Source organism: Panthera pardus, unplaced genomic scaffold (assembly GCF_024362965.1).
Source record: "Panthera pardus isolate Hobbes unplaced genomic scaffold, ASM2436296v1 HiC_scaffold_13, whole genome shotgun sequence".
In the NCBI taxonomy this organism is placed as follows: Eukaryota; Metazoa; Chordata; class Mammalia; order Carnivora; family Felidae; genus Panthera; species Panthera pardus.
This window is the reverse complement of record NW_026526688.1, coordinates 103,079,566-103,151,654: the sequence shown is the minus strand read 5'-3', so window position 1 is coordinate 103,151,654 and position 72,089 is coordinate 103,079,566. Positions and strand designations below refer to the sequence as shown.

The window sequence follows — 72,089 nt, the reverse complement described above, 5'->3', positions numbered from 1 at the left end:
AGCTGCACCAATTTATATTTCATACTTTCATTTTGGAGATCAGGTTCTGATATGTCTCAGACTCCAAAAAAAGATCACTAAGGTAGAAAGACTTTGCACTTTCCCAGATTATATATCTTTCTGGCACATAGCTATTTCACTAAGATGTTTCAAATGTTTGCAACATCATGCCTATCATAATAATATCATCCATCTAGTTGACCGGAAGGATGTCCTGGGAAGTTGGTGATTGTACGAAAACATGATTACTTTTTTAATGTGGGACACAGACTTTTATCTGTTTTATTTTGTTTGTTTTATTTTTAACTTTTTACAGAGATTAAAAAAATTACATTAAATTTACCATTTTGATCTTTTTGGGGTACATTCAGTAGTATTAAGTATATTCATATTGTTTTGCAACAGATCTCTAGACTGTCTTCATCTTGCAAAACGGAATCTTTATATCCACTAAGCATTAAGTCCCCCAGCAGTTCTTGGCAACCATTTTTCTACTTTTTGTTAATATGAACGATTGCTTTAAATGTTTCATATGCGTGGAAGCATATAGTGTTTGCCCTTTTGTGACTAGCTTTTATTTGCTTAGCATAATTTCCTAAAAATTTGTCCATGAATTAACATGTGATAGGATTTCCTTCTTTTTCAAGGTTACATAATATTCCATAGTGTGTACATTACCACATTTTCTTCATCTATTTTTCTATGGACCTTTGGGTTGCTTCGACCCCTTGGCTATTGTGATTAATACTGCAATAAACGTGTGTATAAATATCTCTTCAAAACTCTGTTTTCAGTTCTTTTGGATATACACTCAGGAGTAAAATTGCTAGATTATAAGGTAATTCTATTTTTAAATATTAGGAAACAACCTCTATACCGTTTTCCACAATGGCTGCACCATTTTACATTCCCACCAACTGTTCACAAAAGTTCTGATTTCTCTTATCCTCACCAATACTTGTTATTCTCTGTTCTTCTGATAGTGATGATCCTGATGTATGTGAGGTGATATCTGACTGTGGTCTTGATTGCATTTCCTTATGATTCCTGAACATCTTTTCATATGCTTATTGGTCATTTGTATATCTGCTCAGGAGGATTATCTATTCAAGTCCTTTGTTTATTTTTTTAAAGTTTATTAATCTATTTTGAGAGAGACAGAGGCAGCACACATGGGGGAGGGGCAAAAAGAGGGAGACAGAAAATCCCAAGTGGACTCTGTGCTACCAGTGCAGATCCCCACATGGGGCTCGAACCCATGAAACCATGAGATCATGACTTGAGCCAAAACCAAGAGTCAGTCACTTGACTGTCTGAGTCACCCAGGCATCCCCTTTTGTTTATTTTTTAATCAGGTTTTTTTCATGGTTGTTGTTGAATTGTAGAAGATTCTTATATATTTTGAATATTAACCCCTTATCAGATATGATTTGCAAATATTTTCTCACATTCTGTATATTGTCTTTTCATTTTGATGATTGTTTCCTTTGATACACATAAGTAATTAATTATGTTTGTAAAGTAATCCCTTTTTGCTTTAGTTAGTTGTACTTGCGATGTCATGGCCATGAAATTGTTGCCAAATCCAAGGTCCTGAAGCTCATCTCCCATGTTTTCTTCTAGGAGTTTTATACTTTTAGGTCTTACATTTAGGCCTTTATTCGATTTTGAGATAATTTTGTATACACTTTAGGTAAAGAGTTCAAATTCATTCCTTTGCATAAGGATATCCAGTTTTCCCAGCACCATTTGTTAAAGAGACTAAACTTTCCTCATTATGTAATGTTGGCAGCCATGTCCATAATCATTTGGTCATATACACAAGTCCTTATGTCTGAGTTCTGTTCTGTTCCATTGGTCTATATATACCAGTACCATACCATTGTTTTTCTTTATTTTTTTTTTAATGTTTATTTTTGAGAGAGAGAGAGTGATAAGGGAGGAGCAGAGAGAAAGGGAGACACAGAATCTGAAGCAGGCTCCAGGCTTTGAGCTGTCAGCACAGCACAGAGCCTGACGCAGGGCTTGAACTCAAAACCATGAGATGGTGACCTGAGCCCAAGTCAGATGCTTAACCAACTGAGCCACCCAGGTGCCCCCACACCATCTAAATCTGTTCCTTTATAGTATGTTTTGAAATCAGGAAGTGTGAGGCCTCCAACATTGTTCTTTTTTAAGATTGTTTTAGCTGTTTGGCCCTTGAGATTCTATATGAATTTTAGGATTTTTTTTTCTATTTCTTTTTTTTTAATTGTTTAAATGTTTATTTATTTTTGAGAGAGAGACAGGGTGCAAGTTGGGGGTGGGGAGGGAGAGAGGGAGACACAGAATCCGAAGCAAATTCCAGGCTCTGAGCTGTCAGCACAGAGCCCAAAACAGGGCTCAAACTCACAAACTGTGAGAACATGACCTGGGCCGAAGTTGGATACTTAACTGACTGAGCCACCCAGGCGCCCCTGGTTTTTCTATTTCTACAAAAAATGCCATTGGAATTTTGATGAGGATTGCACTGATGCTATCGATTGCTCTGGGTAGGATGAACATTTCAACAATAGTAAATTTTCCAATCCACAGCATGTACTATCTTTCCATTTATTTGTATTTTGTAATTTTTTAAGCAATATTTTGTAGTTTTCAGTGCATAAGTCTTTTACCTCCATGGTTAAGTTTATTCCTAGGTATTTTATCCTTTTGGATGTTATAGTAAGTGCAATTGTTTCTTTAAATTCCTTTTTGTATTAGTCATCATTAGTGTATAGAAATGCAACTGATTTTTGTGAGTTGATTGTGTGTGCTGCACTTTTGCTGAAATTATTTATTAATTGTAACAGGGGTTTTAGGGTTTTCTTTTTTAAAAAAAAATTTTTTTTAACGTTTATTTATTTTTGAGACAGAGAGAGACAGAGCGTGAACAGGGGAGGGGCAGAGAGAGAGGGAGACACAGAATCTGAAACAGGCTCCAGGCTCTGAGCTGTCAGCACAGAGCCTGACGCGGGGCTCGAACTCACAGACCGTGAGATCATGACCTGAGCCGAAGTCGGACGCTTAACCGACTGAGCCACCCAGGCGCCCCTAGGGTTTTCTATATATAAGATCATGTAATATACAGAGGTCATTTTCTAATTTGGATGACTTTTATTTATTTTTCCTATCTGATTCCAGAATATGTTGAATACTAGTAGTGAAATTAGGCATTCTTGCCTTGTTCCTCATCTTGGAAAAGCTTTCAGTCTTTCAGCATTGAGTATGATGTTGGCTATGGGCTTTTCATATATGGCTTTATGATTTTGAGGTAGTTTCTTCTGTTCCTAGTTTTTTAAATGTTATTATCATGAAATTAATCTGTTTTACTTTTGATGAATATCCCAAGTGCTTAGAACTGTGCTGGCACATAACAGGCACTTGATAAATATGTGTGGGAACAAAATAGAAGAAGAAAATTAATTGTGAAAGGACCAAAGTCTCTATATACTAAATCATTACAAATATCCAGAGAGTAGACTTAGCCCTTGAGATAAGATAGTGGAGGTACACTGTCGTCACTTTTGGGAAAGCGAAGTTCTTCTAGTGTTCTTTACTTATTTGGACAGAGAAAAAGCATGCTCTACATCAATACTCTGAAGTAGACTATAGTAGCATTATTTTGCCTTAAGAGCTGGCTCAAGAAAAATGGTGGGAAAGAGAGATGCTCACAGTGATAAGAGAAAAAAGGGATGGGAGAGTGATCTAGTCTCCAAAGTTGCGAATCATTACTTTTACTTTATTCTGTTAATGAGAAGTAAATCAACTACAATTACAGCCCAAACTCAAAAGGAGATGGTTAAGGTCCATCTCTTGAAGGAAGGAGTATTGAAGAATTTGGAAATATATTTTAAAGATACCATTGAGAATATGGATATGCAAGGTACATGCTGAGAGAAAATACTCAAAATACTTATATTTGTCCAATGATATATCTATATCTATATCTTTATACTATTTATATAAAATGTCTTTTTATAATAAAATATAAATAAAAATATGATCTTACAATTCTTTCTTAGGTCTTTATTGAGGAAGAATAAAGATATATGCCTACAAAACATCTTAAATGTGAATATTCATAGTGGCTTTATTCATAATAACCATAAACTGGAAACAACCCACATTTCTATCAACAGGTGAATGGAACTGTGATATATTCATACACTCGATTACTATTCAGCAATAACAAAGGGACAATGTACTGATTTATACAATAACATGGATGGATCTCAAAAATATGATCCTGAGCAAAAAGAGCAAAAGGCACAACAGAGTACATCATATGTGGTTTCGTTTATATGTACCCCTAGGAATAAGAAATCTAATCTAAGGGCACCTGGGTGGCTCAGTCAGTTAAGCGTCCAACTCTTGATTTCAGCTCAGGTCATGGTCTCATGGTTCCTGAGATTGAGCCCTGCTTCGGGGTCTAAACTGACAGTATGGAGCCTGCTTAGGATTCTCTCTCCCTTCCTCTCTCTCTCTCTCTCACTCACTCTCTGCTCCTTGCCCACGCACGCACGCACACTCTCTCTCCCTCAAAATAAATAAATAATCTTAAAAAAAAAAAAAAAAAGGAACCTAATCTATATTGAAAAAAGCAACCAGTGGTTGCCTGAGCCTGGGGAACAAGAAAAAGGGAAGTTCCTAGAATGATGGAAATATTCTACATTTTGATTGCGGTGATAGTTACACAGGGGTATATAGCTTTGCTGACACTTGCAGAACTGAATGTTTTAAATGGGTGCATTTTATAATATATTAATCATTCCTTAATAAAGTTGATCCAAAAAGGGGAAAATAGTATTTTGCAGCTGGATAAAAGACCTAATATAAAAGGAAAAATTTTAAAGATTTTCAAAGTAAGAGATTATCATTGTAATCTCAGGGTAAGAAAAGGATTTCTCAAATCATATACCATAAAGAGAAAACAACACCACCTATACACACTTTTCAATCTCACTCAGAGTTTGTCATTTATGTTCTCATCTGTGTTCTTTGCATCTGTTGAAGTTATTATTAATGTATCTTCATATATAAGGAAACTTTTCTGAGTTTTCTTGACAAACACACTGAAAGGTCCACATTTTCAAATATACTTTATTTTCCCTCCTTTCATTATTATAGATAGGCTTTGCATTTTTAAATTCCCTGATATCAAAGAGGCTTACCTGTCTGGGGACCCTCTAAACCATTGTGGTGTAGTGGAAATCTCACAATATCAAACTAATTTTTCACTACTACTTCCTTTCATGTGACAAAAAGCCTCAATACATTCTAAGAAGAAGGAAATAATGACCGGAAGATACTTATTGTGCATTTGTGGGGGTGATGAGGGCTGGAGGTATACAAGGGAGCTGTAGGCATTGATTCCTGTCCATGTCCCATCTTTAGTCTTGCCAGGATTATGTTTTTGGTAAGACAGACATATAATGGAAACCTCCTTGGCAATATTCTTTTAAAAATGACATATTTTTATAACCTGAAACAGGTCATTTTGTATGACTGACCCAACAACAGTTTTGTGAACACCACAATTATCCTTAAACAATGTGTATTCTGATTTTTGCCAGTGTTTTTTGCCTGAACCAGCAGCTTACTTTGGCGATGGATGACTTCTTTGAATATTTTTTGAATTTCTTTTTGAAGGGTATGGTTGCAATAATTTTCGTTATTTCTGAAGAGTTCTGGAAGCCTCTTTGATTCTGAAGCATTACCTACATCACGGCCCATCCTACAAGTTTACCTACTATTGGTATAAATATTTGCTTTTTAACTTATATGACTTGTGTATCTCAGAGGAGGGTGATCAATTCAGCCATCTGGTGGACTTAACTTTTGGTGGAAACTCATACTCTAATGGTGAAGTTTGATCTGTGAGAATATAACCTGTGTAACATTTTCCATTTTTTATTTTTAGGTACAAACAAAATTAAATCAGGATTATCTAAGGGTGTTTCCAAAAAATTATCCTACGAAAGTTAAAAGGTTATGTGATTTTCCTTCTTAGGTAGAGAAAGGAGTGTTGCTATGTTTCAGGGACTATAGGAATGGCTAGAGATATTTAAGAGGGAAATAAACAATATTTCCCTGAATATTAGTAAGGTATCTAGCTGAGAAGGGCTGATGTCTGCACGTAATGGGGAGTCATCATGTTTGAGGGGACACTAGAACTAGATCAGCGGAAGCTTTCACAAGCTCTGCTACTAGACCTTCTATGGGAGATGCACACGCGTTGGCCAATGGACTGAAATAAGCAATGGGTTCCTGGTTGTTTTCCTTGCAGCTGAGTCAATGCCCCAATTCCTGCCCAGGACATGCATGGTACAAAAGAGTACAGAGTTTGTAATAATTGCATATATACAGATATAAGATTGGGGATTGTTGGAGAGCCTCCTTTAGTTTAAAAAATGTGTGATCGTGTTTGTTTTCCCAAAGAAAATGTTGAGCGATCTCAGCAGAATTTAGCATTCTGTGCTTACAATGTCCACCTAGCCTTAAAGGTCCCACACGGCTTTTGGTATCTGATATAGAAAGTTGCTAAATTATATAGTTGACTTTTTTCTTCTTGGTAATGGTCACATCAGTCCATTTGTATGAATATTTCACTTTATTTATTTATTCATTTATTTATTTATTTATTTTACTAGTCTCTTGTTGGTAGACGTTTGGCCTGTTTCTGGTCTTTTGCTATTAAGGTAATGAAGCAATAAATAGCCTTGAATACTTTACGCATGTACCAGCCTATTTAGATGTGGCAACGTCTTCAGAAATAGCTACATCTGGGGAAAGCTAATGTTGGCAGAGCCAACTTCTCATCCATCTCTGGCGTTCCTTCTTGCGTTTACTCAGGCAGGCCTCTCCCACGTTGTCTGGAGTGGGCTCTGTGGTCACACTACCCAAGTAAAAATCCTGGCTCTCACATTTACCAGTTGTGTGATTTGTGGAAGTTGCTATGTTTCTCTACTTCAATTTTCTCATTTTAAAACTGGAAGCAGAAACAATTAGTATTTTACAGGATTATTTGGAGGATTAAATGAGATCATACATGCAAATTATTAATACATGTCTTATTAGGGTTCCTGGAACATAGTAAACACCGAATAATCATTAGCTATTGTTAATGTTATTATTCTAAATGATTATTGAACCAAGCACCACGACTAAAGTTAAATGCCCTGAAGGAAAAAAAAAATTCAACCCATCTGAGCTATATGGATTAAGAACAGTGAAATTTCTCAAAAGAGGTGCTGGAAAGAATAAAACAGTTATATATATATGCATATATGCATACATATATATGCCTAATACATACTAACAAAGTACAACATAAAAGTAAAATCTGAATAAAGGTGCATAGAGAATGAAATAAATTTGTCAGAAAGGTAAGAGTGATTGTGTTTAAATAGTTGAATATTGGTATTTTTTTTAACTCCTATGTTTTCAAAAATGGCCATGACAAATATGTACTGGCTTTATAATAATAAAATCACCAATCACCCATTCAACAAAATCTGGTGTAGTTCCTATCAGTGAGGCTCTCATCTGTTAAGAATAGGAGAGTGGGCAAGAGAAGAAACTGCTTGCCTGGGACAGCTCACTTTCTAAAGACAATAGCACTCTATTACTAATTAAAGGAAAAGGAAGCCTGGATTTGATGACAGAATTGTTGGCACAGTCTTAGCTCGCTACTTCCAGCTGTGTGAGCCTCAGGAAGTCACTTAACATCTCTGAGCCTAAGTATCTTCAACTAAAAGGGGTAAAAGACCTACCTAACCAGATTACTTCCAGGACTAAGAGTAATGGGCATGTGAGTGCTCTAAGATGTACAAATATATAAGGTGTTATTATTTGGGATCTTCTAAGTTAAAAATAACATTGTCAAGTTATTTTTATGACACACTGTGTCTATAGAAGCACTAAATGATGCAATATTTAGATCCTTTTTATTGGACTTGTTTAGGTGTGAAAAGCTATCTGAACATAAAGTTGCATCTTTGGTTGTACCAGATGTAGAACCTGGATTTTAAACTATCCAAGATCTCTTTTATTACTTAAGACTGGAAACATGAAAGAATCTCTGGATAGAACTCCCACTCCAAGTTTTTATTATCTAGGAAAGTTGTCAGCTTTGTACCTCTCCTGAAATGCATTTCCTAATTCTGCCTAATTTGCTAAAGGTTTGAATGAATTGAAGCTATAATGAAATCTTCTTCATTGAAATATTGCTGCATACATAAAATGTCGTTTTGTTCTGCCATTTCATTTTCTGCAAATATTATTTTCAGTTATTTCATGCAAGTAAAGCGTGCATAGAATTATTTATATTGTGAATCAGAATTTTGTTATTAAAAAGAACATTAGGGATTCTCTAATTTAATCCCTCACTTTACAGTTGAAAAAGCAGAGCTCCTGAAAAGCTAAATGGCTTCTGCCCACAGCCGGTGAGGCTGCCATCTGGACAGGGCCCCTGGGATCTGACTCTCAGTACAGCTTAACCAGGTTAGGGCTCCTTCAGGCCAGCCAGCGGGCCCAACAGCCTCTGCCCTCTTGGTTAAGTTTCCATTGGGTCCCTGGGCTAAAGCACCCAGGGCTATAAGATATGAAACCTCAATAGTTACACTGTTAGAGGACATCACCCTTCTTTCTCCATAAAAATAGTTACTATCAGGGCACCTGGGTGGCTCAGTCAGTTAGGCTTCTGACTTCAGCTCAGGTCATGATCTCGTGGTTTCTGCATTTGAGCCCTGCCTCCAGCTCTGTGCCCTCAGGGCGGAGCCTGCTTCTGATCCTCTGCCCTCCCCCCACCCCCACTCTCTGTCCCTCCTCCACTCGCTCTCTCTTTCAAAAATAAACATTAAAAAAAAATTTTAAGGACATAGTTACTATTTCTATGGATGAATTTCCTTAAAGTTTGCTTAATTGATTTTGTCTTTTCTTTCTCTTGGTCCCAGATGTGTTGTCACCCAAACGCTTCCCTTCTAATATTTAAGCTCTGGAATTCAAGAGCAGAGCAATAAAACATTTCCCTCTCAATTTGTCCTTTCAGGTTAGATTTATATCTTCATTTCAAAGGAAACAAGAGGATATCTTCTGTAGTGTAAACACTTACACTTAACTTTTAAAGCAGCCCCTGCCATTAGCTTATTGCTAAGATTCTGATTTTGCCCACTATTCTTTTTAAAAAAAATTTCTAATGTTTATTTATTTTTGAGAGACAGAGAGTGTGTTGAGTGCGGAGGTGAGCAGCGAGAGAGGGAGACACAGAATCCCAAGCAGGCTCCAGGCTCTGAGCTGTGAGTACAGAGCTGTTGGGGGTGGGGGTGGGGGTGGGGGCCCCCGGAACTGACAAATCACAAGATCATGACCTGAGCCCAAGTCCGAGGCTTAACCAACTGAGCCACCCAGGCGCTCCCCACACACTATTCTTACTTGACCCCCTAAATCTTTATCTTAGAGACAGAAAAAACAAAGCAAACAACAAGAGCTTCCAGCGGTGCTCCTGACGGTTTACAATGGTGTAGGAAACAAGTTCGGCTCTGCTGACACTACTGTAGCAGGAGAGACTCGGAAGGCCCCAGAGAACCCCGTGCTCCAGCTCTTTAAGGGCTGGCCTCTCCCGAAGGCCCCTTCATTATTCCACATTCGAGGAAACCCAGCAGCAGCATCCTCTCCTCCCCACTGAGGTCACCCTTTTCCTTTGGTGTTGTTTATGGCTCCTTCTTGCTTTCAAGGACGGAGGATGTAGATTTCTGTTTCTGTACCAGCTCTGGCATTTATTGGACCCCATTGCCTTTGGCTCTGGCTGGCAGTGGTTTTAATTCTACCCAGAGGCCTGCAAACAACTGGTGACTTCGTAAGGTTCACACAGTTGTTCTTCATGGTTACTGCTTCTCAGCACCTCAGGAAGGAGTGGGTCAGGATTAGTTTCCTGAAAGAGAACAGACTTTTTGATTAGGCACGGAATGCAGCTGAAGTGTGGCTAAAAGGAGAGCTGACTTACAGGCCAGTCTCTCATTGTAATATTTTTATTGCAAATTGGTAAATGCTATTTCTAAAGGAAAGCTCCAATGTAAGTATTTTTAATGATCAATGTTATTACAGGTTGGAAACAGGTAGAGGAGTAGATGTATGTATTCCTGACCATCACTTTTACCACTTAACTCTGAAGTTTATATTTGCATGGAGTTTTGATCACTAATAATACTTCTGAAAAATAATTTTGACTATCAGGTTAACGTTCTGCTAACTAATTTTGAAATTGTGCCACTGAATGAAGGAGCCCAACAAAGGAAATATTGTAGGAAAAAAAAAACCAAAAAAACCACTTTTGAATAGGAAGCCTCTGTAACTTGCTGTGTGACCCTGGGCAACCTGCTAATCCCTCAGAGACCATTTCTTTGGCTTTAAACTGGGGATGTTGTACTGGATTAGCTGAGAGAGCTCTTCCAGGATCAATTACCTATGTATTCTCTATCTCTGTGGTTTTTTGACTTGCTACAAATTACCTTGTGTGGATGGGTGAGGTTGTGTCCATTCTGTTTCCGAGTTGTTGACAAGGTATATTGTTCATTTCTCCTCGTTTTAGCCTGTTTCATAACACTGCAGATTTATAGCCCTTGTTTCGGGGCACCTACATTATCTGTATTGCAAATGTGGAGGGTCACAGAATGTTTTTAATAAGTTAGGACTGAAACAGCAAGACCATTACATAAGCTTCTCAGAACAGGGATGTGTTAAAGAAACTAATCACAGAAGCTCAAGTCATAACATTAAGCAGTCCCAGAAGAGGGGCATTTATCCTCTATTGCAAACAGTCAATTTTAGGTGGCCCTTGGTAAAGTGTAATTTTAGATAGTACATTTAAATGGTAGGGTTTGCCAGTTCCCCATGCACATGTTATTATTAAGACACACTTTTTTTATCAAAGTAATACATTTTCCATAGTTGTGTTGTGATGTAAGCAATAGGAAGTCATTGGATTTTACCACTTTCAAAATGCAAGTGTTTTCCAAGACTCCATTAGCTGAGTTTTCCAGGGACTCCATTCTAGTTTTTAAGTGGGCAAAGGAAGTGTGAGAGGAAACTTTGGTAACACTAATGTCAACACAAAGAAGAAATTTGAAGGCTAAGATTTTCTTATCTAAAATCAGGTTTAGTTTCAATGCAGTTTTCTCTTTTGATCTTGATGTCTGCAATGGTGTCAGCAACCTTGAGTTTATTTATGGCTCCTTGGTATAATCTAGCTATGTGTGAAAGCCTGGTACCAGGCTTCCCTAAATACCTTGGTGATAAAGGTCAGTCCAGAGCAGAAGTATGAGGAGAAGCAACTATCTTCACTCTGTTCTAGCAATAACATATCTGACCAAAGTTAGAAGTGGGCTTCTACAATAGATGAAAATTTAGAGGTGGATATGTAGATGTTTCTCTTATAGATATGTAAGATATATCTGCCTAAATAGGCATTCAAATAGGCCCTGGTAAGTTGAATTTGGGAAGAGATGGCTGAGGTCAAGACTAATAAAATTTAAAAGAAATACAATGCTCCAAAGCAGCAATTTTTAATTATATCTTTGGGTCTGCACTCAAGGCTAATGTTCATAACCAAGAGAAGAAAGTCAACAACAGAGGGAGTTTCCACATTCATGAGTTTCTGGCATGTAGATTCTATACCTTTCTGAAAACTCAACTGACTCCCTTAACATTTTGACTTAACATTTGTAAAATTTCCTTAAACAATACAGTCTCTACCTAAACTTGAAGATCAAGTATTAAATACAGCTGAAATAACAGCCCTAAAGGTTGTTTTGTTTAGTAGCATCTTTCTTTTATCAATTGAAAATGATGAAGAGATATTTGTTTGGGTTTCTAAATTCCATTTGCTCTGTTAAAACAACACTTCAGCCAAAAGACCCTAATGAAAGTTTCCCTGTGACAAGCCTAAACAGTGATCCAAGAGGAGTGAAAAACCAAACTAATGAGAAAATGATGTAAAAGGCCAGCTCTCTGCTCTCCCCACGAGGATTTTAATTACAGAGAAATCAACAGCTGTGCCAGGGGTAACACAGGAGTGCTGGCCATGCAAAATAACACCTTGGAGTGGAATGAATTTGAAGTAAATGGGCTGGAAATATTGGCTTTCCAAGCAATCAACAACAACACATGAGGGGAAACATGGAGCCTTTAATTGGGTTAAGTGTGCTGATCCCAGACTTCTCTGTAGCATCTGATTCTGGTGAGTGTGCAGGTACTCGTGATTCCTGATTAAATGGCAAAATAATCTTCACTTAAACTGTCCATCATAGATCTGGGAGAGTAAGATGATATTCAGGATGTTATAAGCTGTTGTATACTTTCTCCACCTATGAATGTTCTCCACAAGTGAATGTTCCCTTGACTTTATGACTTACTGTGGACATTTATTCTTTATTGTCATTGACTTTGTGTGCAGCTCAACTTATGCTGAATATTTTAAATAAACATTTTTTCTCAGTCTAGAGGGGCTTATATCCTGGTTCCTGGGTGGCTCAGTCAGTTGAGCGTCTGACTCTTGATTTTGGCTGGGATCATGGTCCCGAGGTCTTGGGATTAAGCCCCATGTCGGGCTGTGCTTGGAGCCCACTGGAGATTCTCTCTCTGTCCCTCTGCCCCTCTCCCCTGCTCTCTCTCTCTCTCTCTCTCTCAAATAAGAAGAAAAAAACATATATTTTTTTTAAACTTCTTGTTCCTTTCTATGTGAATGTTACAGTGAACTTAGATAAATTACCTAAAACATGTTCTTATTAATCAGCCCACTAATGAGAAGTCCAGATATGCCAATGAGTACCTGAAATACTGTTGTGTCAACCAAAAATGTCACGGGATTTCTCAAATGGGTTCAACATAGTAAAATCATGCAACATCCAAAAGAAAAGAGAAACTGTTTTCAGCTTTTTTGACTAGAGAGTAACCCAGAGCCTTTATTATTACTTTAATTTTTTACATGAGTATTGTAATACCCCTCATTTCCTTGAAGGTTCTGTTACACTTTGCAAAAGGAGAATCACTCCTGTTGAGGAATTAAATCCGCACTTTAGTTCACCAATAAGGAGTGTGGCAAGGTATGGTCCTATTCCCTCACTCAGACCTTCTCACTCTGGCCCGGGATAACAATACAGAGGCAGAGAACTTCTACATTTTAACGTATATGCACATATCAGAGTCAGGGTCACAGTCTCTCAATCCCTGAAAAACAGGGCTACAATCTTTCAGTTCCTTTTACTTCCTTTTCTTATTTTATTTAAATTACATCTTAATGATTGAAACTGCTTCTAAAGAATTGGATGCTTTCTTTTCCCTTTCCTCCCCAAGCTAAAATATTTAGGATTCAGAAAATATTTGGGCTAGACTTTGGCTCTCTTGGCTGTACATTGCTACTGTTGGAGCCAGGAGTAACCTCAGTAGGTATCTGCCTCAGCTAGGTTGTCAGGAAGAATAGCTGAGTGTTGGCTAGACTACCCTTTCTGGAAAGGCAGCGATGGTATCTGGTTTTATTATTATTATATACCAAATATAATATATGTCAAATATTATATACCAAATACCTAGCATAGTGTCTGGTCCATAGACAACACTTAGTAAGTATCTGATGAGTGAATGAATAAAAACAAAAACAGAGGTGCCTGGATGGCTCAGTCAGTTGGGCATCTGACTTCAGCTCAGGTCATGATCTCACGGCTGTGAGTTTGAGCCCCTCACTGGGCTCTGTGCTGGCAACTCAGACCTTGGAGCCTGTTTCAGATTCTGTGTCTCCCTCTCTCTCTGCCCCTCCCCTGCTCAGGCTCTCTCTCTCCTTCAAAAACAAATAAACATTAAAAAAAAATTTTTTTACATAAAAAGCAAAAGCAAAACAAAACAAATACAGTGACTTTAGTTTTATAATGGTTTGTATATTCATTTATTCATTCAGCAAATATTCAGTAACCTCATACAGTGGATATATCAATTAAGGTACTTAGGGATATATGTAAACCTAGACCATTCTGGTGGATTCACTAGGAAACTATATTTTTATAGTTCAATACTAGGCCATGCTGGAATCATTTTTAAGCTTTTTCTAAGGTCATGAGGCAACATCTGCTTCTTTTAATATATTCTATTTTTTAGAACAATTTCCGATTTACTGAAAAGTTGTGAAGATAGTACAGAGGTTCCTATATACCCTATACCCAATTCTCTTATTAGACTCATATATTACTGTGGTACATTTGTTACAATTAATGAAACAATATTTGTGCATTATTATTAACCAAAGCCCATACTTTACTGATATTCTCTTAGTTTTTACTTAATGTCCTTTTTCTTTTCCAGAATCCCATCCAGGATACCACATTATATTTAGTCATCACTCCTAAGGCTCCCCTTAGCTATGACACTTTCTCAGGTTTTTCTTGTTTTTGATGATCTTGACAGTTTTGAGGAGTACTGGTCAGGCATTTTGTAGAATGTCCCTCAGTTGGAATTTCTCTGATGATTTTCTCATGATTAGGTTGGGGCTATGGGTTTGGGGGACCTGGGAAGGCAATGGAAGATCATGTCAGAGTACTTGCTATCAAGATCACTTATCACTGTTGATGTCGACCTTAATAACTTGAACCCAAAATTCATATATTGAAAACCTAATACTTAAGGTGATGGTATTAGGAGGTAGGGTCTTTGGGAGGTGATTAGCTTGTGAGGGCAGAGCCCACATGAATGGAATTAGTGTCCTTATAAAAGAGACCCGGAAGGCTATCTCATCACTTCTGCCACATAAGGACACACTGAGAAATTGGTAGTCTGCAACCCTTCATGGGGCCTTCACCAGACTCTGACCAGAATGGTGCCCTGATCTTGTGCTTTCAGCCTTCAAAACTGTGAGAATTAAATTTCTGTTGTTTATAAGCTGCTTAGTATGATATTTTGTTATAGTAGTCCACATAGACTAAGACAGAAACCAACATCTGGGTGTTAGCTGTGCTCATTGCTCCTGGGGTAGCATTGCTTCTGGACCCTCATAGCTGAAAGAGCATGGAAACATAAGCGTATATGTCAATCCATGTTATTAATTTACTTTATATAATATATATTATATATGTTAATGTTAATATTAATTAATATAATATTAATAATTATTAATATAATGTTAATTATTAATATTATATAATTATATATAATTCAGTATATTTTTTCAGTATATATATACTGACTATATACTATATAAAATATTAATATTAATGTTAATATTAATATAATATCAATAATTATATTAATATTATTAATATAATATTAATTACTAATTAATATTATATAATTATATATAATTCAGTATATATTTTTCAGTATATATACTGAATGTATAATATATAAACTATTATATATTAATATTAAATAATATTAATAATTATATTAACATTATTAATATAATATTATTACTTATTAATCAATATTATATAATTATATATAATTCAGTATATATAAAATATATATAATTCAGTATATATTATATTAATATTATATTATAATATATAATAATATTAATTATTAATTAATTATTATAATTAATTATTAATATTAATTATAATAGCATCTCCAACTCTGTTCCATTACCACATGAATCACTCTAGCCTCCTCTTCTCCTGGCTTATTTGTAAACTCCCATTCTGACAGCAAGAAACCCATCTTTTTCCATCTGCCATACATTTAATCTAATTGTACAATTCCAGTATACATGCTTAACAGTATCAGAATTAACACTTACTCCACTGAGAAATAACTTTATCAACTGGACCACAGTGCTCATGTAGTTTCTTTTGCTTTTAGTCTTACACGTATTTTCAAAGGTACTTAGGTCAGAAACTTCCCCACCCCCCATCCCCTACAGTGGGATTGTTGCATACATTTGTAATACAATTAGATTCTCTGGTCAAAATTTGTATTCCACTCTGGGATTCCCTGGCCTCTTAAATGATTTCTGAAAATTTGCATATGTTAAGGTATACTGTTAGAATATAACAAAATAAAAATAAATAAAGTGTTCGACTCATGTGATTTAAAAAACAGGATTAAAGCAAAGAAAGCAGAAGAAAAAAAGAAATAGAGTTAACATTAGAAATTCACATAATGTAAAAGCCAGAGGAGGTGGTTCAAGATGATGGCATAGGAAGATACTGAACTCACCTCCTCCCACAGGCACACTGAATCAATAGCTACATATGAAAAAATTCCCTGAAAAAGACCTGAAAACTAGTTGAACAGCTCCTTCACAACAAATGGTAAAAGACCCACATCAAGAGGTTAAGAGAGGCAGAGAAGCTGTCTTGCAAAAAACTCCACCCCAGTGCTGTGACCTGGAGTTTCTTCCTGAGGAGCAAGGGGTTCGTGCCTTACCTCAGGCACCCAATCCTTGGGTCTTGCAATGGAGCGATGAGCCCCAAAATGTCTGACTCTGAAAACCAATGGGAATTAAAGCTAACAGACCCAAAGAGAAACAGAGCTGTTGGGAGCTGAGATCCTTCTCAGAGCCAGGGGGAGGGGTGTGGGAGGGTGTAGGCAAAATTGGTGAAGGGGGTCAAGAGGTACAAACTTCCAGTCATACAATACATAAGTCATGGGGATGTAATATACCAAAAGGAATAATAAGAAAGAAAGAAAAAAAATTAGAAGATTAATGACAACAGAAGATGCTTTCTTTGAGAAACATAAACAATAGATAAGTTCTTGGGAAGCTTTTAAGAAAATAACAAGATACAAATAATTTGAGAAATAATAAAGAAAATAAAACTATATATAGAGAGAATAAAGACTATAACATAACACTATGAATAACTTTGGAGCAATGCATTTGAAAATGTAATGGCAAGTTATAAAGGAAAACATGAGTTAAATTTTGACTGAAGAGGAAATAGGAAAACTGAGTAGAATATGATCAGTAAATAAATAGAATAAGTAGTCATAAGGCTCCAAAGGATAATAGAACCGGATGGTTCCCAGGTGTGTTTTATCAAATATTTAAGAAACTAATAACCCTTAATATTATACAAATTGTTGCAGAACTTAAAGAGAAAAGGAAAGCTCCCCAATTAATTTTGTGAGGCAAAGATAACTTTTGTAAGAAAAGCAGACAAAGGCAGTAGGAGAAAGAAAAATTAGAATGCATTCTCATTCTGAAACATGAGAGCATAAATCTAAGACAAACATTTTATGGTTATTATATTCTATACATGCTTTTTGTAAATAACTTTATATCCTCTGTGTATTTACATAAAATACATATAATTTTTTTGTAAATACATATAAATCAGAACTTGTACAACAAACCAGATGTTGGCATAAACTGAGTATTTTATCTTACCCAAAATGCAGATGCAGTAATAATTTTTATTATATACTCTTTAAAAATACTTTTCAATTCTTAGTTTAGTCCACTATAGGTCCCTTGAGAGTAGTTTCATTTTACTTTTTTATGGTCGCTTTGTTTAATCAGAATTTGGAATGAGCATGAAATGGTAATATTAAAGCTATCTGCTCAAGCTCTTTTTTGAGAAATGTGTGGTATCCTAAGTGAAGAGGTAACGGAGGCAAGCTCGAAGGACCAAAAATTGAGCTTATTTGAGAATAGCAGAGGAATTGCAATTTGGGAAATGCAAAATGAAGCAAACTACAGGGAAGCCGTTGATGATCTGGCGTTGGGTGGGGGGTTGTCTTATGGGCAAGGAGTGCAAGAGCAGGAAGTCCAGTCAAGGTCCAGCCAGTAAGTTCATTGGCTTGAGGATGGGGAGAGATTCTTGTCAGATATTCACTGGCCCAAGAGATAAGCTTTGGTTTTCTAGAAGTCAGGCATTTATGGGAAATTGGTCTCCCACTTCTTATTTTCCTGAGGGCACATGTGAGAGGTTCTCCATTTCATATCCTCTGGTTCCATTTTAGATTGAGATCCTTTCACAGGTGTCTATCTCTACATTTACCTCCCAGGTGATGGAGATACTAAGCCCTGAACCTGGGTCTTGGCTGTCTTTTGTCAGCCCCCTCCCTGAATGCTCCAAAGGCAGCACACACTGGAGAAAGCCTTAAGGGGACTTGACTGTGTCCGTCATTTCCCACCCCCCCCCCCCCAGGACAGAATTGTTTGGGAGTAATGGTAAAAATATAAGAGACTTTCCTTCCTCACTATTCTTTCCCCAAACAGGAAACTGATTACAGCTCAAGACACATGCAGAATGGAGAGTCCTTTGAAAGGACTCCATTTCTTGCTCTTATTGGATTAAGTGAGTGTCTGTGTGTGTGTTGGGGGGGTGGGTGTGGTAGGGGTTTGTGAGATTGATAGTAAAAGAGAAACTGGGGGGTAACCTGCTTTCAGCCCAACCTCTATGTCACATGGGCTCATGGACAATTTCTATGTAGATGGTCAGCTTCACTTGCCAAATGTCAACTTGATTAGTGTGGAACAGAAACACGGATCATCCCAAATGTTGTTTAATAGAAATGTTAACATAAAAGTCTCTTAAACTGGGCTTTCGAATGTTTCCTTTGAACTTACATTTGACTATATTTGTTTGTTTCTTAGAATTCTGTGTGCATTAACCCCTAAGCAATGTTCCATATTGTGGGGGGGAATACTCCCACAAAGATACTGATGAAGTAGAAGATGAAGACAAGGTCTGACCATGTGTTGCTTGTGTTGAAGAGAAAATTATTCTGACATTTGTTAAAAGGGTAAGTCAGACTTTATTCAAGACTGATATTATAGGTCCAGAGACCACTGCAATGGGGTTTGCAACAGGGGAGAGAGATCATTTCAGATCCAGATGTAACAAAGAGAAGTAGGGATATACAGTCAAGTAGCAGGGTGAGGAAGGGGTCTGTTGATGGAAAATGACTATGGGAGTATGGTCATTCTGGTTAAACTGCCCTAACAGGATTCTGGCTGAAGGCAAGCCAGGATGAAAAGATATTATCTTTGGGGTGGTGAGGGATGAGAAGTTTAGTCAGATATTAAAACTTACCAGATATTCAGGGTGGGGGATTCTGTCTAAACTGAGCAGAATTCTTGCAAAAATTGGCCTACGCAGGAGACACCTGGGTGGCTCAGTCGGTTAAGCATCTGACTTCAGCTCAGGTTATGAACCTGCAGTTTGTGGGCTCAACCCCGCATTGGGCTCTGTGCTGACAGCTCAGAGCCTGGAGCTGCTTCAGATTCTATGTCTCCCTCTCTCTCTGCCCCTCCCCTTCTCATGCTCTGTCTCTCTCAAAAATAAACATAAAAAAAAAAAAAAAATTGGCCTATGCAGGACCTACCAGGACACTGCTTGTTTGGGTTTTTTTTTTTTTTTGTCTTTGTTTTATTGTTTTGTTGTTGTTGTTGTTGTTGTTGTTGTTGTTATTTGGGGTTTTTTTGACACTGAAAGCCCAGGTTTTAACAGCTTAAATGACAAGCCTCTTGAGAGAGGTCCAAGAGAATCTTTGTCACTGACTGGGAGAGAAAGTTCACGTGCAACCACGAATGCAAGAGAGGTAGGTGCTGGTTCAGCACTGACTTTGAGGATGGAGGTTACTACCATGTGTTTATGCTGATACACACTTCGCACATCTGAGGAGAATGTCTGGGAAGAAGCGATGTTTTTTAAAAAAGAATGAGATCAAGCTGACATGGAAGGTGGGTCAAAATATCAAGTTCGGTAATACAAGCCAGTTATGAAACTAGTGTATTGAGTATAATTCCATATTTGATAAAAATGAGTGATTATAATAAGTATTAGTTTATGTACAGGGAAGTAAAAAGCATTGAAATGGGAACAGAATTGCTAAAAATAGTTTTCTTTGGAGACTGAAATTATAGTGAAGATTCAAGTTTCATGTTATGTGTTTTTTAATACCAAATGTTGCCTTAGCAATTAGGAGAAAATATTTTCAAAGTGGTGGGGAAGGAGGCCGAGGGGCAGAAGGGACCTCATCCCTCCTTAGCATTGTCTAAGAAAGAGCACTACTAAGGAAGCCACATCAACTAACTTGCCCCAAAGGCAACACCTGAATCTCCCTCCTTCTCCATGCAGGGCACAAAGTTTACCCCACCTGGGATTCAGGCAATAGCTATGGGGGCTTTGTAAGTGCCAAATACATAGGAAGAATTTGTATGGGAACAAAGATATAAGAAGGTGAATCAGAAAAATATTAATAGCGGGGCACCTGGATGGCTCGGTTGGTTCAGTGTCCGACTTCGGCTCAGGTCATGATCTCATGGTTCACGGGTTCAAGCCCTGCACTGGGCTCTGTGCTGACAGGTCAGAGTCTGGAGCTGCTTCGGATTCTGTGTCTCCCTCTCTCTCTGTCCTTCCTCTGCTTGCACTCTGTCTGTCTCTCTCTCTCAAAATAAATAAACATTAAAAAATTTAAACAAAAGAATGTTAATAGCAAGTACCTAATGTGAAACAAAGCAAGTCCTTTTTAAAAAAATTTTTTTAACGTTTATTTATTTTTGAGACAGAGAGAGACAGAGCATGAACAGGGGAGGGTCAGAGAGAGGGAGACACAGAATCCAAAACAGGCTTCAGGCTCTGAGCTGTCAGCACAGAGCCTGATGCGGGGCTCGAACTCACGGACTGCGAGATCATGACCTGAGCCGAAGCCGGACGTCCAACCAACTGAGCCACCCAGGCTACCCAGTCCTTTTTAGAATGAACACTAGTCACCATCCTTTAAAAGTAAGCTTGTTCCAATGGACTTCATGGAAACCAACAAGCAAGGGATAAGAGTCATCCCTTCCAGCATTGGCTTATCTATAACCTTGGATTTGACACTGTGCTGTATCTTTTATTAGCCGTATGACGTTGGGGAAGCAACCTAATTAACCTCTCTGATCTTTGGTTTGTTTCTTCATCAGTAAAGTGTGGAAAATAGTAGTCTCTACCTCATAAGACTGTTGTGTGAATTAATGCCATAATGCCTCAGCTCAGGGCTTTACATATAATGAAGGCCTAGTAAATATCTGCCATTAAAAAAAAAAACAAAAAACTATAACAAGTATAAGGACAAAACTGAAACAAAACTAAAAACAACCACAGACAACTCTTTATATGCTAAAACACAAAGGCATTAAATAAAGGTTTATTGGCATCATATTACAGACACATATTATATCATATGTGAGCATTACAGCAAATTCTATATAATAAGATATATGTATAAGGAAACCGCCAAGCAAGGTTGTTGTGGTGTAGTATAGGACACCATTAAAATGGAAACATTCCGCCCAGTAAGAGGAATTTAGCAATACTTTGTGAATTATTTCTCGTCTGTCTCTAGCTCTCCGTATTTATCTGTGTCAAGGATAATTTGTTTACAAATGTCCAGGCCAAGCTTTAAGTGTATTTTAACTTTTCCCCATTTTTATCCATCTACTCTTACTGTATTTTATTCTGATGAAATTCTGGTTCACTAACTAATAAGCAGCAGAGCTCACTACCACACAAGTGGAAGGAGAAAGATGCATGAATTTGGAGCCAGATGTATCCACTTTGTATTCACTTTGTGACCTTGAGCACATTATGTAATTCCTTTGTTCTTTGGGTTACTTGTCTGTTCAGTGAGACTACAATAGTGTCTTCATCTCAGAGTTGTTAGGATTACATAACTGTATTTCATATGCCTGGCACTCGGCATGTGCTTAAAGGTTGTTAGTTTCCCTGCTTTTCCAAAAGGAATCTTAGAGATCATCACTTCTCATTTTACAAATGAGAAAGTTCCAGTCCACAGAAGTTAAAAAAAAAAAAATCTGCACACCCGAAGTCCCATTTCTAATGCACTCTTTCCACTGCGGTCCTTTCCCCTAGAGCTTTGTTTAACTTCAACAGAGAAGAGAAAACTCGGTGGAATCAAAAAGTATTCCTTTCCTCTTTTTAATATAGGTAAGTCACCAAGAGATTTTAAAAGTGGGAGTGAGTTTTATGAAAGGTAATAAGTAGTCTAAGAACTGTCTTAAATCCTCAGAAACATTAAAAACAGAAGTTCTGTTCTTCCAAGATTTCCATAGCAGAGCATAAGTATTCTGTATGCTTTGGCTCCAAAAACTCCAGAACTGAGTATTTATCTGCACATTTCAACTCAGGCCTCCCGGAATGCTTGCCCGTGCAATTGGCAAAGGAGCTGGCTTTCAGAATGTGGAGCAGTCAAGTTTGCTCAGCACACAGCTGTATTTGAAGCACAGTGCTCTGCCATCAGTCCACGGAACTTGCACAAAACACAAGCAATTTAAATGTAAATGCTGTGCTCTTACCCTGCTTTCGATATCTTTGTCATCTATTCCCATACCTGAAGATCACCATGGATAACTCAGGGGAGGCCGTTATCATGTACATGATGAAAACAGGCAAAAATTCAGCAACCTGTAATTTAGATCTTGGACTCTTTGAGAAAGAATGGCAAGCTTTATTCAGCAGGAGGGAGATATTCAACACTGCCATTTAAAAATAGCCAGCCAGAGTCTGTTGTTTCTTTAAAAGCTGTTCTTAAGATGGCATTTTACCATAATAAAACTAATTGAATTTTACTTGGTTATTTATAAACAAATATATGTATACTTGTGCCTCTCACTTGTCTCCCTTGCCTCTTGTCTCAGGTAAAGTTCTTACTCCATCCAGAAAGAGCAGGACACAGTAAATGTGTCTAAGGCTAGTTGTGGCTGCTGTGATACACGGACACTCAGTCTTTGGAAATGGGCCGTATTTGTGACGACACCAGCTGCTCTTAGAAATTGCTCATGTAGCAAACTCTATCTGTTGTTGTTACTATTACATGGTTAAGCCAAAATCTAGTTACTTTGCCATACGGATCTGCAGATGAGCATGAAATGGGTCAGACAAACACAGAAGCCTATGCAATATTTCTGTGGCTCTTGAGGGTAAAGCTGCTTCTAAAAACTGCTGTTGTTCTGGTGGTGTGGAAAATTTTCCAGCCTGAATGGGAAAAGCAGCTATCACATTAATCTTACTTAATACCTCTCCGTTCATTTTATAGGAAGAGATGAGACTGAACAGCCTAACCTCTAATGCTGCTGTGTATTAATGTACTTTATTCTATTTATCATAAACAATTTTTCTCAGAAGGAAAACCCTTTCAGGGTTATGATTTAGGATGGACATTTGGGGTTCTGTCAAACATATCATAAAACAACTGCTTATATTATTCTGTGCTGCCTTACTTACACAAGTTAGAAGGATTATACCAAGAGCAAACTACAGACAAGAAATACATTTGCTTATTTCCAAATTATGGCAACATTAATATTGCCAAGTATTTATACAAGAAGAGAGAGACCCAAAACATTGTGAAATTGCTGCTTAAAACTCAGTTTCTGATGATAGTATCGGACTCAAAAACAAAGCAACACACTCATCACATCTCTTGCTGTAGGATGGCTCTTTTTTCCCAGACTGTTCTGTCTGGATCTCATCACCCACAATGAAAATTGGTCTGCTCTGACTTCTCTTTATTACACCTTTGTCTCAACTCAAATATTGTTTCAAATTCTGAAGTCTTAGGACACATCCACATCCTGGGAGGGTGCTTGATGTGTCCTTGGCTCAAAGTCTTTAAATCTACCTTTCTGACAAGTTTCAGGAAAACCTGACGCTTTGCTGAAAGTTCTCTGTAGCATAATGGGATGGTGAATTACACCTCCTTATTTCTGTTTCTTAATGAGTCTTTTACTAGGACTCAGTGTCCCTCCTTGTACTACTTTCCTCCCCCTCTAACACTTGTGGGGTACCTGATGTCACCATATCTTTATTAGTATCTGAATAATGACAAAATGCCAATGTAACTATGCCTAAGGCCATGCACCCCTCAATCTCAGAGCCAATTATTTTTCTGTGATGGCAATCAATAGACTTCAATTTATTTTACACTTTGAAAAAATATTTTAAAAAATCTTTGAGGGACACTTGGGTGGCTCAGTCCGTTAAGCATCCGACTCTTGGTTTCGGCTCAGGTCATGATCTCACGGTTCATGGGTTTGAGCTCCAACTCAGACTCTGCACTGACGGCATGGAGCCTGCTTGGGATTCTTTCTCCCTCTCTCTGCCCCTACCCTGCTTGCTCTTCCTCTCTCTGCTCCTCTCTCTCTTAAAAATAAACAAATAAACTTTTAAAAAGTATCTTCGAAAGAGGTGTGAGGGTAGATATGAAAAGCCATTCTAAGCAACGTTATCTCTGAACTCTGATTACTAAATTTCTCAAAGGCTGAGAAGGAGGAATGTGAATAAACAGAAGCGAAAATCTTATCCAACTAACATGATCGACCATTCCTAGGAAGTGAGAATATCAATCAGTGGATAAAATGTTAATAGAGTGGATGGTGATCTAGATCAAATTTTCCAATACAATATTTCACATCAAACAGAATCCAAAACCTTAATAAGGTTAAGCTATAGCAGATATCTCACTGCCCTTATTCTCTCAGGCCTCTTAAGAAAGAAATTAGCTAAAACTATACTTTTCTCCACACTCCATTTTATCTCCCTGCCCTCCTCTCTCTCACTTTCCACCTTTCAAGCAACAGACAAGGCTCAAATCCCAAACCACTGCATATTTATCTGGCCAAAATTCTCTGGGGGAAAACACAACAATGAGTGTGCCCTGATGCCTCCCAGGTCCTGTGGACAACCAAGAGCAGAGGACAGCTGAAGTCTGGCAGTGGTCACTTCTCTTGGTGCTGGTGACAACCCAAAGTCATGTTCCCAGACGATTTTGTCTCCATCACACCATATCAAAGTGGGGAAGGAAGTGGTTGGAGATGCTCCAAATGACCTTGTTTTTCAAGTTAGATGCTAGTTCTTGTTTTGTTTTGCTTTGAAACCAGCCAAGGAAGAGAGACAAAGAAATATACTCTGGATGAGCCGCTGCATGCTTTCTGGAGTAAAGAAATGCTTACAATGAAATCCTAGAGTGAACATTTACTGGGAGGGCAGGAATCTGGGTTCTCATCTTAGTTGGGCTTCAATTTCCTCATCTATAAAATGAGTTAGTAGAAATACATGATCTCTAAAAGGGGTTGGTAAAGTATTGGAAGAGATCCTGATTGGTTTGGGGTCCATCAAATCCACTGAGTTGTATATAAAACTGAGGGTGTATGTGTGTGTGTGTGTGTGTGTGTGTGTGTATGTTTTCATTGAATACATCTAGACCTCTAATCTATTAAGAATCATTAAACTGATTTCAAACTGGAGAGTTCACCTAAGTGATTTTTTTTAATTGAATTCATTTCATTTGGCTTTTCAAGACACCAAAATCATGATCTTTTCAAATGTACTCTGAGTAATGAAAATAAGGAATGAATATATCCTTTCCAGCACATACCTTTTAATGCTTCACACTTAAAGATTTAAGCTAGACATTGATTACAAAATAATTTAACCAAGAAAATCATCTGCTATAATTTTTTTATAGATTCTGAATAGTTTTCGATTCAAAAAATACAGGGCTTATCATTACAATAGTTGATTAATGATCTTATAGCCTCAAGTTTGTATGTGCATGAAAACCTAAAATACTTCATGTCTCTGAAAATAACTAATTTTTTTTCTTACAAGTTTGAAGTCAGTCATAGGTTACACACATTCTTAAGAAAATCTGAAATGGCCTTTAAGAATAAGTTCCTTTGAAGTAATAAATAAGACAAAAAAATTATTTACTTTTGGAAAATGATCCACAAGTCACATTTCCCCCTCAAGAATTAGTGATTTACATTCTGGTAAATATTTTGGAATCTGGGCAATTCCACTCTCTGTTTCGACCATGAGAATTTTATTTTTATTTCTCTGGTCTTTAATTTCTTCTGCACCTGAAAAATATAGAAAGTGACCTTGAACTAAGTGTCCTCAAAGATTCTTCCCTCCTCACTGATACTATGGCTATCCTTGGTATTCTAAAAGCCCTGTTCTCAAAACAGCTATCCTGGAGTTTAAAGAAGATAAGGTGGTGCTTTTGTATTAGCTACTTTCTAGTTCTTTGTTAATTAAGAACAATTTTGTTTCTTGTCTCCAGCTCACCTGAGTGCTGCTAAAATTCTAACACATTCGTAAATGAGATCTTTATTTTTAATAGGTTTTACCCTTTCTTTGTGACTGATAAAAGTTTCACAATGTGTATTTAATTTCCCTACAAGTTCTAAAAGGCAAATTTCACTGGGGCCATGAAAGAATTCTCAAATTTATCCAAACTATGTAGTAACCAGCATCACAGCTGGCTGAAAAGCAAAAACTTGGTTAAATTGAGTTGGCCCTGTTCCCAGGGGTTCCCAGGCATTAAGCAATATCTGAGAGTTAAGTCCATTGCCTTCAGAAGCTGCAATAACTCTTTGATCCACTGTGGCTCCATTTAGCACTTTGGTCTGTAATAACATATTAGTGAGTAATACGAGAAAGTTGGTTCTCCCTCCAAATGCACCACGTTTATAGCTTAGGATGTTAACATCTCTGGGATATTGTCAATTTTAAAGTTCTCCTTCCAGTCTGATAGGCTACCTGGCTTCGGTACGTGTTCTTTTTTTCTTTTTAAAAATTCTTTCAGGTGTCATTACTGTTTTATCTAGATGTGATCAATTTCCTTTTAATATCATAACCTAGAGGAGTGGGAGGATAGATTTTTAGTGGAAATATTTTATCCTAAGGTGATCAGAGCACCTTTCCTATTGGCCACCACTTATCTTAGCCAAAGCAATTCTGTGCTCCATAGGAATGCTACGGATGCATGCCCGCTGTATGAAAGGTGGTGCCTGCATGTAGGGGACAGTGTAGAAGTTAAGAGATTATATCTGTCCCCACTTGTATTTACAGGAGCACCTTGTAATTTAAGACTCACAGAATTCTACAAAAGACAATGTCTTATAAAGAAGGTATCTTATAATGTCTCCTTATCTGAATCTGTCACCACCTACTTTATAAATGGAAAAGGGGGGCAACGGGAGTTACTAGATTTTCTTAAGGTTATGTGGCTTTGGTGATGACAGACTTTACACTCGCTGAATCCTGAGCTAATGTTCTCATGACATCTCATGTATAGAACTGTGGAGAATGAAACCATCTAAAGCGGCTCTTTGTGCAGTCTTTGCTAAACGGTTTCTGTTATTATTTGCCTATATTTTATCTTACACCTAAATTACTTTGTAAAAATTCATGACAAATCAAAGTATCAGACTGTTAATGTTACAAAACAGTAGCTTCTGTCGTTTCCTCATTTCTAGCTCGAGTCCTAACTGGTGGTTGCTAGATTGCTTCGGGTTGAAATTAAAATAATTATTTTGCTAATATTCAAGAAGATGGAAAATACTTGCAATGTCCCAATTTTGTATTTAAAACAGATGCTTATTTTTAAAATAAATGAAATACATTTTAGGTCATTAAGAACGATGTGTTGAACACTTACCAAGCTACAGTGTTTGGCTTATCCTATTCTTTTAAAACAAATCTATTAGAGCTCCCTCAACCCTGCTGATACCTGGCTCTGGCTCCAATTCAGTGTCAAAATACAAATTGTAGCAACTCTCTCTAATGCCACAGAAACTTTAGAGAGATGCAACATGCTTTCTTAACTGTTAAAAAAGGGTCAATTCTGGTGCCAAATTCTATAAAGACGCAGTTTTGTGGGCAGAATAGAAATTGAATACACCGTGGTAGCTCCTTGGGAAAATGAACAGTATATAATCTAATATCTTTAATTTTATGTACATGAATATAATGTATGTCAACTTTGTACATGAGATACATATAGTATTTAAACATTTTACTCAACAGATAAGAATTTACAATAGCAATATAACTGACTAGAGGGCTGTCCACTTAATATACTTAGATTAGATCTGTACTTTAACAGGAAAAGAATTTAATAGTTTACAATCATAGAAACACTGACATTTAAAACGACTTTATAAAATAATTTATATATATCCTAGCATCTATAGAGAGGAATGATTTGCATTTTGTGGATGTGTGCAATGAATGGCATTATCTTAGATTTTTAGGTAATAAAATAATTTAGAAGCAGTTCATGCAGTGGTCAAAGCAAGAGATGGCAGTTCCTTCAAGATGTCCTCTATCTTTGACATCCACGGGCAGCAGACACACACTAGGTGCCATCGGGGCACCCTAGAACAAGGCTCCTCAACAGTTACTCATATAAACATCCATGTACACAAGTTGATATCCTTCCTTCCCCAGTACCAGCACCAGTCACAACTTCTCTCAGCTGTGGGAGTAGTCAGTTTATACTGAAAGTGATTTCGTGTCTCTCCTGCAGTTCTATGTAATAGTATCTCTCTCTGTGAGGTAACTAACAGAACTTCCTGGTTTTCACGACTTTACTCTGATACTTCACCGAGTGCCCCCCATGTCCTATGACATAAACATCCAGCAGATAAGATTTTCCAGGCAGAAGTCCTTTAATTGTTTCTGTGGTCACTGCTTTCTGTAGGTTTTGACTGTGGAAATATTTACAGAGGACCTTTTCCGATTTCTTCCTTGTATCTGGTCCAAGGCATTGGTTTTGCTCTCTTTTCTTCTGGTCTTCATTGTAGTTATCATCCACTTCCTTTTTGTAGATGCAGAACTTGTTCCTCTCCTGAGTGCCCAGCCAAGCCACCGTGGCCGAAGAACAGGTGCGGAGCTTGTCGAAGGCTTTGATTCTTGTGTCTTCTGGAAGAGAGGGAAATGGCTGCTTACTCGGCCTTGTGGTCGCTAGTATTTTCAACATAGATGCTCCTTTCTTGTGTCCTTTCAGGCGAATGAGATACTTGGCTTTAGGTTTTCCTCTGAGCTGAAACTGCCGAATGCCTTCCACATTCTGCGACAGAAGAAGCTTCCCATCCCTTCTCACTTGGATCTGGATAGCGTCCAGACAAGAGTGAATGAAGAAAGTGACTTTTTGGTGTGAAGAGACCGGGGCAAACCGCAAAAACTTGGCTCCCTTCCGTTTGACAAATACGTCTGTCACTTTTCCATCTTTGAGCTCGACCGTCTTCTGTTTTGCCTCTTCCTTGGTCCTGGCGAAGGTGCCCACATAAGCCGTACTCATGTTGCTGTTGCTGTTGGCCACGAAGACGTCAAAGTAATACTGCGTGTCGGGTTTCAGGTCTGAGACGGTGAAGATGTTCTTATTTCCTATGCAGATTTTCTGAATGTCAACCTTGGGCCTCGAGTAGACATGCCGCCCCAGTTTGGGGGAAGGCTTGGTTAGGAAGCTGCGTTCTTTACCCAAATTATCTGAAGGAAATCCAAAGTGGGCAAAGTCAAAGGGGCTGAAGTCCAGCCCGGGTTTTGGAGCCATCATAAAAGCATCATCTGCACTCAGTTTTGCTTCAACAGCACAGAGACTTTTGAAATTGTGCTCTTTGTTGATGACCACACAGTACTGAATGGGTTGTTTCAGCTGAGACGCTGTAGGGCTCGGTTTCCAGGCCAAGGTGACTGTGGTGCGTCCCAGGGACGTGACATCTACTCTTGGGTCGTAAGGTAATTCGGGGTAGGGCTGATCAGACTCTGGGGTTGTGGTGGCATAGACTTTGAAATGTGTGTCTTTCTCTGTTGAAAGAAGCTCCAACTGATACAAACCAGACGGAGAACTAGAAGATATAAAATACTCCACATCATTGCCTTTGTAGGAGAATAATTCTGTGCCTTCCTCATTAATGATCTGCTGCCTCTGTTCCTCCAGAGGCTCTGGGTCACCTAGAAGACATGAGAGAAATACAAGCTACATGTCAGGGTGTGTACTGTGGCTTGCTGACCTTAAATTGTGTTTTTAGACTCTTCTTTTTTCTCTGTTATAAAACTAATAATGTTCCCAGTAGATAATTGGGAAATAGAGAAAAAGAATAAGATAAAAAAATCATTAACTTTTGATCCTGAGACAGTCCTTTATTAATATTTTTTGATCCTGAGACAGTCTTTTACTAATATTTTCATTCATTTCCATCTATGCAATTGATTTATTTCATCTTTCTCTATAACCTAATAACATTTATTCTCATACATATATGTTCCCAGGCAAACCTTCATTTTTGAATCCAGTCTTTCTCAATGTTATTATTATATTAATATTATATCATAAAAATAATGTTGTTGGTCAATTTTTGATCATTTAAAATAGTGCTCTTATATATATGTTAAGCTTTTCTGAATTTAAATTTAGGCTTGAGGATAGACTCCAATTGGTGGAATTTTTAGGTCAAAGACTGTAAACATTTTAGAGACTAATCCCTACTGTCAATCTCCTTATCAAAAGGATTCAACCTGATTGCATTTTGATGGCCAGCCATTTCACAGATTTTGCTCTTATATCTAGGACTGGACAATCTCTCATTAAAATATAGAATATAAAGGTCCAGTAGGAGTACCTAATTTTCAGTGTAGAGAACACATGCACAGAAATAATAGGAGGAAAATATTGAAACTAAACTAATTTTTTCTTTTTATTGTTAACCTCAGATATCACACGAATGCCAGATAAGCTGACAGGAATTGATGAAGGACTGGGTTGCCAGGGTGGGAATGAACCTTGTTCAGCTTATTACTGCAGCTTGAGTGAGGTATGTAGACTTTCATATTCCCAAACCATGAGATTAACACAATCTCGTGTGGCTCTTTATTCTCTATCTCCTCTGCTGTACTTCCCATATTTTCCTAGTTACAACGTCCTCTTATCACTGTGAGTGGAGCAGCCTGCTGGCATCCTTCGCCTGGCACCAGTCACCAAGGCTTCATCTTTAAGCTATGATGCCTTCACCCCTTAAAAGGAGATCACACCAGATTTGTATATGGACTCTTCTCATTTCCCTGTGTCTCGGTATTTGCTTTCCACCAGCTGCATTTTCTTTAAATGCCTCACGCACACCTCACGCACACCATGACTGTCTTGTCATCCTGGACTTGCACTGGTGCTAAATGCCTTCTTGCTCCTCTTTTTGGTGCCATTCTTTATTCCCCAGAGATCTTGGCTGCATATTGGAATCACAGAGGGGGGAAATTTAAACAGTCCCAATATCCAGTCCACACTCCAGGACAATTAAATCAGGACCTTTAAGGGTGGGATCCAGGCATCAATAGTTTTTAAAGCCCCCGGTACTGATTCCAATGTTTGGTAAGATTGCAAACCACAGCTAGAGAGCCTAGTCCAAACCTCTCCATTTTTCCTCACGCGTTCAGTCTCCACATCTGTCTCCCTTAGCCATTTAACTAAGATCACCATCATTTGATGCCACCTTCCATTTCCCTCATCTCCACTGCAAAGTCTCCAGCTTCTTCACATACGCATTCATGCTGTTTTTTCTTTCTTCTTACTAACAGAAGGATGTATATTTCATAAGCCTTTTAGCTATCCATTCAGAGGTCTGGGGCCAGATTCATTCTGCTGCTTACCTGAGCCTTCCCCGCTTGCCTCTTCTGGCAGCTCTTGGAGACTCAGCTTCCACTCTAAAGGTGCATCGCAGGGAGTCACTGTGACTGATAGTGGAGTATTGTCTTCTTCAACCACAAAGAAATACCTATGGGGAAGTGGACCAGTTCAGACTGAGATCATTCATTCTAAGACTTACAATCAAGAGTCACTGGAAAAATCACTGGCTGCTTTAGTTTTCATTCGTTTAACAGATCTACCCTGACCCCTTATGTAAAATATCACCTTCCTTCCCGAGAAGCTTTCTTTCACACTTCTTCATTTGCCTTCAAAGCAGCTATCACTACCTGACATATTATATTTCTTTGTTTACTTCTTTATTTTTCTATCTCCCCCAACTAGAATGAAAGCTACAAGAGGGCAAGGTTCATTGGTGAAGACTGAGAGACTAAAATAATTCTTAATCAGTATTTGTTGAATGAATTGATGAATAAGCTTAGACTTTAGGCTTTTGGGGAAAAGTCCTTAATTGTTTGCAGAGTCTAAAACTTCCTCAGTGGGGGTGGGGGGGGGGGGGGTCTGCCTGCCTCATTGGCTTCTCGTCTTCTATGCTCAAACCACGTGGGATCCCCTAGTTTTCCAGGATCCACCCTATCTTAGAACTTCTGGGATGTTTCTCGTATGCCTGAAATACACCCCTTTGCCCTTACACATAAGTGTCACAATATGCCTTTTCTGACTCCTCATTCTGGATCAGGTTCTCTTATATACTCTCAAAGTGTCCTCCTGTACTTTTCAGTTGGGGCACTTATTGAAATTTGTGACTGTATATTTGTATTATTTGATTGTCAATTTCCCCACACAGGCCCATTTAAGGTTCATTTGCCATGCCATTGTATTCCCAGAATTTAGCACTGATGGCTGCACGTAGTAGGTACCTGTTAAATATTTTTGAATGAATGAATTACTAAATTGATGAACAGAACCCAAGAAACCTAGCACTAACCCTATTGTTCCAGACCCAGGATACTTACACCTAGAGTCTATTCTGTCGAAAGATACAGAATCTGAATGGCATTAGAAGTACTTCGTCCCCCCTCAAATATGAATTAAAAGAAGGAAGGTGGGGGTAGGGCAGTGGGAGGACAAATAAAGTGAAGACTCTATAAAAGCAAAAACAACCTATTCACGAAATAGTAAAGCCAGATGTCATCCTGAAAAAACAACCAGATGACTGAAGTATTTACTGTGTGGAAAGTTATATGTACCATAAGCATCCTTCAAGACATATGTCAGGTGGCTGAGTTTTCAATTCAGTCTACTTTTTGGAGAGTAGAATTTTCTTCCTTTGGCCAGGTTGCATGGCATGTGTTAACACTATACACACAACTGAACTCATCTATATTACAAAGAAATAGATAAAACAAAACAATTTGGCATCACGTAAGTGAAAAAATGTTCAAAACGACTACATTTTGATTTTTGTGAGGGTAGCAGCACTAGCTGTGGAAGCAGAAATCAATGTCAGTTCATCCGCTACCTTCTGTTCTCACTTCAAACAAGAAAGTAGCTTATTTCCCAAAGAAACTGTCTTAGTAACTTAAATACGGGCCATAGGCAACCAATGACAAATAAAACAATTCTTGCATTCCACAAGGTACTCATTATACATATAAAACAGCAGGGAGTCCCTCTAACTCAACATTTTCATATGGAAGTACTTATGATTTGGGATAAAAGATAATCTGAATAAACTTTAACAATTTGAGAAACATTTGTTGGCTACCATGCGCAGAGCACTTGTGGAAGAGAACAGCAATCAGGGAAAACAGGGCATGATCTATGTGCTCCAACTATTTACTGGCTGGTGAGGGAGACAGAAATGTAATGAATAACTAAGAAAACATGGTCCCAAATTATAATGCCAAAACTGAGGGATAAACACTCCATGAACCATTTAGCCTTTGGAATTTATGTGTAAACCTAAGAATAATTAATGAAAAAAGCTATCCACTGCTGCTAAATTATATCTGGAATTTCATCTTTAGTTGTAATATCAACAATGTCTATGAATGCCTCCCATTGCATATTTGACACCTAGAAATGATGTTTCTATTGTTTCTGCACCTCTCCACTTAGTGTAAGATAACATTTCATCCAAATATCAAAGCCCCCAATCTTTATTTGTGGGGGGTGGAAGGGGAAAGACAAGAAATAATAAACAAATATATATTGGAGAGTAGAATTTTCTTCCTCTGGCCAGGCTGCATGGCATGTGTTAACAATATACACTATATATATATATATATATATATATATATATATATATATAGTCATTTTTAAAGTTAAAATATTTATAACCATTGTATGAACCCAATCTGTTGATGGAGTAAAGGTAAATGAACAGTGATAGTTTTTACTATAGTTTGGTTTAATATTTTAAGAATGTAATCATATTGTTCAAAGAAATATTATCCTTATAATAATATCCTTATATTTATTGAGATATAATTAAAATGCAATATATTAATTTTGGATGTACATAATAATGATTTGATACATGTATGTATTGTGAAATGACCATCACAGTAAGTCTACTTTATCCCTTTAACCATGTGAAGTTACATAACATGCAATACAATATTATTGACTGTAGTCACTATGCTGTACATTACAACCCTTTGGGTTTTTTGGCTACATACCTAGAAGTAGAATTGCTGGATGATATGATAGTTCTATTTACAGATTTTTGAGGAACCTATATACTATTTTCCATAGTGGCTGCACCAATTTATAGTCCCACCAAAAGTGCACAAGGATTCCCTTTTCTCCACATCCATGCCAGTATTTGTTATTTCTTGTCTTTTTGACAATAGTCATTCTGAGAGGTGTAAGGAGATATCTCATTATGGTTTTGACTTGCATTTCCCTGATGATGAATGATGTTGAGCATCTTTCCCTGTACCTGTTGGCCATATGTATGCCTTCTTTGGAAAATGTCTATTCATATCCTTTGCCCATATTTTAATTAGGTTGGTTGTGTTTTTGTTGTTAAGTTGTATACACTCTTTATATATTTTGGATTTTAACCCCTTATTAGATACATGATTTGCAAATATCTTCTCCCATTCAGTAGGTTGCCTTTTTATTTTGTTAATGATTTCCTTCACTGTGCAGAAGCTTTTTAGTGTGATGTAGTCTCACTTGCTTATTTTTGCTTTTGTTGCCCTAGCAGATCCAGGGGGAGGGGAGGAAACATTGCTACGACTAATATCAAGGAGCTTACTCTTACTACCTATGTTTTCTTTCAGGAGTTTAGTAATCCAGTTTCACTCTTTAGCATGTGGCTGTCCAGTTTTCCCAACAACATTTACTAAACAACTGTCCTTTTTCCATTGTATATTCTTGGAAAATTGTATATTATTGGTAAATTAATTGACCATAAGTTCATGCTTTATTTCTGGGCCATCTATTCTGTTCTATCGATCTATGTATCAGTTTTTATGCCAATACCATACCGTCTTGATTACTATACCTTGGAGTATAGTAATATAGTTTGAAATCAGGAAACATAATACCTCCAGCTTTGTTCTTCTTTCTCAAGATTGGTTTGGTTTTCAGGATCTTTTTGGTTCCATACAAATTTTAGAATTATTTGTTCTACTTTTGTTAAAAATGCCATTGGAGTTTTGATAGGGATTGCATTGAATCTATAAATTGCCTTGGGTAGCATGGACATTTTGACAATATTAATTCTTCGAATTCATGAAAACAGAATATCTTCCTATTTATGTCTTCTTCAATTTCTTTCATCAGTGTCAGTTTTCAGTGTACAGGTCTTTTACTTTCTTGGTTAAATTTTTTCCTAGGCATTTTAACCTTTTTGATGCAATTGTAAATGGGATTATTTTATTATTTTCTCTTTCTGGTAGTTCATTTTCAGTGTATAAAAACAGAACAGATTTTTGTATATTGATTTTGTATCCTGAAACCTTAATGAATTTATTTATTAGTTTCAACAGTTTTTTTGGTGGAATCTTCAGGGTTTTCTATATATAAAAAATCGTACCTGCAAACAGTGACAGTTTTATTTCTTCCTTTCCAATTTGGACACCTTTTATATTGTTTTCTTCTTAATTGCTTGGGCTAGGACTCCCAATACTGTGTTACACATAAGTGGCAAAAGTTGGCATCCTTGTCTTGTCTTTGATCTTAGAGGACAAACTTTCATCTTTTTACCATTGAGTATGATGTTAGCTATGGGCTTGTTATATGTGGCTTTTATTATGTTGAGGTACATTCCCTCTATACCTGTTTTGTGGAGAGTTTTTATCATAAATAGATGTTGAATTTTATCAAATGCTTTTTCTGCATCTATTGAGATGATTTTTATCCTTCATTTGGTTAATGTGGTGTCACACTGATTGATTCATAGATGTTGAATCATCCTTGCATCCCTGGAATAAATCCCACTTGATCATGGTGTATGATATGTTTAATGTATTGTTAAATTTCGTTTCTTAATATTTTGTTGAGGGTTTTTGCATCTGTTTATTAGGGATATTGGCCTATAATTTTCTTTTATGTGTGTGTTGTCTTTATCTGGTTTCAGTATCATAGTAGTGTTGGACTCATAAAATGAATTTGGAACTGTTCCATCCTCTTCAATTTTTGAAATATTTTGAAAAGGATAAGTATTAGATCTTCTTTGAATGTTTGGTAGAATTCACCAATGAAGCTCTCTGGTCCTGGACTTCTATTTGTTGAGATGCTTTTGACTACTGATTCAATCTCCTTGTTAGTAATTCATCTATTCAGATTTTCTATTTCCTTATGATTCAGTCTTAAAGATTGTATGTTTTGGGGGATTTATCCAATTTTCCTAGATTGTCCAAATTATTGGCATATAATTGTTCACAGTAGTCTCATAGTAGGTCCTTTGTATTTCTTTGTTATCAAGTGTAACTTACTCTTTTTCATTTCTGATTTTATTTATTTGAGTCCACTCATTTTATCTTAGTGAGTGAAACTAAATAAAGGTTTATCAATTTTGTTTATCTTTTCAAAGAATAACTCTTAGTTTCCTTGGTCTTTTCTATTGTCTCTTTAGTCTCTATTTCATTTGTTTCCACTCTGGTGTTTATTATTTTCTTCCTTCTTCTAACTTTGGGCTTCATTTGTTCCTATTTTTCTAGTTCCTTTAGGTGTAAAATTAGACTATTTGAGATTTTTCTGATTTCTTGAGGTAGGCTGTATTGCTATGAACTTCCCTCTTATAACTGCTTTTGCTGCATCCCGTAAATTTTGGTATGTTACACTTCCATTTTCATTTGTCACAAGGTATTTTTTGTTTTTTTTTTCTGTTGACCTATTGGTTGTTCAGTCACATGTTTTGAAATCTCCATGTATTTGTGATTTTTTCCAGTTTTCTTTTTGTGGATTGATTTCTGGTTTCATACAATTATAGTGTAAAAATATGTTTGATATAATTTCAATCTTCTTAAATTTACTGAGACTTTTTTTGTGGCCTAACATATAATGTATCCTGTGTACTTGAGAAGAATGTGTATTCTGCTGCTTATAGATGGGATGTTTTATATATACCCAGTACATCTATCTGGTCTATTGTGTCATTTATGGCCAATGTTTCCATATTGATTTTCTGTCTGGATGATGCATCCATTGATTAATATAGGGTACTAACTTTCCCTACTATAATTGTATTGTTGTCAGTTTCTCCCTTTGGTCTGTTATTTGTTTATATGTTTAGGTACTCCTATCTCTATTGATGGTATAAATATTTACAAATGCTAAATCTTTATGCTGGATTGAACCCTGTATGTAATGCCCATCTTTGTCTTTCATTACAGTTTTTTTGTTTTAAAGTTTATTTTGTCTGATATAAGCAATATCTACCCCAGCTTTCTTTTGGTTTATATTTGTATGGAATTTCTTTTTCCATGCCTTTATTTTCACTCTGTGTGTGTCCTCATATCTAAAATGAATCTCCTGTAAGGAGCATACAATATTTTAAAAAATCCATTCAGGCACTCTATTGTCTTTTGATTAGAGAACTTAGTCCATTTATGTTTAAATTTAGTCCTTGTATGTTTAAAGTAATTATAAGTAGGTGTGTATTTACTGCCACTTTGTTAATTGTTTTCTGGCTGTTTTGCTCCTTTTGTCCTTTCTTCCTCCCTTGCTTTCTTCTCTTGTGGTTTGATGACTTGCTTTAGTGTTTAGATTCAATTTTCGTTATCTTTTTTGTAATCTTGTTTTTTCTTTTGTGGTCATCATAAGATTTACAAATACCTATATATATATATACACCAGTCTATTTTAAGTTGATAACAAGTTAAGTATGAATACATTCTGAGACTACATTTTTTACTCCCCAGTCCCCCAATTTATGCTTTTAATGTCACATTTTACATCATTTTATTGTGTGTGTACCTTAAGTAATTGCTGTAGTTTTAGCTATTTTTTACTTCTTTTGTCTTTTAGTCTTCATGTGAGGTTTCTAAGTGATTACTTCACTATATTTACCTTCACTAGGGAGACTTTTACTTTCATATGTTTTCTTAATACTAGTTAGTGCCTTTTCTTTCCATCTTAAAGAAGTCCCTTGAACATTTCTTATAAGGCTGGTTGAGTGGTAGTGAACTCCTTTAGTTTTTGCTTGTCTGGAAAACTCTTTATCTCTCTTCTTTTCTGAATGATAATCTTCCTGGTCTTGGAAGTTTTTGGCTTTCAGCACTTTGAATATATCATGCGCTCCCTTCTGGCCTGCAATGTTTCTACTAAAAAAATCTGCCATTATCTTATGGGTATTCCCCTATTTGCAACAAGTTTTTCTCTTGATTTTAACATTGTCTATTTGTCTTTGACTTTTGACATTTTAAGGTAACATATCTTGGTGTGGATCTCTTCAGGTCCATCTTATTTTGAACTCTCTGGATTTTCTGGACATGGATGTGTGTTTTTCTTCTAGGTTAGGGTAGTTTATAGCCATTATTTTTTCAAATAAGTTTTATGTTCCTTTCTCTCTTCTCTTTCTGGGACCTCTATTATGCAAATGTTGTTCTACTTAATGTCCTACAGGTTCCTTAAACTGTCTTTACTTTTTAAAATTCTTTTTTCTTTTTACTGATCTTTTGGGTGAGTTCCACTGCCCTATCTTCTGGGTTACTGATTCTTTCTTCTGCTTTATGTAGTCTGTTACTGACCCCTCTAGTGTGTTTTTCAGTTAGGTTATTGAGTTTTTAAGATCTAGGACTTGTGTTTGGTACTTTCTTATATTTTCTATCTCTTTGTTGAAATTTTCTGTGTTCACCTATTCTATTCCCAAGATTGGTGAGTGTCTTTATGACCACTACTTTGAACCCTTTTTCAGGTAAATAACTTATCTCTGTTTCATTAAGATTCCCCCCACCCCTGCAGTTTCATCTTGTTCTTTCATTTGCAACATATTCCTCTGTTCCCCCCCCCCCCCATTTGCTCGACTGTGTTGGTTTCTATGCATTAGGTGAAAGAGCTGTCTCTCTCAGTTTTGAAGGATTGGTCACAGGGAGACTGGGGGTGTGTCAGTCTTAGTCTATGCAGTGCCCTGGTGGTGGTAACCTGCTAATGACAGTCTCTCTGATTGTTTCAGTCCCATGGCGCTCAGAAATGTAACCATCCTGGTCAGGAATTCAAGGGGCCATCCCCTTTGTGGCCCGTGCACACCTGCTGGCTTTAGTCAGGGTGTGGTGCAGTGCCAGGCTGGGGCATGCCTGCCTGCCAGGTTTAGCAGGATGGAGCCATGGGAGGGCACAAATGTGGACTAAGTGGTACTAGCAAGGTAGAAGGAGAGTGCAAAAATAGTACCTGCCAGCACCTCCATGCCTGGAAAGAGTTCTAAGAGACCCCTTTCCCTCTAGAAGACTTTGAGATTAGCTAATGAATCTCCTTTGCACGTGGTCCAGGAACTTTTCAACTTACTGTGCTTTCACTGTGTCTTAGGGTGAGTAAATTTGTGCATATGCCCTTTAAGAGTGGAGTCTTAGTTTCTTATAGCCTTTTGGGTCTCCTAGAAATAAGCCCTCTTGGTTTTCAAAGCCAGGTGTTTTGGCTTGTCTCTCTGGTGCATGCAGATCCCAAGGTTGGGGTGCCTGATATGGGGCTCAAACCCCTTGCTCCTCAGGAATATGCTATATATTTGTCAGAGCCTTCCTCTTTGTGAGTTACCACACTAGGGGTGGGGTTTTTGGCAAGACCATTTCTCTGCTTCTCTTACCCATCTCTAAGCGGCCTTTTTATCCTTTGTGTGAAGGAACTCTTCAGCTAGTTTTCAGGTCTTCTTCAGAGAGAACTGTTCTACATGCAGCTATAGATTTGTTGTGTTAAAGGGAGAAAGTGAGTTCAGGGTCTTCCTATGCCCCTTTTCTGAACCTTATTTTAGATTAATTTCATCATAATCCTACAGAGTCCTTCTTAAAATTTTCCTGCTATCCTAAAGATAAGAAAATAATCATTCCAAAATGTAAGAACTACAAAGATTGTCCTCTCTATCCCCAGAGAGATCACAATCAGTAAGGATCAAACAGACTCTACTTAATGATTAGAAGTTGCACTGTCATTTTCTTTTCTTAGAGAAAATAGGCAATGTTATTCAGAGGTTGATTGCAAGTTATCTAATCTAAGTCTAAAAAGTTACTTTCTTTTTTAGTATCATTTATGAGCTTATTGATAAAGAGAGTACTGCAGGGAGAATACCTTTTAGGTGTGTCTCTAAAGAGATAACTGCTAATTTCAGCTCCATCTGGAATTACTGATGAATCATGAAAAAATGCTTTGTCCCGGATCTGCATCTGAAAAAGTTCCTCATCTCGAGTGGGTAACTTCTGAGTCCTTGAGCTGAGTGGTAGTAGCAACCACAGCAGACACCAATGGAGAGGCACCATCCTGGGGCAAAAGAAATGATTGCTTACATTAGTTCTGTGGATAGACACTTGGGCACATTGCAAATGTTCTAAAGGGTTAAGAATATTTTAGTTTTGACAGACAGAGCTATATTATGCATTTCGGATATAACTTTCCTGTTGTTGTTTTTTTTCCCCATACTATTTAATAGAGTTGATAACAAATTCACTAGGATTTATAAAAGATTTTGAAATAAAAGGACTCTTGATGCATTAACTTCCCTGGGTATTCAGAGAGAAAATCCCCACTTCAATATGGGCAGAAAAGCCAATGTGGTTATTGCAGAAATGTGTATACAAATGTCTCAATGACTGAACTATAACATAAATCGTAGAGACTCACTGAGAGCCAGAAAATTACCATTGCACAATTATTTTTATTCTTTCTTGAAACTTGACTAAGATTATACATGTATAGTATTATTCTGATTCCCAAGATCAGATTTTCATAAATCAGAGATTTTTAGAGATGATAAAGTTTAATTTTCTCATAGGTTAAGCAATTTGTCCAAAATAAAGGTTGTTATTTGCTGATGTCTAACTATCATTCATTACTAGACTCTTCAACAAAACATTAAAAAAAAACAAAACAAACAAACAAAAAAAACTTTTACTGTAATAGAAATGGGCTTGGATTACCACTCTCAGGTTAAATGAGACCACTGAAAAGTTGTATCGTTGGTCATTTGTCTTAACCTCCCATAGAGTTATGTATTTACTACTCCAACAGAATATTTTCATAGAGTTACATTTTGGCATTCAAACTGTCTTTTATCAAAGATCCTCTAGGTAATTATGGATCACTCTCTACTGCACATTGCTATAGGAACATTGTCAAGGACACTATCTTCTACACGTCTCAGTGTCCCTAACAGGAAGTCTAAGGTAGGCAAGTTCTTTTCATGTCAAGTGCTGGTGAAAGCTTTGCTTCTGCTGAGGATTTGGTGCCTTTCTCTCTCACAGAAAGAACTCTGTAAGGAGTTGTTCTCCTTTATCTCTTTGACAACATACATCAGGGAATTCAAGCATTAGGGAAAGACAGTGTTTTTACACATAAGTGCTTCAAATAGTGAGAAAGTCGAATGGAAATATTTGCAATAATTTGAAATGAAATGAACACCAGTTTTATTATAAAGAGTCATTCCTATAGCTACGAGATCACCTCTACTTAAACCATCCTTTGACTTTAACTTTATCTTCCTTGGAGTGCTATCAAAAATAGATTCATACAACCAAAAATTTTTTTTTGAAGGGAATAAACTTTTCTTTTCTATGAGAATGTGAGAAGAAACTTTTTCACAGTGAGCTTACCCAAAAAGCAAATTTAATAACTTCCTTTTTCTTTTTTTTTTTTTTTTAATATTTATTTATTTTTGAGACAGGGAGAGACAGAGCATGAACAGGGGAGGGTCTGAGAGAGGGAGACAGAATCTGAAGCAGGCTCCAGGCTCTGAGCTGTCAGCACAGAGCCCGATGTGGGACTAGAACTCACGGACCGCGAGATCATGACCTGAGCTGAAGTCGGCCGCTTAACCGACTGAGCCACCCAGGCGCTCCTTAACTTCCTTTTTCAAAAACATTTTTTTTTTGCCATTTGTTCTGCAGTTTTCCATATAAGACAGCTGCAGTAATTGAGAATTACTATGTGCAAAAAAAGGCGCCAAATTCGCTAACTGCATTATTGCATTTAGCCCTCGCAATAATCTGTGAAGTAGGTACTATTCTTATATAATAATAAATCTCCTTTTACATAATCAGAGAAGGGATAGAAATCCAGGTGGAGATGACTGTAGAGCCCAAAGGTTTCTCCTCTGTAATATTTTCAACAAAGGCATAACAGTTTCTTACAAGGGCTCTTATTTTTCATCCTTATTTCTCGATTGTTTTGTAATTGAATGAAAACTTGACTGAGAGCTAAGAAATTTGACTTTTTGGTTTCAGCACTAATTAGATGTGTAATCTAAGGCAATTCACTTAAGCACTCCAGATGGACCTCAATTTTCTGAAGGGTTTGGATGATGATCTCTAAACTTTGAAAACGAATGGTGATTCTGAGACTGAATACTCAACTCCTCTTCCCAACTAGATAGCAGTTTAGAAGTAAGGCCAGGCCTTCTTAAGTTTTATTAAGTAATCTGAACCTCAGATATCCGAATGATTGTCAGGATGAGATCCAAGGGCAGTTGGGGATGTGAAGCAGGAGCTCACATTAGTTACTAATAGCAGATGAAGCTTATAACTACAAAAGATGGCTAGATATATCAAAATCAAAACTCAGTGAACCTATTTGAAACAAGCATGGACATAGTTGGCTAACCTAAATGGGACCTCTACTCACAACCTTTAATTCCTCCCCTCTGATGCCCTTCCTCCTGTGGCTAAAAGAAATGCAAAATCTGATATGCTAGAATTTGCTTTGCTGCCCCTGTTAAGAAATAATTATTATTTCAGCACAATATGTCCTGTTTACTCTGTAGCAGTGTCCCTGAAACTTTGCCCCCTGAGAGCAGAAGCAACTAGATAATAAGATTTGTCTCTTTAGAAATGGTTAGAATTTGGCTTTCTATACTTATTAGGAACTTAGAGCCAACATGCCATGGCAGCACTTGAACATGAGATACTCAGGTGTGTTTGCTCTAGACCCACTCTAATGCACAGCTTTACCTCATTAGGCTCTATGTTTGCCCATGAAGTTGTCAATTGCACAGTACCACCATAACTGAGCAGAAGAGGCTGCCCAGTGCCCCAGGATATTTGGGATATTTAAGTCAGCTCCAGAGTCAGACAAGTCACTAATTATCACCGGTGGGAATTTTTCCAGTATCCTCAGCCATCCATTGGCAGAACTTTCTCTTTATTGAATCAGCTAATGATAAGAAATGAATTTTGAGTTAAAAATAACAATATTAACAAAGTTTGTTTTGAACATGCTGTACTCTTCTAAATGCTATATATATATATATATATATTATCTCATGTAATGCTACATCAACCCTATGACACAGGCACTATTATTTCTCTCATTTCAAAAATGATCTAACTGAAGCTTGGACAGGTAAGATCACATAGTGATACAATATGATGTAAAAAATACAAACTATTTACCATATGTAAGTTTAAAAATATGAAAAGTAGGATTATTGTATATTCTCCACATCAGCTACTTTTTAATTTATAAATAAACAAATAACAGTGAACAACTTAAGATGACAGGATTCTACAAAGTAAGTGGTGAGAGATGATTCTCCATGGGTCTCTGTGATTGGTTTTGCATGTCTTGGAAGCAGAAGAATTGACTGCTTTGTGCCAGATTATCTTTTCAAGGATGTTTGTGTAATGAAAAGCCTTGGTAGATAAAGCTTCTGGAGCAGGCATGATCACTATATCAGGGAAGATCTGAGTTCCCCAAGCTCAGGGCTTCTCTCTTGTAAAAAAAAAACAACCCTATTTGGGGGCTAGTGCTATCTGGCCCTCTTTTCATCCTGTGGAAATTGGAAGTCAGTGAGCCAGGGGGAGAAAATGATAATACTGTGGATTCTGCTATTGCTCTGAGTTGCTCTGAGTATTGCTTTTGTCTCCAACCCAGTAGTCTGATGCCATCTAGTATCAATGAAACTATGTATAACAGGTTAACTTGTTAACTTACAAGTAGAGTAAAATCTTAGATTCTTCATTCATATTTTTGACACTACATTTTTCTTACTGAATTATTTTAGTGGATCACTACTAGCTCAGGTAGATGTTTTTATTTGGATTACCACCAACAGAGAGTAGACTCAACTCTCTCTCTCTCTCTCTCTCTCTCTCTCTCTCTCTCTCTATATATATATATATATATATATATAAAATTATTTCCCCAGCTAAAATTCTATGAGGCCAATGTTTTGTTTCTGAAACAACTCTAACCATATTAATTGCTATATGTTATAGACAAGACAGACAATTTTTGGAAAGGTGTTTAAAATTTTTATGATCCCTGTTTTCTTTTCTTCTTTTTTTTTCATTGTATACATATAAGAAGATAGATGCTAGCTAAGCCTATGGTGGTAATCATTTTATAATATATATAGATCAAACTATTATGCTATGCATCTTATATTTTTATAGTGATGTGTGACAACTATTTGTCAATAAAACTGGAAAAAAATAGTGTGATCCAAAAGCACAGATCTTTATATTTTACAGGATTATCTTTTTCAAATGTTATCTAATAACACTCATCTACTGTTGGGAAAAAGCTTACTCTGTTATTAGGGAAAGTTAATCATTTGACCAATTTCATCAGGTTACAGGCAGAATTACTTTAAATAAACTCCACTTAAAGGAAGCATTGACTATAGCTGGTCAAAAAACTATTGCGCAGACATGTTGTGTATATTTTTACAATTTCTATTCACCAATTCAACTTTAAAGCTTTACTTAGATATTGTTTAAAGGATTGTTTTAATATTATATAGATTTTTCCCCTACCAATAAAATGTTCTCTCTCAGACACTCAGCTTAAGAATTAGTCACTTTAAATAAACAACTAAAAAAATACATTCCTCTCATGAGTAAGACTTGGGTAAGCTAGTCTATAAGAACTGACTTTTCTTCTAAGATTACAAAAGTGCCCTCTAATGGCATAACTTTTCCTCTCATTTATTTTTGTTACTTCTAGGTATCCAGAGCTTATCTAGATTTAGAGTTTAAGTTAAATAACATTCCTTAGAATTTCTCTTTCAGCATTATTTCTTTTGTCATGGGCATCTGGTAGTAATCTAGGCAACCTATCTATAGCAAGAAACCATGCTATCTTTTTATAATCAAGGGTCTAGTTCCAATAGAAGTAGGAAGTTGCTAGGATGATTCCAAATATTTTTATTTTTCTAGGCACAGCAGTCAACTCGGTTCCACAATTATTCACAGCCTAGGAAAACTAGATGGTGTTATCCTATTGAGAAGAGTGACTTTGTTTCAATTAAAATTCTGATGAATTACATATATAAATCCTATACTTGATTTTAGATGCGAATTTAAAACTCTGACGCTGTTCATGTCATCAGAAGCATCTGCATATCTGGCACACACTTTCAGATCCTGCCAAGACTGAAGTGAGAAAAGAAAAATGACCTAATGGTTTGATATACCTTTAGTCTAGATTATGGATAATCTAGATTATTGGATAGTTTTATTCTTTGGAAAACCCGTGTGTCCTAGATTAAAAGAAATTGTTTTTGAAATATAATTGTCCAAAGATTAACCATGCATTCTATCCTTACAAAGATTGAGAGAGGTGTGGGTACTGTAAAGTAAATAATTTTAAATATAATTCATTTTTATGGCACGTGCGCACACACACACACTTAAGGTCAAACTATTTGGAAACATTATATGAGTCCAGTTAGTTCATATTAGAATAAAGGCAAACGAGCAGTGGTTCTAAAAGAAGAATCTTTTACATATAAAAATTTACTTTTATATTTGCTGCCCCCTCTCTGGAGAGTGGGTAAAAGCTACAGATCAGGAAGAGCGGAGAGCGGTTTTCTTGGGGATGTTTTAGGAATGACGACCAGGGTCACTTCTCCCATTCCTCTCCGCCATCTTCTCTGCCGGGCTCTCTGTTCTCCCATCCCATAGAGGGAAAGGGGACACTAGGAAGCATAGGGGATGAAATGGAGATCAGTTTTAAAGAAAATGCCAATGAAGAGATACGAAGCATTTGTGTTGTTTCCTAAAGGGTAGAGAGTAGAGCATATGATGGATAACTGCAAACATACAACTCATTCGAAGATTTTATTTTCGGTATTAACTTAAACATTTTATTCTGTAGAGCCTTTAGTGTAGTTAAAATAAATAGTCAAACTGACCTGGCATACGCTTTTACCACAAACCTGCAGAAATGTTTGAGGATTGTAAAACAGTCTAATGGCAAGCAAGGAAAAAGGGAAGTTTAAATAATTTACCAATGTATCAACTAAACACCCAGGCCAACCTCTATTACCACAAAAGCAGAGTATAGTAAAAGCAATAAAACTTGCCCTATGGTGTCTGTTACAACTTCACTAGTGTCATTTCGCAAAATTTATCTTTAATTACATATGACCGGCTAGTCAATTTATCATCTTGGTTAATCCACTGGCTCACTTAGTGAAAATAAAAATTTATTTTTGGAAATTGTGTAAACAATGATTATAAGTAAATAAATTTGGTTACTTTCTTACTTCTTTTAAAAAATATATTAGATGTACTTGACCACAATCCCAATTGATAATCTTGTCTTAAGAGTAGGGAAATATTCCAAGCCACTAAAAAGCTTGCCTTTAGATTTATAGACTATGGTTTAGCTATATTATCCCATTAATGTAAGGGATTTGCAAATCTGGTAAATAAAACGCTGTTTCAGGTTTTCATGAACTAAGACTCTCTGAAATAGAAGCTGTCCTGTATATTAAAGACATTGTGACCTTTATCAGTGCTGTAGTTTCCTCAGAAACAGCAGCCAACAGTTCAGTCTACCTGTGAGTGAGATGATCAAATCAAATTTCTCCATTCCTCCACAACCAGCCACCAAGGGCTTGCAAGTTCCTTACAAAAACATGTGAATGTATTTGCAAAATATATCATTCAGCTCTTACAGATATTACATGTTGTAAACTCAGTAAGATCAGATTCATCTGTATCAATAGGCCACACCAAGCAAATAATGGAAAAAAAATGTCATTAAGATTCACTTAAAAACTCTTCAATGAACCCAATCACATGTAGGCTAAAACCATGAAATAAATTTACAATCCCCAAAAAGAAGGACGGGCATTCTGAATTTACTTGAGGCAAATGCATCTGGAATAAATGAAATCTAATGTTTAATTACAGAGAGTGGAAAGTGCATGATTATAATTTAGTGAGGATAATTTCAAGGAACGGTCTGCCGCAGAGATTTCTGTTATTTTCTTTTCCTTTTTAAGTGCAAATATTTAGTCTCTCCACTTCTATTTTTAAACTCAAGGGCATTTGTTTTGTTTGAATCATCCATGCCACATCTGATAATAAATCTGAAGCATTTAACCTAGCTGTAAAGAAAAAAAAAATGTAGCCTTTGTTGGGGGAACGGCCCCCGCGTCTGCCACAGCCTGCTCTGTGAGCAAAGGGGGTCTGTCTGCACACTTTAATAGCAGAATGCCCAGCGTGGGCATGCACATTCCCTCAAGGCTGAAATTTAGTGATAAAAAAAGCTGGATTCCCCAAAATCGTTCTGTTCTGTTGTCTTTTGCAAACAACGAAAATGTTAACTGAAATTAGTTGGTCGTTCTCATACATACAGAAGTATCCTCTGCTATGGCTGAAAATTTGAGGAATACAGAGCATATTGTGGTTTGGTGTGTTTCCATATTTGCAAAGGGTGAAATGAAGCAGGTGGAAGTGGAAGGCCCCGGGTTGGCCCTAAGGAGCGGTCTGTGGCACGTGCCACGTGAGCTCTCGTTCCGCAGTATCTATACAGCACAGCTGCAGTAAGCCTCCCTCAACAAGGCAGAACCAGAGTCAGGCACAGAACCCACAGGTGAAAGCTCTCCAAATGCGGGCTGTCATTACAGAGGGGAAAGATTATTAACAGTTTTAGAGTTCATTATGTCAATGATCTATGGATTAGGGACCTTCACATGCATTTCAGCTGCAGTGATTCCAACCTCCTCTACCGCTTCTCTACATGATTGCCAACTTTCATTCTGGAAGGAAATTAAATTAGCATGGAAAAGCAATGTGAAATTAAAACATGCCAAGGATCTGAATACAGTTTCCATTCTGTCATCTCCTCCCCTCTGATCCTCATGGTGTGTAGTTCATAGTGGGGCCAAGACTAGGGCACTCTAATTTTAAAAGATGGTCATGCCTACAGAATAAGCTTGAAAGAGGATCAGATTTTAAAGTAAGTTACCCTGTATTCCCACCATCACTACTGCCAATAATAAGAATACTGAACCATAGAAATGGCCAACAATGTGTACTACAGATAAGAGTAGTCTTTGATTCAGGAAGCCAGGCCCATTTTACTAAAGGAAGGAGTGGATCTCCTAAAATGCATCTGATAGGTGATTAGAAGATATGATAAATTCAAAAGCAATACAGAAGACAATGAAAAGTAAAACTGGAACAAAAGAGTGAACATCTTCCTCCTATCAAAATTTCCTCTGCATGTGCAACTGAGATAGCTGGGATAATTTCCACGATCTTAGGCGCAGCTAATGATTCCTAGAATAATGAAAGCCCCTAAGGGAGAAATAATATGCTTGGTTGCTTTTCTTACTTTAGTTTGGCAACTAAGCCTTGTTTCCTGTTGGTCTGCAACAAAATGAAAATGACTTCCTGTGCAATGTTCCCCAAAGCAGTTAACAAACTGTATACCCCATCCTCTACTGAAATTTAGCTAAGATGTAATATGGCAACATGCCAGGAGCATCTAGCAACAGCACATATCAGCCTAGAAGATAAGACATGAATTGTCATGGTCAACAAATACTGAGTCCCTGTTGTGTGTAACACACCAAAAGTACACTGAAAGTACAAAGATGTTTAATGTAGATTCAGACTGTTCTGCTGCTTACAATCGAGTTGAGTGGCAATTAATTATGGGTAAAAGTAACCTGCAATGTAAGATAGCACAATGCTAAGAGGAAACGGGGGGCTCATATGATAAATGCCTTCAGAGTTGGAGCGAAAACTCACCAAGAGTTGGTGAAGACAGAACAAGACTCAGAGAGAAAGTAGGATAAGGGGAGAAGAGCCAGATGCCGGGAAGGGAGATAGAGGTGTGAAGTGCAGGGCTGAGGCACAGACGTAGAACTGCAGCAGTAAAAGTTAACAAACAAATGTTAACTGAGCTCTTCCTTTGTGCCAAACACTGAACAAGGTGCCAGGTACATAAGACATCCTTTCTTCTTGAGTTATTTATGGTCTGGAAAGAAGTGAGGAAGAAAATATTTTTATACAGAGAGATCAGTAAGGAAGTAATTGTGAAGGTTCATAAAAGCAAAATATCCCATTATAGAGAAAACTTAGGAAAGCTAAAAGATAAGTATCTCATGGTTTACAACCTATGCTTCTTATCAACTGCTGGAATTCCTGGGAAGAATTCTGAAGAGGGCCCTACAGCCCCACATCGTGTCCTAGGACCACAGGGAAAGACTACGGAGGCAAGAACAAGTACTTCCTCAGGACAGGCTACTTTTTCAAAGAGCCCTATTTGCAAAACTTCTCTTTTCCACACAGAGTTTCCCTCTCCTACACCCCCAAGGTTAGGAGGCACAGTTCAGTGGAAAAATCACAGTTTGAGTCAGGACACTTCCACCACAGGCAGGAGAACTATCCACGTTGAAGGTTTGTTGGCCCAGATGGTCTCCTCCGTGCCCTACACTTGTGAACCCCTTCCAGTCCAGGTGAGTGCATCAGACCTCACAGGAAAGATGGCAACATAAGAAAGAAACTGAGTTTTACAAAGTTTACAAAGATGCAAACTACTACTGAGATTCCGCTCAGGTCATGATCTCACAGTTCATGTGTTTGAGCCCTGCATTGGGCTTTGTGCTGACAGCATGGAGCCTGCTTGGGATTCCCTCTCTCCTCCCCTCCTTTCTCTCTCTCAAAATAAACAAACTTAAAAAAAAAAAAAAGTTCTGATAACGGGTTGTTCATGCTCAGTGAGCAGGAAACTAAGAGAGACAGAAGTTATGAAGGCAGTGCCTGGGTGGCTCAGTTGGTTGGGTGTCCGGCTTGGGTCATGAAATTGCTGTTTGTTGGTTTGAGCCTCGCATAGGGCTCTGTGCTGACAGCTCAGAGCCTGGAGCCTGTTTCAGATTCTGGGTCTCCCCCTCTCTCTGCCCTTCCCCTGCTCATCTCTGTCTCTCAAAAATAAATAAACATCAAAACATTAAAAAAAGAAAAAGAAGTTATGAAGAAAACTTGACAAGAAAACCCTGCAGTCTGGCATGTGACCAGACTTCTTCATAAGCTGTGTCTAAATGGATAGGCTAAAATACAACTTACAAACCTTCCTATAAGCCCACATCTGCCAAATATCATCTAACTGATGCTCCTGGGCACTTTTCTGCAGAGTGCCACCATTCGCGGAGGAATCCTAAGGCAGCAGGCTTGATATGAGAATGAAGGCAAGGGCACAGGCATGTGCAAGGATGAGGCAGGTAGTAAGCTCAGTGACAGGCAGGGAAAAGCAGGCTAGAGAGAGCAAAGAGATCGCTGGCAGGGTCATTAGAGCAGACACCAAAGAGTGTAGAATACTCTAAAGGAGAAAGATCAGCAATCTTGTCAGATATTTTGTCATATATATAGCAAGGATTTACTAAATACCGATTGACTGGTGGACCAAACTGAGTAATCGCCATGTCTTCTGAACGGAGATCATTACTAATTTTGTTTGTTAGTGATAGCAAGGATAAAATAAAATACTGTAGAAGGAACGAAAGATTCTAAAAATAATCAGTCTCTTCACCCACCCATCAGCAACAACCTTACCTTCTTTACATATTTTCCATCTATCTCAGGTAATATATACTACCTTCTCAAAGGAACTTCAAAATTTTAAAGGCCTTTTTAGTTCGACTTACCATACTAAAAAAACCAGGTACTTAAATTATTCTGGTTCAAAGATATTCCCGTTCTTATAACAAACCTGGTTTCAAAAACTGCTTTGGTAATTCTGCCAGCTATGTCTGCTGAACACATGGGCTGAATCTTCCATAAAGTTTTGATCAAAGAAATCTTTATAACCCAGATTCTAGTGATGTAATAAAAAGCGATACTCATCAACAAGGCAGTGACAACAGGAACTTTTTCTAAAAGAGCAAGCGTGATGGGATTGCAGAGTTCATTGGCTGATTCAACAAATGTTTACTGGGCACTTACTCTGTGCCGGGCCCTGGGAACACAGCAGTGAACAAGATGTGTGATGTTCTTGTGTTTGCAGGGCTTGTACTTCGGTAGGTAAAGGAGATGATGACCAAGTCAACAACTACACATAACCGTTCCAGACAGCGTATCATTGTGAAGAAAGTGAAACAGGCAAAGAGGTTGGAGGGGAGAAGAGGGAGTAGGTTGGGGGGAAGGAGCCCTCCTAGGCTGAGTGGTCATGGATGGCCTCTCTGAGGAAGTGACATTTTAGCAGGGGATTGAATGGAGAGGAGTAGTAAGCCATGGAGACTGAGGGGAAGGACCTATTTGGTCTACTGGATTTTATGTCCAGGAATCTGCCTCATCTGTGCCTTAACTGTCACCCTCAGCCACTAAGAGGGATGCGATCACAATCCACAGGGACCAGAAGACAGCACTGACTCAGTGAGGCGGCCACAGTCACATGAGGCGAGGAAGGACTGGCAGTGTTAAATCCAGGCATGCTGGGATGGGCGGTGACACCAGATGTTTTAAGGTCTGTTATCAGATGAAAGAGGGATTAGAAGCACTCTGGCTGGCCCAGCTAGTACCAGCTGCCCACATGGCACTATAGGGACGGAGATTGGGGCTCAATAAAATAAAGACTTGTCTGACAAAGCTGTTAAACTGAACAGAGCGGTTTAAAGAGTAGGTGTTCTGACAGAGGAAGGATGCTTCCTGATTTTCTGGACTGAGACACTGAAAACAAAACAAAACAAAACAAAAAAAGCAAAAGAAAAAAAGAAAAAAAAAGGGCTATAAAACCTGCAGGAAGATTCTTGATAGGATTGTAGGGGCATAGTGTTTACTTAGATGGTTTGTTATCGGAGCTCTCCCTGTAAACTGTCAGTGAGTGAACTAGTGTTTATTAAGTGCCTGTTGCAAGATCCCTGGAGACATAAGAGGAGGATAAGGCAGAATTAAGGTCTTCCAGTGAAGCCAGAGACTTTGATTCTTATGGCACTTTCTTATCTTACTTGAATTATAGCTATTTTAATATTTTTTTCCTGTCCTTAAAAAAAAAAAAAAAAAAAAAAAGCTCTCCATGAAGCAACATGAGTTTACTCAAGTACGTGTCCCCTGGAAACTATTACTTTTTACTCATCCTTGTATCTCCTATATAGACTTTTTCAGTTCTTATACAAAGTAGGCACTAAATAAGTATTTGCTTAATTATACTGATTTCAAGGAGTTTATTGCAAAGAGGAGGGTAATCTGAAATCTCTCCCATCAGATTCTGGACTACGCAAGGAAGTTGGGGGTGGTTGTTTGCCAAGGCCTCGAGGCTGATTCTTAGCTCCAGGCTGTTTTCCTTCTGATGCCCAGGATCTAACATTCAAAGGTGTGAAGTGGCTCAGCACTGGCCTCACCAAGCCAGACTCAGGCATTTGGGCTCTATTCCTTCTTCTGCCAAGCACTTCTGTACCACTGAGTCCATGGGCAGATTAAGTCCCCACAACTTCTTGATTCACCCTGGTTTCCGTGTTGACTCAAATGGAATAGTGTTCCTGACCAGGCTGCTCAAGAGTTACCTGAGATGCTGCATGAAAACAAGTACACGCTGGTGTTAATTAGCTCAGCAGCACAGTCCTGCCACGTACCAAATGAAGAACCTCAACATTATCCACTTTTTTGGATCTCCATCCGCTGTTCACCAACAAGTCCTGCCAATCTACCTGCTGCATATTCTCTCAAATTTGTTCTCTCTTCTCTATCCAAACTGCCAATGCCTCAGATTATCCACTTATTGCTTCTCACACCCATATCCCACAGCTTTCCTTGACCATTTTGCACAGTACTGACACCATTATCTTTATGAACAAGAATTGTTTCATTCTTCTGCTAACCAAAATAAGTCAGATGTTTCCCCCAAACTGGAGGATGAAGTCTGTGCACATGAGGTCCTTTACCTCACTGCTCACTCTGCCAGACTTATTCCCGACTACTGTCCATACTTGGCTTGTCATTCCCGTGTGTTCTTCAGGACTCAGTGGCCTCCTTCACCTAGGACACCTTTGCTGCTTCTCTCGGTGGCCAACTCCTACTCATTCTTCACGACTCAAACATTTATGACCACAGGGAATTTAGTTGTGTGCTTTTCTATGTGCATACTGCTACTGCACACCGTTTTAATTTGTTTGTGCATATTCTTGACATGCCCAGGGTCTGTAGAAAGGAAATGCTATGTTTATGACAGTTATAATGGTGGTCATAGAACAACACCAAGCACATCTACATGACATTTTGTGTGTAACAAATAAATGAAATTGAAAGTAATAAAATTAACTATTATTGCTGATTTATGGGATTTGTTTCATAAGAGATATAATAAGCTAAATAGGAAATAAGTTATGGATGCTTTTGACAATTTTATGGGTATAAAATAGGTTGTTTTGTAAAACTTAAAGACTTGGGAAGTATTTCTTTAATCTTTTGAGGTGGGCCTCATGGAAACTTGTTGGCTGGCTGCCATAGAGGGGTGGTATGTGCCGGATGGTCCAGAGGCCTGGTATAGGGAAGCATTTTTTTTCTGTTGTTACCAGGACATGTAAGAATAACACAGTGCATTACTCAAGAGAACCTTTTTCCTTGAAAATAGGTGAAATATGGCTTGGTTGGGATACTTTCTGATCAGAGAATAGGAATGCTATAGACCAGTGCTTCTCAAATCTTAATGTGGATTCACATCACTCAACTTTCCTGTGAAGATGCAGATTCTAATTCAAAAAGTCTGTCTGTCACTCGTCCTTTCTAACAAGCTCCCCAGAGATACGATGCTGATGGTTCATGGGCTGCACTTCGAGTAGATCTGTGTCTTTCAATTCCATGACCGATTATCTGGTTATGGTGGCACGATGATTTTCTTCTCCAGTATTTTCATTGCTTGAAATTTTTTTTTAATATTTTAAGTAATCTCTACACCCAATGTTGGGTTTGAACTTACAACCCCGAGATCAAGAGTCGCACATTCTACCAACTGACCAAGCCATGTGCCCCTCATTGTGCCCCCCTCACTTTCTGATTTCTAATTTTCACTCATTCCAAATGTTAATGTTTTAAACATATATTTACATGGACGACATGGAGATTATACATATCCTTTCTTCCTTTTACTTTGAGAACTATTATTACATCCACACAATTTCACAGCTTTCTCTTTTCTTTACCTTCTTTAGATTAAAAAACAAGAAGACATGCAGGCTTATTCTCTCTGGGGAATACATCTGTGTTTAACTTAAAGCCCAGTAACTAGTGGAATTTTTTAGGAGATTGTGACAAGATCCTAATTTATTCATATACCTAATGAAGTTGGCAAATATACTACTAAGAAATAAGATGCTATCAAGAAGAAATAATTATTACCATAGAATAGTAAATACCATAGCTAAGAATTGGCATTTGATTCCATGGACCTAATCCCATATTCTCCCAAATACCTGATGGTCCTGAAGCTTTGTTTCTTTCCTCCCCACTGGCAGTTATTTTGATATGACAGCATTAAAGCCTGTCTGCTATCAAAGAGTTTTGGAAGTAGCCTCAAGTGCCAAAGCAAGGACAAAATCAAAGTAGTCATTAAACATACTGTAATCAAGATAATATACTTCAAATATAGAAGAGTGAGACAGATGTACCAGGAACCTTAAATAGTTCAAATGATTAAACCCTAAGTTATTATTTCCAGATTAAAAAAAAAAAAAAAGGAAAAAAAAAGCAAGGGGCACACAAGTATGTAGTTGTTGTGTTCTTGTAAAAAGAAATAAGTTCAAGTAACAGTTTTAAAATATGGATTTCTTCGGCGATCCCTCTTATAAAATCCAAGGCCAAAAACAAATGTAGAGCCCTGTCTTTGGAGAGATGAGATAATATTCTCCAAGGACACTGGTTCGTGACAATCTCACAGTTGAGAGAACCTCAAAGAGAGGATAGTTAATGCATCACCTCTCTTTTCTTTCTGTATCTCACTCTCTGGTCTCATGTCTCCAAGCCTGGGGACGGTTAAAAGGCTGCCAAAGTAAAATAGAAAATGATCGCTAGACTTTGAGTAAGAAGATCTGAGTTGAAGGAGTTCTGACCAAACCATTATTGGCTTTTGTACTTTTAGCAAATCTCTTAATACTCTTTGAGTTTCCTCATCCATAAATGGAAAACATTTATTCTCAGGGTTGTTAATGAGGTTTAAAATGGTGGGTGTGAATGCTTTTTTACAATGAAAAAAGGTCCTATTTACCTATAAATAGTATAAAACAGCTTCTCAAACTAGTTGCAAAATTTTATTCAACAACAAAAGATACATCTTTTGACTTGCTCTTCAAACAGGTATCAGAAAGAGTTTCAGCATCAGGTTATTCTATTTGAATTTACCTAATCTATCAGGTAACAGATTAGGTTCCTATTTAAAGACTGACTAGAAACACAGAGGAAAGGCCAAGATGTTGGGTTTTAAAAAATAATCACATAAACAGGAGGAAATTCTTAATATTCTTTTTGTTAGCCTTGATAGACCATATTTGAGGGCATCAATATTGTTTAATAAACAAAGATGGATTAAGCGGATTCAAAGGTGAGTGTTCTCAGGCTTTTTAGGCACTAGATCTAGCAAGGGATTTCAGATGCACGTGTCGAGATTAGAGAGCTGAGGATCAGGCTCAGTTCCTGGGATGTTCTGCATTATTATTTCTGGATTAAGAGATGATTAAAGAACAGGGCACTCAAAAGGCAGATAGTGCGGGCAGACCCCAAGGTCACTTTTAATGAAGAGTTTATAGTAAATTATGATGAAATAACACAAGCTCGTAAGTCTACAACAGAGAGATGACAAACCAAAAGACACTGACCACAATTATTTCATCCCTCCCCTCCTCCAAAAGTAAGATCTACCATTAGGTGTGGTTTTCCTTTAAAAAAAAATTTTTTTTAAGCATTGGGGAAAGGCTGCTGCTGGTGAGTGTCAAGGGTCAACAATGTTCATTGGTCGTTACACAAGATAGAGCCTGCCGAGAGAAAAAAAATGTTTCAAAACTGCCTCTTTGTTGTCATTGCTTTGTAAATGTGAATAAAACTTTAAATATAGAGATTGTTTTCAATTACAGATTGACCTTGCTGGCTGAAATGTTAATATGAGTGTGTGTATAAATATCTTCACTGTTTGAACTTACTTATTCCTCATTATGTTTTAAAGGGCTTTAAATGTTTAGGATATTTGGAATATCCTATCATATGCGTCTACAATAACTTTCATTCCACTGAAATGTGTAATTTCATCCAACTTGGGAGGGGGAGGAATCATTTATTTAAATAATTTTAAAAGAGACGTAACTTCAAATCTTATCTCTCAAAAGTGCCATATTATTAGTGGAATAATGGAATGACTCTAGAGGTGAATTATTATTATGAAATACCACTATTTTAAAAAGGGATTCTGCAGATTATTAATTTTTCAGTGTTGTACCTTAACACATACTGATTAAAAGTCGAAAATTGTAATCATTTTTCTGTAAAAACTTCTCTAGTAAGTTAGTTACCAAAACCAGCAAACAAACATCTTGCACATAAACTGTCTGCGATTAAGGTCTTATCAATTTAGACTAAATTAATGATCTTTTTAAATCATTAAATTGTAAAAGAAAAATTTTCCAAGCAAATGCATCCTTGCAAATTAATTTGGCAATTAATCTCAATTAAAAATTTTTAGACATTTCCACCGATTCTGCTTATGAAACCAAGAGTCCCTACTTTATTTTAGAAGTGTGTGAATGAGTGTAGGGAAGTCTCTTAACTGAGTCTCAGATTTCTCAGAGGAGGAGGGTTACTATCTTCCTCACTGGGTTCCTGTGAAGATTAAGGTAAATGATGAATGTGGAAGTACCTTGTAAACAATCAATGGGTTTTACAAAGTTATAATATTGTTAATAAGTAGAATAATTTCCATTCACTGTTGTGAAATTCAAAACACAGAAGCAACTTTAACATAAGTTAGTAACTAGCAACTTTACAATAAACAATAAAATTTCAAATAAAAATTTCCAAATGTAGCACTTTACATATTTTTACTAGAGCAGATTAGACAACTTTTTTTTTTTAACTCTTAGAATACTGAAAATTTTCAGAACATAATGGAATGTATTATCTATTTACTTGTAACAGAGGAATTATCAAATGCGTATACATATAACTAAGAATACTTTTGAAGACAGTGGTGACTAATTTATTTGAGGGCTCTTTCAGCTTTCTGTTCAAGACCTCTGGCTCTCTAATGTGTTGTTCCCAAATCTTTTGGAATTGTGATTAAAAAATATATACCTGTATTTCATATATATAAAATAACAAGGCATTCTATGCCACAGTGAGTATCCTAGTTGATTATATTGGATGTAATCCTATACTTCATGTCATTTTTTCAGGTAGGGCTGACTTCTTGTCAGAGAATTGGAGATTGGAATGCCACTATTTTCACCTGACATTATTTTTACTTCATAGAAGATGTGACCTCTGCCATTATTTCTTTTTCATTGACCATCTGATACACTGAATAAGAGTGCTTTTGACATTAGATCTATTACATAATGTTAACAGAACTTCTTTTCCCTCTTTATACATAAAAGTCAGTATAGATAGGGTTTCTGATATTTTCTCATTTCATCATAATGAGGCATCTTGTGAGGGAAAGAGGACACCCTTTTCTAGAGACCTTTGCTTTACAAGATCAACACTAGATATCTGTTCAGTGCCTCAATTATTTAAAAGAGTATCCTGTTTCCTTCACTTTACTGAAAAGATATGTTTTTAAATACAAATACTCAGTAGACCTAACCTTGCAAAGATAATCTCAAGTGTCCTCACCGATTCCTCAACATCAAGATTCCATATCTTAAATTTACATCAAGGAAGAAAGAAGGTGAATTCCATATTTTGTGGGCCCAGTGTAAAATGGAAAGTGCAAGACCTCTTTTTCAAAAAGTAAGAATTTCAAGATGGTGACAGAAGAGCATTCGACTAAGCACAAGAGACCTTTCAAGTGTGGCCCCTGAGGCTGGCCCCGGGGATAAGTTACACTAGAGTATAAGAAACTGAGAGTCAATTACCGGTGGGAAGGGAAGGGAAGAGGAAAGGAAAAAAGCAGATACACACTAAGGGTAGGCTGTCCAAAGGAGAGGCTAAGAGATCCAAAGATAAGTGTCTCCCTTCTCTAAAATTCTTTCCAATCTGGCTTTATCTAGCTATTAACATCTCTGTAAGATGTTAGCAATGACCTTCCCCTGTTTTCCTTCCCAGGGGTATTTTCATATTTATAGGGGACACTGACAAATAAAATTACTTTAAAAAGGAAAAAAAAAATCATCTTTCGAAGGTAGCATTTTAGTACCATGAGAGGCCTTGGTAACATTTGGGGGCAGGACGGCTTCCCCAGTACCTCAGGGGACCTGCCCTTTTGTCCATCTACTAATATGGTTGTATTTGCTACTGTGACCGTTGGAGTATCAAATCCTTGTCTTCTATTTGAGAGGCAGTTTCATTTTCCATAAAAAAAAAAGTCCTATGTGTTCATAGCACACTTTAGCAAACTTCGACAGATCACCCCTCGAACTGAAATATTTGAGACTTGGGAAGGCCAAAAGATAAATGATTGCTGTCTTTTCTCAGTTTGCCAGGTGTTTTAGCTACCAGTGCTGTTTCTGATCTCTGTCACCACTGTTGGCAACAAATATCTCTTCAGCTATAGGATCCAGTTACTTCTGAAACAATCCCAACTTGAAGCTTTGGATGGTATCAGTGAATTTTAGTGAATGCTGTGACTTAATATGAATTACAACATTTATTGAGTGCTATCAACATATGAATAATATTTAGATTTAAATCATGACATATATACTAGTGTATTCTTACGGGTAACATGTATTTATTACCTGTCTTTAAATGTATTTTAAACAAGATAACTAAAAAGGATCAAGTATGTGTATTTTTATGTGAGATTATTTTGGTATGACTCTGATAATTTAATCAGAGACATATTTTATTACAGAAATAAAATGCATAATGTGACATTTGGCAATGCCCATGAGCTTAGAGTACACATGGCCTGAACAAAAGGGAGTAATCAAAGCCATTTCTTAGGTTCACATGGATTGCTGAGGTTTAACTTTTCACTACCATGTGCTATAAATTGTAACCACCTATACTCCACGATGCACCTAAGTTGGAGAAACTAACCCTAAATAAATCAAGCCCTTTACACAAGCTTTTCTCTTGTAAACATAATATTTTCAAGTATCACAATGTCACCCCTCATTCTGTTTGTCAACTATCCAGATATGGTATTCTCTATCTTTGCAAATAAACACTTGCTCATAGTTTCTGTATTAAACAACAGTCATGGTGATTTCAAAAACAAGATATCGCCCTTCACAAATCTTTCTAATGATCAGTTCAGGTTTTACTCTTTCTTTTAGAAAATGATAAATTTCAGGGGTTCCTGGGGTGGCTCAGTCGGTTAAGCATCTGACTTCAGCTCAGGTTATGATCTCATGGTTCCTAGGTTTGAGCCCCGCCTCTGGCTCTGAGCCTGGAGCCTGCTTCAGATTCTGTGTCTCCCTCTGGCTCCCTGCCCCTTCCCCACTTGTGTGCTTGTGCACTCTCTCTCTCTCGAAAATAATAACTAAATCAACATTTTTTAAAAATGATAAATTTCAGTCTCATTTTGTCTAGATCTGTGTACACAAGGCAATTGCCTCAGAGAACAAGATGTAGTTATGATGACTTTTAGTTATGGATAAAATGCCCATATGAATAGAGTCCATATTTTTCGGCTATGTCTTTAGATTGTGGAGTACACGTCCTCTGAGCACACAGCTGGAATACGAGAGTGTTTGCCTTGCTTTCATGTTAGGGAGAAGACAGAAACTTGTACGGTCACTGTAGACTACAGTCAGGACCACTATTTGTGATACTGGCTGTAAGCATTCCAATTAGAAAACAGACATGAGTGCATGTTGCTAACTCGATTTTTGTTATTTGGTTATTAAATGTAAAATGTCCACACTGTGTCCAAGAGTTTCCTTCATTTGAGCTGATTTCTCTTCATGTGTAATCACGTTTTTATTGAGTTCTTTCCAAACTTTATATAACCTGTTGTTTCTTTCTTTTTTATTTTTTTTAATGTTTATTTACTTCTGAGAGAGAGAGAAAGACAGAGTGTGAACAGGGGCCAGGAGGGGTAGAGAGAGAGAGGGAGACACAGAACTTGCAGCAGGCTCCAGGCTCTGTGCACAAGCCTGACACGGGCCTTGAATTCACCAACTGTGAGATCAAGACCTGAGCAGAAGTCGGAGGCTTAACAGACTGAGCCACCCAGGTGCCCCTATTTCCTGTTGTTTCTAAAAAAGTTTTTTTTTTTTCTTTTCTAATAACTATATAGAAGGCAGCAAATTCTTTCAAAAGAACAATTAAAAGAGCCATTGGAAAAGTTAACTATATACATTCTGTCATATTTTTCTTTTTTAAAGATCCAGAATTTTCACAAGTGAAACTAAAAATAAATATTTCAGAGAAATATATAAGATATTAAATATATGTCCTTTTCAAATTTGATACAGGAAAAATTAACAAATCAAAACCCCAAACTATCCACCAACTTACTAAAATATATCAGTTTCCAAGGGATATGGATAATTGCAGAAAGAATAATGAGATATAATCTTGGATGTTTCTATATTTAAAGACTTGAGGTCTGTGTACTTTAAAGTTTAAGTCGATTTTAGCTTAGTGAGTGCTTAAAAAAAATTGACACTGTAACAGGACCCAATATCCAGCTGTTCTGTGGTCAAGTCTGTCTCTTCATCCCAAAGGGAAGATCTGCAGAAACATATCGCTAGTTCACTTTTGTTCCATTACTGATCAACTACCTTACCCTTAATTTTTAAAATGCAAAACTAACGATACCTTTTTTATTTGAGGTGAATTAATATTATATAGTTTATAATTTCCAAATATTTCAGAATACTAAAATACACAGATTAGGTGGCTTGAAGTTGTAGTAAGATACCAAAAGAAAGGGGGAAGGTGTGAATATAGCATCTTCGGGTTCAGGGAATGTGTTTCGGAAGTAAGCAGCTGAGAACACACCTGCTTTTGTCACTGGTTTGGGCACTGGTGGGCTACAGAAATCAAATGTCAGGTGTCATCTGAAGAGTGGCAAGAGATCTCCATGCACAGGTCCAAACACAGACTAATCATAACATGCTTTGTTTTTTCCCAGAAATACAACTGAATTTAGGATCAGCATACCACTATACAATGCGATAAAGTATTAGTTTTGTTTTTCTATGTCATACTATGTGATTCTTTTTTTTCTCCTTTTTAACAACAGTGGCACAGTATTTACTTTTCTTCCTAGGTGAAAAATAACATGCAGAAGCATGATTATGTGTGTCGTAGCTGTCAATGTGCACTGTAATATAACGGGAAACAAGGCAAAATTTATCCTAACTTTGGGGTTTAAGAGGGCAGGCATTTTTACATGGAATATTTAAATGTTTGAGGACTTTAATTTTGAAATCAGTTTGAAAGCAAAGATTTGGTGCTATTTACTATTTACTACTCAACTACATAACTTGTTTAATTGGTGCTTCTATGAATGACTGAGCCAACTAGAAAAGAAAAAAAATTATATTCTTCAGAATAATTGTTCCAAAATAAACATTTACAGGTTCTAGACATTCTTTCAAGGTCAAGTGAATAATCTGAATTAGTTTTGTAGATTACACTTGCCTTTGACCCAGTATAGATGACTATGGGATATGCTTTCTTCCTGGTGCCTAAGCTGATGGGAACTGACCCTGGCAAGTTCCATTTATTACTTGGATGGTACTATGGGTGCAGGGCTCCCCAAAGCAAGACCTGACAAGAAAAGAGGGAGCAAAACAGGGTGAGAACACTGCTTGGTCACTAGACTCAACTACTTTATCACTGGAATAACTAAGGGAAAAAAGACTAAAATAATTTTAATCCATGCACATTATGTGGAATTCTTACTATTTCTTGCTATTTGTTAACTCAGGCATAGTCGTCACAATTCCAATATCTACTCATTCATCGCTGCAAAATGAAAAATAAGTTCTGTCCTAACAATGACAACAAAAACACAATCAGTTTTAAAATAAAAGTTCTGACCTCTTCATAGACTGACTAGAAATACTACAGAAATGAACATGGGAAGATAACAATGGACAAATACATTTTATTTCTACCTTTCCCTCCCTCCTTCCAAATAATTATAGTTTAACAACACAAAATTTCCCGTATTATACACGGAGAGTATGGTCAATAAATCCAAGTGAGAAAACTAAAATCTGAATCACCAGGTTCATGAAGCTGATTGAAACATTCGCTACATTAAGTTATCCAAAGACTGATCCACTGTGGCTACATTGAATGTAAGCATTCCCTCAGCATGGTGTTGCCAAGGTTATGACATCACTCTTTGCTTTTTTACCATTCATATGTTGCCACATGAATGCTCAATAGACCCAGGACAAATAAACGGAGGGTGAGGGCTTCCCTCATTCTTAGAAGGGTATTTTTCAATTATATATTTTGTTACATCTTAGGAGATAAAAGCTGTGTCTGCAAGTGATTAAAAGATGTTTTATATTCATGGTTTCATTTCTGCTGAAATAAATGCGTAATTTAAACCACACATAATTCCTAGCAATTTAGGCCCATTACAGAGTTCTAGCTTCTTTTTTATGATAGTTACTAATTAAAACGGAGTGTTACTGCCACGTGGAGCCTGTGACTTCCACATACAGGTTTAATGAATCAAACGCCCTGACATAAAAATGAAAACAATACAGACAAAGCTGCAAGCTGTTATGTTTCTAGTGTGTGGTAAGGATTAAGGATATTCACTGAAGTTAAGAATTATGCAGAGAAAACACTTGTAATTTCTTTCTTTAAAGGGAGAATTAAAGGGTTTTTTAGTGAAATCTGAAATAGTCACCAATTTTTCTAACTTCTGGACCCCTCATTCCCAGCGGACTCCCCCTCCTGAAGAATTCAAACTCATCAGAGTCACTTTTAAAGGATACATGATGGGATATTTTAATGTAATCCTGCATATAGGTTTAGATTGAAAATGGGAATTGGGACTATAATTAATTATGTTGCCATGTTTTTTGAACTTTAAGGAGACAGACTGAGGCAAGGAGGGCATTTCATAAGACTGCAACCTTCTAAAAGTTCATAGGTCAAGACTTTGGTAAAATGACAGTATCTTTTTGACATTTAATTAATTCCACATGCAGAATGAGTGTGAGAAATTAATACCCCTTTGGTGTACTCACTTTCTGAAACCACTGTAATAAGAGACTGACACAAAATCAAAACCAAATATAAACACGGTCTTCAGCTAGGGTATGGCCTTACGATCACTGTTACTAAACAATAATTAATAATAATAACTACTGATCGCTCTCGGTACGCGTATTTGCTCTCGCGTCCATCCATCACATCTTTCAGGATAATAAAACAGTTCAATCCCATCAAATCCTCCAAAGCGCTCCCTCTGGAGGGATGTTTTATCTCTACTTCTGTGAGCCCAGGGAGGATTCTACTTGTTTGAAGGGGGCGGAGAATGGAGCTGGGTCCTATTTATTTCCATTGACGACTCCCCGGGTTCTCACAGGCGCTCAGAGCCCGGGTGGGAGGAAAAGGGGAGGAGGTGCGGAGATTCCCTCCTTCAGAAAAGAAAAAGGGTTCAGGAAGCGAGGCGAAAGAAGGGGTGGGTGAGGGAGTGGGGGAAAGAGGGTAGTGTGGTTGGAGAGGTCAGGGACTAAATGAAGAAATAAATTCTTCTTTGATATAGTAGGATCGAATGATGCGAAGTGGACGAATTTACCAGTCCAACTAAGTTGCTAAAAGGAACTATGTGAAAAAAAAAAAAAAAAAGAAAAGAAAAAGAAAAAGAAAAAAGAAAACAACAACAACAACAACCCAAAAAACAAACCCAGAGACATTTTCTCAGGTTCATTTCTCGCTCAAGGTCTTGGTTTCACTGAGCTACTTGTACCCTGAGCAGGAGATGGACAGCGCCCCGAAGGGGGCCGGGAGCACAACCGCGACCTGCCCGAAGGTCAGCTCAGCGCCCTTTGCAGAGGTGCCCGCGGCAAACTCCGAGGGCCTCCGCGACCCACGCGGACCCGGTGCGGAGGGCTAAGGGGAATTCTCCAGCTTCGGGCGGGGGCACGGGGGGGGGGGGGGGAGGGGGCAGGAAGGGGGCAAAATGAAACGAAAACCACACCCTAAATTTTGCAGTTTGCTAAGTGTCCCAGGGGAACAGCGGGGACCTGGAACCACTCGTTCATTCCTGAGTGTCGGGGCCGCCCCAAGTCTCACCTCACTACTGAAGGTAGGGCGGACTAGAGCGAGCACCCACTGGTGCACACACAGGGCTAGGGCACTACGTACGCCCTATCGCTCGGTCTGGGGCGAGAAGGAGCGTCCCCTCGGTGGCTGCTCTGGTACCCCGGCAAAAGCAAGATCAGGTCCCAGGCCTCCCTGCTCAGCTCGAGGAAGTTTCTCTAACGATGCTCGCCTCCGAGGCAGAGCGCGAACGAGGTGCCAAAGCGGAGAGGTTCGGCTGGCCGAAGCGGACCGAGATCCCCGAGCCCCTGGCTGCGGCTGGGGGCCGCCCACCAGGACCCCGCGCCTGCTCTGCCCGAGCGCGAGCCGGGTGCGCAGTCCGGACTCCTCGCGTTTCGTCCCACACTCACGCGCCGGCAAGACCCCAGTCTCACAGACTTTCTGTAGCCAAGGCTACAGGAGGTGAACCGGAGGGGGAGGCAGCAACCCTCCCGGCAGGCGGGCAAAGTAAGTGTCCAGGCCAAGTCGGGGATAAAGGCTCTGCGGCTCCCGGGACTCCGCCGCACCCTGGGCACCTGGAACCCCGTGTCCCCGGCCCGTGCACGGTCTCTCTACCTCCTAACACCGCTGGGGCCGCCCAGCCACGAAGCCAGTGTGGAAAACCGAGGGAGATCTGCTCCACGCCCCTTAAGCCCTCAGCTCCTCGGGATCTGGCGCCCTCGTCCAGCGGCGACGGACAACCTCGCTGGGCCCCTCTGAGTTAGGGGACGCGCGCCTCCACCCCCAACCCCAGAGGAGCCCTCGGGTGTGAACACTCCTTGTACCAGGTCTTGGGGTGGCGGTCTAAGGCGTCGGGACATCACGAGTTGCTTTCTTCTCGTTACTTACCTTAAAAAAAAATCGGTTTGCTTTTCCTGGGAGGGGGAGAGGAAAAATCCCTCCACGAGGTGTGGTGTGCGAAACAGTCCACGTCCCCGGCACCGGCCAAGATGCTAAGCACCAGTACTCAGGAACCGAAGGGGCTGGGAGGCGGAGGAGGAGGCCGATAAAAGAGAAAAATTAAATCGGCCGAAGTGTCCCAACTTTGCGGTGGGCGCTGCAAACTTCAAAGGCGGGCGAGGGCTGGCGGCGCGCGGCAGCCGAAGTTGCTTCGAAGTGGAGCGGGGAGCAGCGCGGGGCTGGGGGATCCCTGGGCAGAGTGGGGAAGTGGCGGGAGGTCCTTTTAAAAGGCCGGGAACGTGCGGGGGCTGGGCGCCGCGAGGATGCTGCCAGCCCCGCGGGGGCTGTCGCGGGCTCCGCGGGCGGCCGCTCGGGGCACCGGCGCCTGGCTGGAGTGCGGCGCAAGGAGAGCGGGGCGCGCGGGGCGACGGCGGCGGCGGGTGTGCGGCTCGGTTCGCTCCGCTCTCTCGCGGCTCCGAGCCGGGAGTGTGTGTTCGCTCCCGAGTGTCACTGCTGAAGCCCAGAGCCGCTCCCCCTCCCGCCCCACCGCTGCCCGCCCGCCCCCTCCCTCCTCTGCCCGCTGCCTCCCCCCTCAGTTCCTCCCTCCCTCCCGCTGCGCGCCACCGCGCGCGCGCGCGCACTTACACACACACACACACACACACACACACACACACACACACACACGGAGACCCAGCGCTCCCCAAACGGGGACCTTCGCGGGCGGCATCTCAGGGGACGCACCGCCGTCCTTACCTCCCCGCCAGTCGTGGGGAAGAAGAGAGAGGCCCACCGAGACCCCCTCAAAGCCACAAAACCTAGGGAGAAGCGTACGCTGGGCCATCGCACCGTCAGGGAGCCCCGGGTGCACAATAAGGGGGAACTCTGGGGTTGATTGGGGGCCGGGGGTGGAGAGACGAGCTAAATCCAGAAGGTTGGAGGCGGAAAGCAGAGTGCGCAAACTGTGCATTCATGTCCCACTTTTCACCCCACCGCCTGCCTACCACCGCCTTCACTCAGGGAGCGCTTCCCCCTCGGCGCACACCGAGCCTCCTCCGGTTTGAAACTCAGCAGCTGTTTTAACAATTGAAAAGCGGCCCTACAGGACCAGTGAGAGACGGAGCAGAGTGTGTGAAGCCATTAAGGCTGACTAGGTAATTATGATAAGAAGTTACCTAATTAGCAACCTGGCCAGGGCACAGAAAAAAAGGCGGGGGGCGAGGGGAGTAGTGAGTGATTTAGTGATCTCATTTTCCCAAATGCGAACCTAGTTTCCAGCAAACCTGGTTTTTAGACTCTCAAATTTTATGTTCTCAGAAAATAGTTTATTAAGATACAGTGTCAGTATTGAAAGCATGAAGGATACTTGCCCTCTTCTTGCCACAGAGAAATGAAGATAAGATGAAAATCAGCCTTACCGAGCTCATATGAACAACTATGGTCTTTTTGTTAAATACCTGGTCACAGAGGGCAGTCCAGTGAGGCTCCCAAAGTTTTGTGGCTCTTAGGTGAGAATACTGCCATAGATGGATTTATGGAACAGTTTATACTCCACAAAGTAGTTTTGCAAAAGCCATAGAATGTTTAAACCGCTAAAAGGGTTGTTGACATCACTGTGCAAGATTTTTTTTTTTTTTTTTTTTTGCATATGGGACAATAAGGTGGGAAAAAGAGATCTCTTGGTGTCTGTTCAGAAAATCTGGAGAAGTGACTCCAGCACTTAACAGATATGACCCAGAACAGGTCATTGGGCATTCATTAACAAACATTTATTAAGTGCCTACTGTATACTATGTAGATATTGGTGCTGTGATTTCAAGGTAAGTCATAGTGCTTGCTGATTTTGAGGAGCTCACAGCCTGGTGGGGAGACTGAGGCATAAATGGAAATGGGATTATCACTATAATAAATATGCGTACCTGTTCCTGTAGGAACACTGGAAAGGAAACAGCTAATTCTTCTTTAGAAGGTACTCTTGATAGAGATTTTAGTGTAGAGTTCTGAAGGATGAGGAAGAGAACGCCAGGCAAATAAGGATAGAGAAGGAAGGGTATTCCACAAACCGAGAAAAGCAAGTGCAGAGGTTAGGAAATTGTCAAATTACACGGTGTGTCCTGGGAGCTGGGAGAAGTTAGGTGTGGCTGGATTGCAGGTGGAAGTAAGCATGGCCAGGCCATACCAGGATCTGTGGGCCCAAGGAGCCAAAACTCTCCTGAAGGGGGTGCATAGTTGAGAAACTAGTAAGGGCTTTAAGCAAGGACAGATTTTATGGTTTCTAACTGTCATCAGATAAAAGTTTTAAAAAGTTTTGTCTGCTGTTGTTGTGGAAGACAAATAGGAGAGAGATGGCAGTGAGGAGGTTATTTCCAGAGAAATTTAGGTCAGAACTAAGGCAATGGCAGTGCCCATTGAGAGGTTGGGACAGCTCTAGAGATATTTAGGAAAGAGAACAGACAGGACCTAGTGGTTGATTGAATTTGGAGGGTAATGGAGAATAGGAGTAGTTTAGACTGAGTTGGAGATTTCTGGGTGGGGCAAGAAGGCAAATGATGGTGCTGTTTGCCAAGAGGAACAACATATAGAGAGGGGCAGTTTGGGGAAGAATGTAATGCATTCTATTTTGTTCTATTTTAAACTTGTTGAGTTGGGGGAGATTGTGGAATATCTGAGTGCAGCACTATGTAGTCCACTGGAAGGAGTGTGTCTTCTCTCTGTTCCTAAAAGAGAAGACCCAAGCTGGAGGATCATCAGGAATCATCAGCATTCGGGTGTTTCTTGAAGCCAGGGAGAAGAAGACAACCAAGAAGAGACTTAGGATGGAACATGGCAGAACACCAATGTTCTGTTCCTGCAGGGGTTGATGGGAGAAGAGGAGCCTGCCAAAAAAAGAGATGCAGACCAGAGAGGGAGGAGAAAACTAGGCACAACTGGGTTGATGAAGCCAAGGGAGGAAGGGACCGTTGCCCAGTGCAGAATGTGGCAGAATCACGACAGCCAGCCTGAGAAGCAACTGCTACTCTTTACCAATGTCTCTGTGATCTTCACCTAAGCAATTGTAGTTTATGGTCTACAGATGTGAAGGATCCAGATAAGAGCGGGTAGAGAAGGTGGGATCATGGGGAAGAAGCTCATTTACTTAGCAGTTTGGACTTGGGGGAAAGGACAGAGAGTTATAAGAAAAGCATTTGTGTGGAGGTTGTATGTTTGTTTGCTTTTCTTATGTGAGATACTTGGTCTTAATTGCATGAAGTTGAGGGGAAAGCAGGTGGAAAGGGAAAGGCTGAGAAGTTCCATGAAGTTCTCTGAGCATCGGTTCCCTCCTCAACATGGACAGGGCACCCTAACTAGTCTATGAATCTCACAGGGTTGGTGGGGAGTTTGAATAAACCAGAGGTGGAAATAGTGCTTTAAAATTGCCACTGAGAAGAAACCGAGTCTAAAAGATGTTAAAGTGACTTATTAATGCAGACGATTCATGACAGGCCAAATCCATGTGTCAAGTTCTATAAGAACTCTATGAAGAATATTTTTATGAAAGTTCCTAAAGATATTTTTGTTTTGAACAGAACATCATGATTTGCATGTATCAATATGTCTATCTTCTCAAAATGTATGTGGGGTGTGTGTGTGTGTGTGTGTGTGTGTGTGTGTGTATAGATATCTTCAGACTTGGGTGATATGACATATTAGATAGAACATGCGTTAGTCAGACAGACTTACATTTAATTCTAGACTCCGATAATTATTTGCTATGGAGTAAATAGGTTAGCCTCACTGAGCTTCAATGTTTTCATTTTTTCAAGTATAAAAAAGGAACGAATTATAGTTGACTTACAGATGTTTTGTGAGGATTAAGTAGTATACCCTATTCAAGTGTTTGGCAGAGATTTGATTATTTATATCTGAAATTACTTTTAAACTATGATTTTATGATTATTCAATTAGGGGGGGAAGCTCAAAATGATTATAAAATTAAGAATATCATTCAAGGCTATTTAAGAGAACTCCTAGTTCAAGCCTACATCCCTTAGGGGTTCATGAGACCCTTTCAGGGAGGTCTGCAAGGCCAAAGCTATTGTTACATTAATTCTAAGATTGTATTATTGTATTATTACATCAATTGCTTGTTTTACTGTGTTGATCTTTGCACTCACAGCACAGAAGCAATGGCGGGTAAAACTGCTAGCAACTGAGGATGGCCCAGGGCAGTGCAGCCAAACCATGCTAGGAGTTGTAGTGCCCACTGCCACAAATGTCACTTTCACTCAAGAATGTCTTTGATGAAGCAGAAGGATTTTTTATTTTATTAAATTTAAACTCTTGACTCTGTCCTCTTAGTATTCTGTGTGGTAAAATGGAAAGTACACAGAAAATTCTTCTGCGGCATACCAAAGCACAGTGTTGGTCTTGAATTGAAACACTTGTGTAATTAGGTTGTGAGCTAAACTAGCTGTTTTTTATTTCTTTTTAATTTTTTTAATGTTTATTTATTTTTGAGAGAAAGACAGAGCATGAGCGGGAGAGGGGCAGAGAGAGAGGGAGACACAGAATCCGAAATAGGCTGCAGGCTCTGAGCTGTCAGCACAGAGCCCCGTGCAGGGCTGGAAACCAGGAACAAGGAGGTCATGACCTGAGCTGAAGTCGAACGTTTAACTGACTGAGCCACCCAGGCGCCCCTAAACTACTTGCTTTTTAAAATTTTACTTATTTATTTTTTAGAGATGGAAAGAGAGAGAGAGAGAGGGAGAGAGAGAGAGAGAGAGGGAGAGAGGGAGATAGAGAGCGAGGATGTTAAGCAGGCTCTACATTCAGTGGGAAGCCCAGAGTGGGGTTCAATTCCAGGACTCTGGGATCATGACCTGAGCCGGCTGAACCACCCAGGTGCCCCAAGCTGTTTTTTTTTTTACTTGAAAGAACAACTGACAAACTATAGGTATTCACACTTGGATATTTTGCAAACATTTTTTTTCAAAACAAGTTAAGTGAGCCTTGTCACTTCAAGGTAAACAACTGGAAGTATTTATTTTCAATGAAAAATATGAGCTTTCAAGTAAAAAATAGAGAATTTAGAAAATTTGTTTCTGCCATTATGAGCTTGGTGGCTTTCCCATATTTAAAATCTTTTGTAATTAGATTGTGATCATTTTAATTAATGTGTTTTTTGATATTGTGTAATGAAATATGTTGACATTTTGAAGATCTGCATAACTCATTGAACCAGTATTTTCCAAACGGCCAATTACAAATGATGTTATAAAATCATTCACGAGTTAAATGTCCAAAGTACAAGATAGATCAAAAAATGTTAATATAATGGAGTATGAAATATTAACCAATTTGGTTTCATACTCCACACTGCAATTACAAAGTTTAAGAAACTTTGTAGCATCAAAGAAGAATATCCAGAATTATTAAGAATCTTATTAAAATGCTGCTGTTTTCCAACCACATATCTGTGTGAAATGGGATATTCTTCATCTATTTCAAACAAAACAACATATTGCAATACAGAGTAAATACAGAAGTGATATGAGAATTCAGCTGTCTTCTACTTCTACTAAGCCAGACATTAAAGAGACTTGGAAAAATGTAAACAATGACACTTTTCTTACTAAATTATTTTCTTTGGATAATATAGTCATTTTCAGAAAAAAATGTTATGTTAACATGTAGCAGATATACCACAGTTATTTTGAAATAAATTCATAAATATTTTTAAAAATTTATCTTTTAATATATGATATAATGAACACTGATAGCAATAACCCACATAAACCAAAGTTCCTTGTGATCCTCAATAATTTTAAGACTATGAAGTGTTCCTGAGGACCACCGTTATACGGAATAGGTTCAATCATGAAAATAGATAGAAATATTATCAATAGATGGAAAATAATTGTTTAAAAATGGAATACACTGAAGATCATCAATACTATGATAGTATTCTGCCTATAGATTGGCCAGCACCTCAATTATACTTGTCCAATATATGTCTCATTTTATACATATAGTTTCTGTACATGTACTTAACTCCATAGACTATTGTGGTTGGCATCACTACTCTGGGGACCCGGACAAAAGAACTGGAAGAAACCATTGTACAAATCCTGAAGCTTGTATAAACCAGTGTCATAGTCCTGGCCATACCACTGAATCAGTACTGGGCATTCTTTTGTTTGTTGACTCACTTTCAATCCCTTCCCCATCCCACCCTCTCCATGGCAAAGATGCTTACACAGTTCTTGAAGTAGTTCTCAAAAATTCTTTTGAAACTAGTGATTACCTCTGATTTGATGGCTCTTACACACTGAACTAATGTAAAGTTGAAACGTTAAGCCTGAGCCACCTTTCATTCTTCCTGAGAGCAATCATTCTCATAATAAATATTTGTTAAGCTCATACTATATGCCATGCATTATTCTAGGTGCTGGAATAAAAGAATAAGCAGAGCTCTTGTTCCCCAAAGGCTGTAGTCTAGTGGAAAATTAGGTAATT

General features: G+C 38.3%; 1 protein-coding gene across 1 annotated transcript; it reads right to left on the bottom strand.

Moving 5' to 3' along the window:
- Nucleotides 1-27,704: 27,704 nt before the first annotated feature.
- NDNF (neuron derived neurotrophic factor) lies at nt 27,705-66,086 on the bottom strand. The gene is made up of 4 exons (XM_019418765.2): nt 65,544-66,086; nt 40,174-40,362; nt 31,443-31,567; nt 27,705-29,753 (listed from the first exon to the last, which is right to left on the bottom strand). The coding sequence occupies exons 2-4, from the start codon at nt 40,359-40,361 to the stop codon at nt 28,360-28,362; spliced, it is 1,707 nt and encodes a 568-aa protein (XP_019274310.1). The 5' UTR covers nt 40,362; nt 65,544-66,086; the 3' UTR covers nt 27,705-28,359.
- Between the last annotated feature and the right edge of the window lie 6,003 nt (nt 66,087-72,089).

Coding starts and splice junctions, on each gene's coding strand:
- NDNF (XM_019418765.2), bottom strand. CDS start 40,361: ATGGTGCCTCTCCATTGGTGTCTGCTGTGGTTGCTACTACCACTCAGC. Junction 31,568..40,173: donor TTTAGAGACACACCTAAAAG/GTATTCTCCCTG, acceptor ACTTCCCCATAG/GTATTTCTTTGTGGTTGAAG. Junction 29,754..31,442: donor GGCAAGCGGGGAAGGCTCAG/GTAAGCAGCAGA, acceptor CATGTCTTCTAG/GTGACCCAGAGCCTCTGGAG.